This window comes from Eumetopias jubatus, unplaced genomic scaffold (assembly GCF_037043125.1).
Source record: "Eumetopias jubatus isolate StellerSeaLion01/CBP00866 unplaced genomic scaffold, mEumJub1_p1.0 scaffold_15, whole genome shotgun sequence".
In the NCBI taxonomy this organism is placed as follows: Eukaryota; Metazoa; Chordata; class Mammalia; order Carnivora; family Otariidae; genus Eumetopias; species Eumetopias jubatus.
Genome location: NW_028274821.1, coordinates 42291914 through 42364002, shown reverse-complemented (window position 1 = coordinate 42364002; position 72089 = coordinate 42291914). Strand labels below are relative to the sequence as shown.

At 45.4% G+C, this 72089-nt stretch overlaps 1 pseudogene; it reads left to right on the top strand.

Moving 5' to 3' along the window:
* Nucleotides 1–35348: 35348 nt before the first annotated feature.
* Nucleotides 35349–57372, top strand: LOC114212424 (ferritin light chain pseudogene; annotated as a pseudogene).
* The last annotated feature ends 14717 nt before the right edge of the window (nt 57373–72089 follow it).

The following is a 72089-nucleotide window of genomic DNA, read 5'->3' as shown; positions in this document are numbered from 1 at the left end:
TCTGAAGAAAGAAATAACAGCTTCTAAATGTTAAAAGAGAGCAAGGAAATTGAATAGACTTGACCCTGAAGAATATTCAGCTAGTGATTTAGAAGATTAAATGGACAAGCTGTCTCACAACACAGAACAAAAATACAAAGGGATGGTAAGAATGAGCAAAAAGATAGGAGATATGGAGGATAGAGCCAAGAAATCAAATGTGAACATAAGGGGTTCAGAAGGAGAGAAAGGAATGGTTTGGGGAGAATGATCAAATATGTTTTGGGAGAAAATTTCCCTGGCCTAAACAATGATTTGCATTTTCATATCAAAAAGGCTTACTAAGTGCCAGGCAGATTTAATAAGAGAGAGAGAAAAAAACATCTAGACATATCTGGATAAAGGTTCTGACATTGGAGAACAGAAGGAGCCTGGCATTGATTTTCCTACCTATAAGTGAAGGATGATAATTTCAATTATTATTATTATCAATTGTTATTATTGTATTATTATCCACTTAAACAAAGACAGACAAAGATTTTCACATGTGCAAAGACTTTTGTGCTTTTTCTAAAGGAATATCTAAAATGTACGAGTCAAATAAAAATTAAATCAGAATACAGATCTCAAGGTAGCACATACCAGAGTACAAGAATTAGGGGAGACCAAAAGCAATAATGCAATAAAATTTACAATTAAATCTAACTGTATGGTACTACTCTATGATAGTTTCTGACTGCTAACCATATGTCAGGCATTTTCCTACGCATACGTATTGCTATTACTTTCCTCACATTGTACCAAAATCAATCAATCAATCTATCAGTCAATCACATTTTACTATTATTTTTTCTTTGGTAGCTTACCCAAAGTCATACACCCAGGATTTGAACTCAGATTGATTCTGGAGCTTACACACTTACCTTCTACACTATAAGACCTCAATAAATAGTCTCATAATAATGAAAGCATAAATTATAATACAAATGTTAAGAAAGAATATTTGAAAAGAAAGAGATATGCTCTAACAAGAAATTAATTATTGGTTGGAAATAAAATCCCATATTAATTAAGCAATACTCAGAAGTGGGGGGAGGAGTATATATAGGAATTAAAAGTGGGAAAGCAAAAGTCTGCTAAAGGTCCTGTGCTTTTGGAGGGCAAGGGGCAGAGGTAGAATTATTATTTAATTTTGGCAGAGGGATATAAGTTTAAATATGACTGTTAAAAAGATGAAAGTATCTATGAACAAAATAAGATACATAGTGGAACTTGATATTAAAGAACAGGAAAAGGTTATTAAAAAATTCAAACCGAAAAAAGGAAACAATAAAAAAAAAGAAAATCTGTAATAAATGGGGAAGGCATCAGAGTAAAAATGTCGTGTCACAATTAATGCAAATACCTTTACTTTTCTCACTAATAGACAAAGACAGATTAGGTTAGAAAAAACAAACAACAACAAAAAAAAAAACAAAATTGGGCTAGGTTTATAAGAGATGTACCTAAAATAAAATGAAAACCAAGTTTAAAAATAAAGGGTAGCTGGAGCTGTATCATCCAAATACAAATCAAACGAAAAGAAGAATGGCAGTATTAAAGTCAGATAAAGTGGAACTTAAGGCCAAAATGAAATTAGGTTAAAGAAGAGTATTTTTTTATTAACATATAATGTATTATTTGTTTCAAGGGTACAGGTCTGTGATTCATCAGTCTTACACAATTCACTAAAGAAGAGTATTTTAAATTGTTGAAATCATTAAAATATGTAATATGAAAATTTTGAACCATACAAGAATAATTTGATAGAACCAAATCATACTGGGGGACTTTGGCTCATTCTGATTCTGATGGATCAGTTTTGGGGGGAAAGTGAATATAAAGGATTAGAATAATAATCGATAAATTCTATCTAGTATATGTGGTTATGAGTGTTTTCATGCGTGTGTGTGTATATATGCACACACATGTATATACACATTCTTTTTTTTTTTTTAGATTTTATTTATTCATTTGACAGAGAGAGAGCACAAGCAGGGGGAGCTGCAGGCAGAGGGAGAAGCAGGCTCCCTGCTGAGCAGGGAGCCCGATACAGGGCTCGATCCCAGCAGCCTGGGATCATGACCTGAGCCGAAGGCAGACGCTTAACCGACTGAGCCACCCAGGCGCCCCAATTAAAAAATTTTTAAACAATTCCTGAATCAAACTGAATGATAAGTCACCCCAAAGTTAGCAAAAAAAAAAAAAAACCAAAGACACTTTACATAAAAAAATTACAAGCAGTAGCTAAAGCTGTATTCAAAAGAAAGTGTATAGCTTTATTAATCAATAAGATACGTAAACTAAACCTGCAACTTAGGGAAATAGGGGGAAAAGAGCAAAAAATAAACTAAAAGGAGGTTGGAAGATGAACTGCACACAAATAAAAGCTGAAGTTGCTTAATTTTAGAAATTTAAAGAACAAACTATAAATGACTAGTAAAATCAAAGTGGGTTCTTTGAAAAGACATTTCAAATTGACAACCCCTAGTGAGCCTAAAAAAGAGAGGCAACAAACACACACACATCATGAGCACAAGCAAGGAAAGGCACAGTCACAGATACCGGAAGGACAAAATTCATTCTATGAGACAAATGCAATCACATCTCTTAGTTGCTGAGGTAGCCTCGGAAAATTTCAACTTAATAACTGCCTGAGATAAAGACTTCTTTGTCTCCAGTTCCTCAGAATCGGTCTATAAATGGATTTGTATTTCTACCAGAACGAAACATTTTCAAACTGCATTAAAACAAACCATAACAAGAGTTTAAATAGAGTGTTGCGGGGATTTTATTACCTATGTTCATACAACTCTGTTTTAAGTGACATCTGTCTTCTCTAGAGTTCCAAGTATAATCAAATGCCCTAGGCCTTCCTTGGGAAGGTAAATTAACACATCGTTTTTATACTCAAATCACAATGGCCCACGTCTCCCACCTAGTTAATTGCCAGAAACAGAGCCCCCTTGAAATGTTTCTGTTATTTCTTGCAGTCCCTAAAGGGATGTCCTGCATGTCCCAACCCATGACAGCAGCTGCTACCTGCAGCTGGATCTCCTCGGTCCCTCCGTTACCCTGCTGCTCAGAGAATGCCAGGTTTCCCCACTCTTCCTGCCAACCAGCTCTCAACCACCTTCTTTTCCTCTGGCAAACCACTGATCCTCCTCTCCCAATCCAGGTACTTGGTGGATTTGGTTTCTCCCTGCTCCAAGGGTGAAACGATGACTCAGGCCTGACCAATCAGATGGTCATTTCCCTAGACTGGGTGCTTGGTTCCAGGATGGTCAGGTGACCCAACCAGAGGCGATGAGATCCATTGGCATTTCTGCTGGGCATGCTGGGAGAGAGGATAGCATTGTTTTCACCGGACTTGAACTGTTGGCAGCCATCTTGCCACCACGTGCAGCCTCATCATGAAACCATCTTGGAAAGAGCAGAGCCAAGAGAAGGAGGATGGTGACATCATTTGGGCCCCCTGGCACAACCTTCTGACTGGAGCCAGCCTATTCCTGAACTTCTCAGTCATATGAACCAATAAATTCTTTTTTTTTTCCCCTATTCCTTCAGCCCGTTGAGTTGTCACTGGAGCCAAGGGTCCTAACTGAATTATTTGCTTGGCAGAGCAGTGCTAAGTCCTATCTTTGTACCCAAAGCAGTTAGGTTTGTGTCCAGCACTTCTCCAAGTCTTTCTTGAGCTGTTCTGATGGCCTTTGCCTTTTACCTGCCTTTCCAGAAAAATGTACAACCAGCCCCAGAAAGTGGCTGCCATTCCATCCCCTCTCTCCACATTGCCCCCCACTTCCACTTCCAACCAGAGTGCCTCCCACCTTGGCTTGGCCATTGACACCAGCTCCTATCAGGGAATGCGCACAGACATGGTGAGCCGGGGAGCTCGGGGGAGAGGGACTTTACAGGAGGGGCATCTACGATCTTGAAAGGCTAGCCAAGGTGTCCTCATTCCCTGATTCACCATGTTCTCAACCTGCATGACAAGAGACCTGTCCCTTAAGCATAAAAAGCAAGTGCATAGAAAATGACCTTAAAGTGAAGGATGAAAGAGATAGGGAATGATCTCTCCAAGCTACCATAAAATATTTTGGTTCAAGCTCCATATACACATCTTTAAGGCCTTTTGCAATTCCTTCTAACATTTAAACATTTTCAACTCACTGACTCAGACTTTTTAAAGATTAATAAACCTTCAAAAATCTGCTCTTGTCAACCATTTTAATAGATTTGTCCCGCAGCCATCTTGTCCCCACCCCCCCAAAATAAAACAAACCAAACAATAAATCAAGACCACTGAAATGAAATCCAGTCTCACATCACAGAGCAACGGTTTTATGGGTGAAACGTGTGCTTGCTAATTTCAAGAACAAATTATTGTGCTTTATTTAGTGCAGTTCAATTTATACACTTTTAGCTACAGGAAATAAAAAATAAAGCCCACAGGCCAATTTTAATTTGGTCAGTTTTGTCTTTCACGAGCATCCCGTGGTGGAAACTGGCTGACATCAAATCAGAAAACCCCTCTCTGCTCTCTTGCCTGAGAGTGAGCACAACCACTCGAACTGAGAAGTTACCTCACTTACGGTATAGATGATGCTTAATAGACGTGCATTATTAACAGAATAACGTTTCTGCCTGGCAAAGCTGGAGTCAATATTTGATAGATTTAGGTCCTATTTAGCCACTGGATTTGGGGGGAAACCTGACAAAATAAACCCAGTATGAAAGCTAATAGAGTAGATTCAAAGATTACAAAATGAACATCCCTCATAAATATTTGAGGCAATGAATGGAAGGTGATCTGGTATTCTTTAATCACTTTCTAATTAATATTCTTTGGCTAGGGCAATCTGAGTAAATATTAGGGTTCTGTTAAAGAGTTCTGTTGGAAAAAGCAACATATCCAATCAAAGATTTTGAGGTGGTGGTTGTTGTTGTTAAGGAAATATTAGCCAGGCTTTTTCTAAATGAAATAACTTTCTTGGCCTCAATGAGAAGAAATTCCTTCCTATATTCTAACCACCATTAAAGAAAAATGGAAGGAACATTTGTTTCATGGGCAGGAGAGGTGCCTCCCCAATTCACAGGATCAGATGAGCTGGCTGGAAGGACTCTGAGGAGCCACCAGGCTGAGGAGAGGCTCGGAGCTAAGGGACCTAGAGCTACCAAAGGGAAACAGGGTCACAACTCCAATCCACCCAAGCCAGTTGTCCCTGGATGTCTCTCTAAACTCTGAGAGTCCGTTTTAGTTGTAAAGTGGGAATGGTGTAGCCTGCTTTCTTCCTGGAGCTATTTTGAAGAATCAGGGAAATTGCTTTTGTGAAAGTCTGCAAACTGTTCAAGCCTCTAACAAAAGTCACACTGCTTGAGTGCAAAATCCCCAGCTATAGTAAGTGACCCACTGAAGAGCTTTAGGGGAGTCAATTAGACCTCCTGGGCCTCAGTTTCCTCACCTGGGAAATGGGCATAATGACAGTACCTCTTGAAAGATTAAGATGGATTAACTCACACAAAGCATTAGTTGGTAATAACCCTGCCACAAATGTTAGCTCTTCTTCTTCTCCTCCTCCTAATTCTTCTTTTTCTTCTTATTATTATCAGTTGTTGTTATTGTTATCTAAGATGAGGAAACAGTCCCAGGAAACTTGAGAGGTTTATTTAAGGTCACAATTCCATTAGAGAAAGCACAATGTCAGGTGCTGCATTTAAATCGCTTTCTGTACCATGATGGGGTGCTTCATCCTGCAGGTCTGGCAGGGTGCCATCCAGAGTGGCATTGACCTTCCCCTCAGGGAAGAAAGCAGGACTGATCAGAAACCGTGATTGGTTGAACTAAAGTGAGACCTGGCCACAGGCGCCCCTAGGATGGGTTGCCAGCTTCCCAGCAAGTACCAGGCACCAATAATCAGCAGCTCAGCCAAGAGTAAGCAGGAAAAATCCTCCAGGAGGCTTGGTGGGAAGGAATGCCACGAGGTTCCCTAACAGTCTCAGAAGGAAGGAAAACAAGAGAAGCCCAACTGCCCTGTCGCTGACCCTGGACTGGAAAGACGACCATAAAAAACGTCGTTCTGATTGATGAAGAGGTGAAAAGGTGTGGAGTGATGAACCAACTCCATTTCAAGGTTGGTGTGTGTTCTTCGGCACTGCCCTCCTCAGGGACGGTCTTGTAAATCTCAGGCAGTGCTGGTCATTATGAACATGGGGCTGGTCTGGAGCATCACAGCTGCTTTATCTTCTAATGTGAGTTCTCCACTTGCAGGGACCCTCTGCAGGGGCCAGAGAACCTTCTTAACAGAGCGTGGGAGTGTCTAGGCGCACCTCCCAGCCCACCCACTTGGCTGCAGTCTGACCGCTCACCTTTCCATATACCGCTCCCCGTCCTCCCTGTTTACAGTACGATGTTCACCCCTTCCTTCCATAACGACAGTTGGGCGCCTCTTGTTTTTGCTCCTGAGGGAAGACAACCGGGCATCGCCCAGAGATGCCGAGGACATGTGGAGGGGCCAGGAACACCAGATGTCCCTTCGCCTGTGAGCGGACGGCTTTCGCACACTGGGTTTCTGTACAGTGGGAAACTTCCCGTGGCCAGGACAGAACACTGTGATGTTCTGGGGTGGGGGCAGACGGTGGGGAGAATAAGACACTGCTGTAGGGGTTTCCCTGTGGTTCTTGTCACCCTCTTCCATGTCTCTCGTCCCCCTCCTCCTCGCTCTCTGTTCCCAACTTTTCTCTGACTTTTCATGCATTATTTTCTCCAAAATGTGGGTATTCCAGAGAATAGTTTCACAGAAGATCAAGGTATTTTACTTTCTTTTCTTGTCTACTGTCACCCAAACACCATGGTAAGCAAATATTTTTTAAAAAATTTTTAATTAGCTTGATGTTCATTTGGCATACAGTTTCTAGGCTATACTGTAAGCCCCTTGCCTACAGAGAGAGGACTGTTTTCTAAAGTCCTTTCTAGCACTGATTTCCTGGGGAATTTTCAGAATCTCTCACTCCTCTTCCCCCCGTGCGGGCCCCTCTGGATCTGCAGTCACTTTCCCAAAGGAAATCTACCTCCAAACAATGTGAAATCAAGAAAAGGCACCAAGAGGGCGCCTGGGTGGCTCAGTTGGTTAAGCGACTGCCTTCAGCTCAGGTCATGATCCTGGAGTCCCGGGATCGAGTCCCGCATCGGGCTCCCTGCTCGGCGGGGAGTCTGCTTCTCCCTCTGACCCTCCCCCCTCTCATGCTCTCTCTCTATCTCATTCTCTCAAATAAATAAAATCGTTAAAAAAAATAAAAAACAAATTAAAAAAATTTATAAAAAAAGAAAAGGCACCAAGAAAGACATGAAGGGATGTCAAGTCCTCTGGAGCAAAGCCTTCTAATGTTTACCAGGGCCTGCTTCTTGGAAAGCTGCCTATCAGGAAAATACTGCACTGGCCTCAAACAGAAGCCATGCAACACAGCAGCAAGACCCCACCTCCCCTTAATCTTAACCTCTGACCTCGAGCCATTTTCATCTTGCTGTTTCAAGGACAGGGATGTGTTTCCACGGTTCAGCTGGGTTTCATTTGAGGCCAGGCCAATGGTTCAGAGATATCACAAGCAGAATTGATTGGACTATTTACTAAGTCACCTGCCTCTGAATTAACATCCTACGGCAAACGGGACATTCTTTGGCTGACGTCCCACGTGTTCAAGGTAGACCAAACCCACCCCGGCCATCCTATGACCACCCGAGAAGTAGGTAGTAATGCCATCTTATGTTGTTGGCAAACACGACAATAAATTTGCCTCTGTTGGAGTGGAAGCATCCATGGAAAGTCCTCTTATTACTATTAATAATACACTAAGTGGATGCAAGAGTGTCTGCCTCCAGAAATGACAATCAAAACCCCAAACCAGTGAGAATTAACTTTGAACTTTGCAGTATACAGTATATCACACTCACACAGCCAATTAAAAAGGCATGTCATCTTGTTTGGAAAGTATCTATTGATTTCCCAGTTCATCAGATCAGGTTGATGTGTCTTTCAATGGCCTCGATGACATCATCAATATTTTTCTATTTAGAATAATGACTTATTTTATATGCCAACAGCTATAAAAAACAACCCACCTATATATATTTCTACCGACACCAGCTTAAGAGCCATCTGGTTTTCTCTCCTTAACATGTGATATTGGTAATCTGGGGCAAAAGAAATGTTTTGTTCTTGTCATGAGACTCATTTAGAGACCACAGTAAATTTGTTTAGTTTAAAAACCAACCACTAAATCATATTTTCTCTATTAGAGGCCGACGCTCTCCACTGCATTTGGTGGCCAAATTATATTCGTTTTAGAGTGAATTACATTCATTTCAGAAGCAGCCCCCAACTCCCCTCTCCCTCCTGTCCAAGAAGGCGATATACTCACCAGCTGTGTGATCTTTGCAAGTGACTTAATCTCTCGGAAACTCATTCTTCTCTTTTATTAAATTGGGGGGAGAAAGTGCTAGGTTCCTTATGCATATTAACCCTCACAGTCACCCCACAAGATCGGTGCTGTCAGCCCCACTTTACAGACGGGAAACTCAGGCAGAGAGAGGCCAGGTAATGGGTATATGATGAAGCGAGGATATCTAAGCACCAATGTTTGTAACCAATTGCACCTGCCTCATAGGTTCAATCACACAGTCAAAACACCAGACCACCAATCCGGGCTACTTGGTAGATGCCAAGGAGGCATTATGGCAGGGGGTTGGGAGACCCACCACCTGACTCCACATTCCAGCTTTATCATTCAGGACCAATATGACCTTGGGCAAACAACCAAGCTCTGTGTACTTCAGTTGTCTTGTGAAATCGTGGCAATAGGAATGGCACCTGCCTTTGAAGGTGGTGGTGAGGATAAAAAGCTCACAGCATGTACAGCGCCTGGCCCAGTTAGTGCTCAATAACGGTAGCTATGAGTGTTCACATGCACTCCATAAATGCTCTGCTCTCTTCCCCCCAAATCCCTAGCGTTGCCCAAGTTTCTTCAACATACATTCATACGTCCTTCTCAATCTATGACCAGGATCAAAAATGAAGGGTCATTATGGCCTTGCAGGAAGCTTCCAGCTAGAAGAATGGATCTTTCTCCCCCAAAGGGCAGGACCAAGGAGCTACAAAGGAGGACCTCGACTGGTGGTGCCTTACATTTTTCTTTTCAATCCAAAAGATCCACTGTTAATGCCTGCAAAGTTGTGTAACAGAAAAGGCCCTGCTTGGTGCTGAGTGGTGACATAATCTGAACCAGAAGTGGCAAGAGTTGGTTACACCAATGTGGCTTGAGATCTGGCTCCACACCGGGTAGCTGTGGGATTTCAGGTACTCACGTCACAATAATGAGTTTCCGTTTTCTCCTCTATAATCTAGGATTCATTCTACCAACTTGGAATGGGGCTGCGGAAATGAGACAGAGCACGCTGAGGCTAGGTTCCCAACAGATATCCCCTCTTCCTATCAGCCTCCACTAAATTCATCGCTTTCTGTACCATGATACAGAAAGGGTGATACGGGGTCTATAACTTTTCCAGGTCAGGAATGTTTTTCCACTCTAACTGGATCCTTTAAGAGGCAAAGGCTTATCTTGAGGGACACGGATGAGTTTGAACATATGGGGAATGTGCCAAGTCATTGAGAGTGATATTTCAGGGCAGTCTTTAGAATCTTTTCAAGGAAGGGTCGAGTTTTAGGACAGAATCAACCACTTACCAGCCTGGGGAAACATAGCAGATGAGCCCTGATGCCCAATTCTCCAAGAGGCTGCCCTGGTGGGACTCCCTCCAGAAACTGGCCATGTAGTAGCTTTGAGGATAGTCTTGAGGCCTCCGTCCATTGCTTCCCTTGTCTGTTCGGCTAATTTCTCCAATCCATTTTTGTCTTCCCTTTTCCAAGTCTAAGCCTCAATGATTCAGTGTCTGCCTCTATGGAAATGAGCCCAGCTGGCCCTTTCTCTTCCATTAAGCAATGAAGGGACACAAAGCTGAGAGTTTGAGGCCTTAGGAAAGGTGTCTTGGAGAAGCTGGCATCTCAGTCTTAACTCTATCCCCAATGAGCCAGGTCACCCTGGGTGAGTCATCTCATCTTTCTGAGCCTCCATTCCCTCCTCTCCAAAGACAGGAGATTGGAGTGATCTGTGGTCTTCAAGCTGTGTCCCATGGAGCCTGGTTTCCAAGGCACTGCCCTTAGGGCTGCCAAAGGCGCCTGGGGCAGAAGTAAAATCAAGCAGATCCTGGTCAGCTTACGGCTGAATTTCTCTTGACCTGTGCAATGGTTTTATTTTCCTTTAATATTGATATAGCAGCTAAACTTTCAAAACGAAGAGTTTTTCAATTATCAGATTTTTATAGCAGTTTTAGATTTGTAGAAAAATTGAGTAAAAAGTACAGAATTTCCAGATACTGACTCTTCCCTCCCTCCTCTCTTTTCCCCACCCCCATGTCCTTTATTATTAGCACCTGGCATCAGTATGATATACTTGTGGCAATTGATGGATCAATAATGATGCATGATTATTAACTAAAGTCCACAGTTTACACTAGGGTTCACTCTTTGTGTTGTACATTTTATGGGTTTTGCAAATGCACACCCATTACAGTATCATACAGAATATTTTCACTGCCCTAAAAATCCCCTATGCTCTGCCTATTCATCTCTCCCTTCCCCCATCCCCCTGGCATCCACTGATCTTTTTTACTGTCTCTATAGTTTTGCTTTTTCCCAGAATGTCATATAGTTGGAATTATACAGTATGTAGCATTTTCAGATTGGCTTCTTTCACCTGGTAAGATGCATTAAAGTTTCCTCCATGTCTTCCCATGGCTTGATACCTATTTCTTTCTAACAGTATGGATGTATTACAGTTTATTTATCCATTTACCTACTGAAAGACATCTTGGTTGCCTACAACCTTGGGCAATTATAATAAAGCTGCTGTAAACATCCGTCTGCGGGTTTTTGCATGATATAAGTGTTTTACTACTTTGGATAAATACCAAGGGACGTGATTGCTGGAGCATATGCTAAGACTATATTCAGCTTTGTAAGTAATGGCCAAACTGTCTTCAAAGTGGCTGCACCATTTTGCATTCCCACCAGCAGTGACTGTGAACTCCTATTGCTCTACATCTTCACCAGCATTTGGTGTTGTCGGTGTGGTTTTTTAACCCTATTCTAATAGGTGGTAGTGGTATCTCATCATTGTTTTAATTGGAAATTCCCACAAGTCGTAATATATGATGTTGAGCATATTTTTATCTGCCTATTTGTCATCTGTAATCCTTCTTTAGCAAAGCATCTGTTCTGATCTTTTGCCCATTTTCATTGGATGGCTTTTTTTCTTATTGTTGAGTTCTTTGTATATTTTGAATATACATCCTTTTTTGCTATGTGTTTTACCAATATTTTCTCCCAGCCTGTGATTTATCTTTTCAGTCATTTAACAATGTCTTTCACAGAGGAGAAGTCTTAGAAACCAGGAGTTTCACACAACAATCCAGCTTGCTGGCTGCCCTTGGAGGTAGAAGATCTGGTAACACTTAAGACCCATCTTGCAGGGCTGAAGCCATCTAGTGGCTCCTCTTTAGTCCAAGATGTTCGTTCCAGAGCTGCACCTAGCCCACTTCACCCAGCCTCATGATCTACCTTGAGATGCTTGGCTGGTGTGACTCTGGCCTAGAAATTCCATCTTCACCTGTTTCTTTTACACTGAGTTCCACATAGGTTAGCTTTGTATAAAACTGTCTTGAACTTAAAAAGAGAAGTTTCAGCTTGACTAGCTTAGATGATCTTCCTGCTCTTCCACACCAGGCTTACTCATTTGTTGTCACATTGTCACAAGAAAAAATTTTATAAACAGCCTCAGGGTGGCATCTCCTAGTGAGCCTGTTGTGCCTAGTACAATCCATGCCATGGAGTGTGACACCTATGGAGGGTCCCCAAACAATGCTACTGTGTCCATTGGAAGTGCCTTCTTATGAGGTCACCTCCCATGTAAGGATGGGGATTAGAGGCTTCTTACCAGGCAAAGTAATTTAAACCCAGAGTCATGAAAAATAGGCTTCCTTACCCATAGGAATCACCCTGGCCTAGAAGATGCTCTCACGTGAAGGCATATGGGAATTGAGAGCAGGAGGAAACAGCAGAATCCTGTGTCTCAGCCCAGACTCATTATGAAGCATGAACATATTGAGTAGGATGGTGGGCAAACTTACTAGCATCATTTGAGCGGCTCTCTTTCTCTTTTTCCCCTGAATTGGTATCATTGACGTTCTTTAAGGTTTGTGACATGAATCTATTTCACCAGGGCTGCTGGTGCAGCAGGAAAAATGATTCTCAGGTCCTGAAAAGCATCAGTAAAGACAAAGCCAGGGGGATTAGCACAGGACTTCACAACAAATTAGAGGTGAGGAAAAGTTTTTTTGCATAAGTGCTTTGTCCTCAGGCTAAGTCTGGTATCCTCCTGTGTATACTTGTGGAGGCCTATGAAAATTTGCTAGGGCTACTGTAACAAAGTATTGCACACTGGGTGGCTTAAAAAACAGAAGTTTATTGCCTCATGATTCTGGATGCTGGAAGTCTGAAATCAAGGTGTTAGCAGGGTTGGTTCCTTCTAAGGGCTGTGAGGGAGGGATCTGTCCCAAGCCTCCCTCGTGGCTTGTAGATAAACATCTTCTGGCCTGTGTCTATTCTTACATCTTCCCTTATGCATGTTTCTGTGTCCAAGTTTCCCCGTTTTATAAGGACACCAGTCTTATTGGATTAGGCCCCACCCTAACGACCTCATCTTAATTAATGACATCTCCAATGACTCCATTTTCATATAAAATCACAATGCTGAGGTATTGGGGAGTTAGGTCTTCAACAACATATGAATTTGCCAGGAGGACACAATTTAGCCCATAACAAGGCCACTAGTATAGAAGGACAAAAATCCCTTAGCTCCCTGAGCCAGCTGAGAATAGGTCATTGGGAAAGTGAATTAACAAAGAAAGAGCACAGAAGCAAAGATTAATGTTGACATGCTCAACTTTCTCTATTCTTCTAGAATCATGCTCTTTTTCAACTAATATAGTCTTGGTAGGAACAAACAGATGATAGAAATTAAATGAAGTTTATTTTAAGTCCTCAAACCCAGCCCCAACCTGCATGATATCTTTATGAAAACTGTTTTTAATAGTTGTACCATAACAGCCCCTTCAAGCAGCTGTCTTGGCTAGGTAACCAGAGCTCTGAACTAAAGCTCAGTCCTACAGTTTCTGCACATTCAAAGACATGGTCCCAGAAGCTCCTCACCTAAGTACCTGGGCCTTGGCAGTATTCTTCTTTCTATTCCCCTGACAACCTCGACCACCCACCCCAGCTGCCACCTCGCCCCGCTGTTTTATCCAGGACTTGTGCCTTCAGACCCATGACTCTAAAGTCATTATCTCTCTGAGTGTGACTTTAAATGTCCAGTCCTGATCGTCCTCCCAAATGGGAGGGTCAAATTCCAACTTCCTTCTAGATATTTCTAATTTGATGATTGATAGTCATCCCAAAACTAAACGCTTTATTTAACCCCCAAAACTTTGCCCACTCTTCCCCATCTCAGTAAACGGTAAGTCTATTCTCTTAGTACTCAAGCTAAAAATTTTCGGAGTCATCTTTGACCTCACATTTTTATCCATCAGGAAATCCTTCTAGTTTTGTTTTTAAATATAGCCAGAATCTGGACGGTCCTCACCGTCTCCGTTCCTGTCCCCCTAGGCCGTGCCATCGTTATTCATTACCTGGATTATTAAAATTGCTTCCTAATTAGTCTCCTTACTTCCATTCTTGCCCCACCAGATGATTTTTTCAAGCCAATGTTTAGAAGAGTCTTTTGAAAACATAAGTCAGATCGTACTATTCCTCTAGCAAAATCTTCCGTGACTGAATCCTAGCTGTCCCACAACATCCGTTCTCCCTTTCTTTATTCATCCATTCTCCAAAGTTTAGCTGGATGATGACTAAAGACTCTGGCTTCAGGTTCCATGGCAGTTGGTGTGCCCATGTGACTACATGGGAGGCGTGTGACTAGGTTAGAGCTGTGTGACTAGTTGGAGCCACGTGACTAGGTTGGAGCAAGGGGTCCACGAGCTGAAGCAACTGTACAAAGCCACAGGCTGAAAGAAGGGAAGGCTCCTCTGCCTCCCTTTCTCCTTTCTGGCTGGTGAGCTGATGTCCATCATCACACCCCAGGGGAGGGTAGGAGCACAGGTACTCTAACAGCTCTGGATTTGCTGCCTCTGGACATCACATGAAAGAGAACTAGACTTCCATCTTATTATACTATCATAGCAGCTGAATGTGTGCTGCTCATTCACCCTCTAGTACCTTGCTTTTTCAATTAGAATAAAATCTAAAGCCTTCTCAAGGTCCACAAAGCCCTGTCTGATCTCCCTCTGGACTAGCCCTCTAACTTCATGTCTTATCACACTCTTTTGTTCTCTGTGCTCCAGCCACAGAAGATTCCCCTCCTCCTGGCTGTGCTTACATGTCACCCCATCAGGAGCTCTGCCCTGGTCACCCAATGGCACCGTGCTTTATTTTTCTCACACCTGCTTTATTTTTCTGCACCCCTCTTATGGCAGCTTGACATGTAAGTCTTCTCTATCTCTGTCCTACTCCACAAGAATGTGATCTTTCTGAGAAGGGGATTTTGGGTTGTGTTCACTGCTTTAAGCCTATGATAAACTCTCCAAAATATTTACTGGTTCAATGGACAAACAAGCTTCTGTTTCCCCATCTGTAAAATGTGGATAGTAATTTCTGCTATATAGGCTTGTGGTGAGAATGAGGGGACATAATACCAATGGCTTCATGTGGTGTCTGACACTTGGTAGATCCTCAGGACACATTGGCGACCCAATTTGAGAGACTAGCTCTTGTGACTTCCTGAACGGATGGGTGTATTCTCACATTTTCCCATGTAAACCTAAAAGTTTGTGGGCTTTTCCCCCTGAATCAGAGAAGTCCCTTTCAATTAATATTTTCTGTGTTATAATATCTCTGTTCATTCGTTTATTGCCTCTCAATCCCCCTTACATTTGTCCCTGTTCCCCAGCAATATCCTTTTATTGGCTCTGTCATTGATCCAGACATCTCTAAAACTGGCGATGCTGTTTCTCATCATCACTATGAGCATGTCCAAGCCTGGAACTTTTAGAAACAGGAGACGTCCCCAAGACGGCAACCTCAGGGGATGCTCCCGGCTGACCATCTCTTTCAAGTTGGCGGAGGGAAAGTGTATTATGTCTAGTATTTCTCCAACTTGAACAGAGCTATGCTGATTTAGCACAAAGTTCCCATAAAAAGCTGACCCCCAGGGAGCAGAGACTGAACTTGGAAAGTTTTATCCCAAAAGGGGAATTTGTCATAAAGTTATGAGTGACTGAAATGTGAGGGGCTGGAGCCGTTGGAGTGGGTTGAATGGCAGCGGTTTTACAATGCCTGAGATTGCATTTCCTCCTGTGAGCGCTCAGCTATTCCCCCAAGTGCCACACTCCCCATGACCCTTGGCCAAAAGCATCATTACCCTGTTCACCCGCAGAAAAAGAAGATTAGGACTGTTACCAACAAAGCTACTTCCCATGGTAAAAAGAGGCTCTTGGATCAAGTTTTCTCTCTATGGTCACTAAAAATGACAATTCATTTCTTTCCCACTAGCCAAACGCTGTCTCCAGATGCACACATGTGGATCCCATTGAAGTCAAAGAGGCCCCAAACCTGTTTGAGGTCTCTTCTTGGTGGCAAGGACGTGGAGCTAGAAAGACAGGCTCTAGAGCAAGAGTGTGTGTGTGTGTGTGTGTGTGTGTGTGACTGTGTGTGTGTGTACGCACGAGCACATGCACATGGATGGAGGATTTGTACCAAAGTCGAAAACCCATTTTTGAAACTTCATCATTTAAAAGCAGCCAACCCAATTATCCTGCAAATCCTCTGGTGTCTATGCTCCAGTATAAGAACAAAGATGATAGAAAAGTTCTTTTGACAACATCTGCCAAATTTATAAAACCATGAGATCTGCAGGTCACAAAGCAGAAGGCACCGTAGGTAACAGTGGCATACCTAGGTTCTGAGGCCACCCAACTGTGTTTGGATCCCCATCCCATCACCTTCTAGCTCCATGCTCTTGAGCAGATTCCTTAATTTCCCTAAGTTCGAGCTCCTGTGACGTCCCACCTTTTGTCACCCGTAAAATGGAGATTAATATATTGTAAATGCCTGGCATGTAATAAGTGCTCAAGTGGTTGCCATTATCATGTCAATACCAGGAGGCTAGAAGACCTCATGAACACTGCCCCCTCCAACACCACCCCCACCGCACACAGGTAAACACTGTCAGTCTGACAAATAAGCCTCCCAAGTGTCATACACTCCGGCAAGGGCTGCTTTCTGGCCTCCAGGTCTTTCCCAGGCACCAAGCTGGGACCTCTTCCCTCTGCCTCAGTGGAGAAGTTTCTGGAGTGTCCCACGCCAGTAGCTTGCGTAGTTCACACTTGAGCCATCCTCAATACCTTGCTCCACTTGGAAGTAGAACACTGGATTCTAATCCTGCCTCCACTCTTGCTAGCCATTGTTAACGCTGTCCGTTTTGGCTTAAACATGACACACGACGATGGACACTTGTCTGCAATCTCCACAAGAATGCGAAACTCAAGTAAGATAAAAGTGTAATAGACAGCCTCCTACGGTTCTGTTCCTTTTCGTGCGCTGTACTGTTCGTGGTTAAAATCTGCCTCCTTCACTAACTAGATTGTAAGCTCCATGAGGACTATCTTGCTCAATGTAGCACTTTATAGCAGAGTGATTAGATCATAGCTGGCCTTCAGTAAATATTTGCTGAATAAATACAAGTTCGAGAGTGAAAAAGTACTTTGAAAACTGTAAGATGCATACTAATGCCAGATACTATTATTATTATGAGCTATCATGCAAATACCAAGTGATTGGTTACTGGGTTGCCCTGTTCAACCAATTTATCTGTATATTTAAAAGCTTTCCACTATACAGTTTTTAGGCATATTGTTTCTACATAAATGAGTATGATGTTTTTTATTTCTATAGAAATTAATCATAGGGCCCTGGTTCAGGAGTATAAAATCTTGCATTTTATTAGTGCTTCTTTGGAAAAATAAATTTCTTTCTGGCTGGGCATGTATGTGAGGGCTACCCATATTTTATCTTTATCTACCCATTCATCAATTCATTAATCATTCATTGATTCATTCATACACTTAAGAACTATTTATTAAATTCCTGTTTTGTGCCAGACACTGTATCAAGTACTGAAAATACAATAATGAATATGGCTGTTGGCCCTTGTATTCAGCTCACAGTCTACTGGGAGAGCCCAGCCAGTGAATACAGTTACAACGATGTGACATGAACTACAGTGGAGAGGTATGTATGTACGCACCAGGGGCCATGGGAGCTAGAGGGGAAAGTACTTAATCTGGAATGCGTGAAGGGCTGTAAGAAGCCTTGCAGAGGAGTTGATACTTGAGCCCAGTCTTGAAGGATAAGTATGGGTTGTCCAGGTGAACTAGGTGAAGATGTATTTTCGGCAGTGGGAAGAGCGTGTGGTTTGATGAATAAAGGAAGATGAATAAAAGTCATAAGGAAAGGAGCCTAAATGAGCTACCATCTTGTATTTTAACTGTGTGGAAATTTGTGTTTGGAGGTGGATGCAGTGAGCTCCTTTCCACTCCGTCTGCAGCCCAGTGAGCCAGAAAGGACACCTAGAACCATGGAAACAGGAGGGAGGGCCTTAGCAAAGGAATATCAAGGAAGGAGTTTTAGGCAGATACTGGGCACTTGCCCACTTCCAGGAGGAGGATAAGAAATAATCCTCAGTGCCATTTCAACCAATATGGAGATGTCAAGACATTACAGAGGACTTAATCTTCCAGTGTCACAAAGATGTTCCAAAGAATGGATGGAGTGATGGACATTTTCTTCCTCTCCAGGATTCATAAATGAACTCTGGTTCAAAGCAGGGGACATTGTTAAAGACAACATTATTCTTCCAGAAAGCCAAACTGGGCTCTTTTGAAAGCCTCTGACTCCATTCTGAATGTAATCTATGCATTTAAAATCATTTCCTAAGCTGGGACAGCGACCCAAACATCCACACAACACGAGGTACTGTGCATAAAGTTGGGCTGCCCGGTCTAGCTGAGCTGAAAAGTGCTGTTGCAGGGTGTTTTCATTTAAAAATTCTTATTATTTTTTTAAAGAATTCTTGTTATAAATAAAAAAAATTATTATTCAAGTGCATGCTGAAACTGAATCATGCCATTCTTACATAATTTTTCACTGGATTGTTGCAACCCATAAAGAAATCCAATTAAATTTCCCTTGCAGGCACAGGCCTTCATTCAGGGGGCCTTGAAAAAGCCGGTTTGTTGTATTGTATGGCAGGTCGATGAATCGAGAAGCAGAGAGGGCCTGTCCCATTTCTTGTCTTGTGTGACATGATGTGAAGAGAGTCTGCCAGCAAGGTTTCAAAGAGCTGCATTATCAGACAACATAAAGGGCCCTCCGTCTGTCCTTTCGGCTGCTGTACCATAGAATATGCACACGCCAGTGTCTCCATCCCCTGAACAGTTCTGAACACTGTACGGTTAACATACTGCTTTCTGGATCTTGTGAGTATTCACCATCATTATCCCAGACATCGGACCAAGGTTAAGAGGGGAGTGAGCCAGAGATAAGATAATGTTTTTGAAGATACTTGAAAGGGAATGTCCTGGAAACCAGACTACACAAACATGCGTTTTCATTGCCTAAAAAGAAGGCAGAAGCCAACGCGTCACCAAATTATATTATTTTACATTAATCTGTTTCTCGGTTGCTCTCTGGATTATTTATGCATTTTCCTTCATTGATTTATATATCATGTGTGGTCTCAATTATTACCAGACATACAGAATTTTTGTCTTTAAATACAAATTTTGCATGTGCAGACACACATAAATATCTACTCCCCCTCCCCACCTCCTTATCTTCTCTCTAGTGTCGAAAAAGCTCACCTAAAGTTCTATCGTGTAACTGAGACTTCCTTTAAGAGGTCGGCCATGTTGTGGAATCCCGCCTTCTTGCTTTCTGTCACACCAGATGTGGAGAACTGAAGTCAGGGTCAAAACAAAGAGGAAAACGCTCAGAGGCACAAGGGAGAAAGAGTTCATTCTGTATTCCTCACCAAACTTGCTACCTGGAAATTATTTTACATTCTCTTCTCCCACTGGGTTTCTGTGTCTGTCTGTCTGTTTGTTTGTTTGTTTTGGTGGGGTGGGGGCTGTTTGCATTGCTTTTCATGGTATTTCAAAAAAGTAGCAATGGCCTAATTCTTTTCTATCTTCATTTATCAGCAAACGTTCGAAGCTTATTCCACTATTGTGAGGGTTTTATAGGGACAAAGGGTCAACTCTCCCCTCTGTTTCTCTGTCTGTCTCTCAGATGGAGCAGGCATATCTCACAATCAAATTTTCAAAATAATTCACTTATGTTTTTCCCTGTGCAAGGAATGCAGGCTTGTATTTGTCTTGCTTTAACACAAAGCAATGATTTGATTGGTGACAAGATACACAGGCAGATATAATTGTTTTATGTAAAAAGCATCTCGCGGAGCAAAGCATTGCATGGGTGTTAGCCTGTGCTTAATAATTGGGAAGCCATGCTATGGTTTTCTAGATCTAGTGCTTGCAAATTATTTATGTCAGAAATGTTTCTTTCAAGTTGGAGTTCCAACGTGAGCACCAGTGACTCTCGTCCTTCTATCACCCAGAAGGCCCTAGTGAGAGATGAGTAAAACTGGGGCAAACATAGCCCAGGAAGGATGTAAAGCATTCTCTCCTTTTGTTTCAGGTTTCTGAATTTCTTACCACAGAAAATGACCTTTTTTCCTTTAGTACACTTCTCTGAACCTGAGAGTATCCAAGTGAAATGTAGCTGGAAAAGCCTCTCACATAAAAACCTTATACAACTCAAATGTCTGTCTGTCTGTGTCTACAAGTGTGCATGTGCGTGTGGCTTCCCTTTAGAGGACCCCAAATTGTCCTTCAGATCAGAAGTGAACCCTCCTCACCCATCAAGTCCTAATTGGACCCAGACTCTCTCCACAAACTGACCCAGGATCCTCCAGAAGAACTTTCAATTTGCCCAGTCCTCAAGGGTCACAACCGCAAATAAGCCTTCTGCTGAATTTGGCCCATGCTTTGGGTTTTCAGTGAAACTTGAGCTCAGGGAAGAGCTCTTAACTTCAAATTTAGCAATGAACATTTCCTCCAAGATGCTTACAGTTTTGCTCTTCTCACCGGGACCCCAAGACATGTGTATGTACACACACACACACACACACACACACACACACACACACACACACACCCCAGCATCAAGAGTTACAATTTCACTACAAAGGATAGCTTCAAAAGGAACTGGGTTTCAATGACTCTATCTTATCCTTGAAAAGAACCGTAACTGACCATTAACCAAATTATTTCCCTCAGAAAAACAAGTCACATTCTGAGAGAGTATTAGAAGTTTAAAAATTAGATAAAAGCTCAAATGTTGTTGTTCTTTATAATGTGAGGTTTCATTTTCATCGTATAGCATTTGTAAAATGTCCACCCAGTCGTACGGGAAATAGAGCAGAACGTAGGCTAAAAAAAAAAAAAAAAAGCTCCTGTCTTTTCTGCACATTCATAGTGGGATCTAAAAAACATGAGAAACTCCAGGGAATGTGGCCAAATAACTCATGCACTGGAAGATTAACTCCATGTCTAATCAAGCCACTAATTTGTTCTGAGGAATCTATCTGCACCTCATTTTGCCATTTGTAAACCAGAGCTCCTCATCATTGTGAAAGAAAATTAAATTACCCCAAGTACCTGGAGCCATAGGAACAAGGAGACAAGGTTAAGTAAAGACAACATCTGACACTGAGGACTTGGCAGCCGAAAACCTGTGAGGCTGGGAAGTCACACACCCCAAGGGGCAGGCAAAACAGGAAAATTAAGGAATCTTCATTATGCAAAAGCTGAGGGAACTGGAAGGATGAAAAAACCTGTGTACACTGGGTCTTGAGATAAGTCACCAACATCCTTCTGATGGGCAGCAAGACCGTTGCAAAGGAAATGGAATTTCAGAAAATCTTTGACAAGTAAAAGAGGAAGCTGGGCGAACTGTGAGGAATAAAAAGGCATTTCCAGAACAGGAGTAGAAAGAGAGGAAGTGGAAATACCCTTTTCTTGAAGGGAAGAGAAGGGAAGGAGACAGTTATAAGGTTCTTAAAGACCCTGAAGTTGAGAGGAGGAGGCTTGCTCCCTCTCTAGGTCTAAAGGAGGAAGAACTGGGGAGTAAGTTGGCTTTCTGGGGGAAACCGTGTCAAAAAGAACGCTTCCAAGGCCTGTAAAAAGTCTGAAAGACAAAACACTAAAGAAATAGAAAAACATCATTGAACTAAAAGAGCAAATAAAGGGTAGAGCCAATGGGCTCATCTTTATTCAGCAATTTCTACTAAATTTTCACAAAGAACCAAAAATGTCTTAGAAATACACATACACACGCGCACACACATGCACACCTCGGAAGAAAAACGTTGCAGCTCAGACTGCAGTAAACATCTGGGCATTTTATTTCCTTCGGTGCTCCAGACCTAGGATGACTTTAGAAACTGGACACTTCCCACGGATAGTGCCATATTGGATTAAAGGGTCTAGCTGAAAGAGGATTCCCAAGGCAGAGTGTGGCTAGCTAGGGTTTGCAGCCATCCTCCTTCATCTTAAGCCAGAGAATCTGAGGTTAGGGAGGAGCAGAAATTTTGAGCGACCTACTGAGATTCACCTCTGAATTAGCTTGGTCTGATGTACCAGGGCCAGAAGAACCGATCGAGGCTAGAGAATGGTCAAAGGGAAAGACAGGAGCTCACCTTAGATAGGAACAATTAGAAGCTCACATCACGCCATTAAAAAACAATTCCAAACCAGGCCAGTTCTCCAAACGAGCCCAAGTAAATACCACCCAAGAGACAGCAGGGCCTGCCAAGTAGTGACCAGACATTATAAGCAAAATTAGCCAATTAATGGGCTCTTCTGTCTCGTGGCTGGATTGTTGTGCTTGCTGCTGCAGCACCAGCCCGGCCTTGGGTCTGCAGACCTGCCCCCTGCCGTCCCTGGGCAGGCCCTCCACCAGGTAAGTGACAGAAGGGTGGTGGGGAGAGAAGGCTCGACAGATGGCTGAGCTGTGAGGAGCTGTGCTAAGCTTTTTCTGTGCGCATTCCTCTCACCACATGCTCTCCATAACCTTCCGGAAGTGATTCCTGATCTGTAGATAAGTTGCCAGGTGTTACCTGAATGGGTGATGTTAACGTGATGTCTCTCTTTTTTTCCCCATGCAGAAACTAAGGTTGGAAAAATTTTCCAACAATGAACTAAAACCTCAGCGAAGGCTTTGGGTTACTATGGCAACATTTTCTTTTGAGGAACTGAAAGAGTTTGAGGGATCTTCTTTTATTCATCTTTACAAAACAGCTGACAAATGACCATCAGGAAAATGAACACTGTTCCCGTCTTACCGATGAGGAGAAACTGGGTGGAGAAGTGTTAAGTAACTAGCCTGCGCATCTCCAGAAAGCTAATAACGGACTCCTGATTTCAATTACAAACTGGATAGCGTATTCCAACTGTGCACTTTGGACTCTTTTAAAGAATGCTTTTAAGAGGGAAGAGGCAAAAAACACTTTACCCCTAAATGAAGATAAATAGAGCTGTTTGTTTTATATGCAGCAGAAAGAACAAAAATCCTGCCTTTTGTGACATCTGTAATGTGACTGATGTCGGAACCCGAATCAGCGCTGCTCCCAAATAGAAAGTCATTATCATAATAATATCATTTGTAAAATTAATCAAAATAGTGCAATTAAATTCAAGAAATATGTATCACATGCTCCTTTTTTGCCAGACACTGAGCTAGGCTTTGTAGAGATTGAATTGTATCCTTCAAGGGAGGTATTATTCTCACATTGTATACACAAGCAAGTCAAGAAAGTAAAGGTTTATGAATGTGTAACTGGAAGAATAACTAACTTCCTATTCTGTTTCCCACTTCCCACCCAGAGCTCGGGAGAAGGACAAGACCCCATTCAAGAACCCAGTTTGGCCGGAGCAGTTGGGTGGTGCAGTGAGTTAAACGTTCCACTCTTGGTTTCAGCTCAGGTTGTGATCTCAGGGTCATGAGATCGAGCCCTGTGCTGGGCTCCACGCTCAGCTTTAAGACTCTCTCTCCCTCTGCCCCTTCCCCACTCTCTAAAAAAAAAACAAAAGAAAACAAAAAAACAAGCTCATCCTAGGAGGCTCTGTGAAGAGAAAGCAGCAACTTCCCATGAAGATAATCAAGGAGGTCAGAGCTGAGGTGAGGAGTTAGTGAATGGCAGCTCCTGGCAGAGTGAACAGCAATGGGGGGGAAGCAAGGAGAGCCGAGGTTGGCAGGAGGACCAACACCGCTGCTCACTCAACTCTTCCCCCACCATTACCACCAAAAACACCGCCATGACTCTCTGCATATATTCGGGGAAGATGACCCCTACAGAGGAGGAGAGAATGAGCCCAGTTTCCCCCAGTGCAGCAGCATGGTTCACTTTATCCCTCAAGCTATGTAGAGACCCCCCAGTCAGTGGGAGAAGGCATGGAATCCCACCTTTGGGAACTCTGGAGTAAACAGCGGCTCCATGACTCCTAAGGACAAATGGCCCATGAATGGTGGAACCTGTACAACAATCCAGAAAGGCCAGATTCCATCTGCCATGGAAATACGGCAGCTACACACCTAACTCAGTTCAGCGAATGGGCCACTCAACTGAATGTGAACTTTGCTGAGGTTTTTAAAAGCCAGACAAACAAGGAGCCAGAAGGTTCTCATCCAAGTCTCATGCACTGTTTCCTTTGCAAGAGTCCTTCCCTTAAACACAGGCCTCTTTCCTGACTAAATATGTCATTTCAGCCCTGCTCATTCTGCTTGTTACCACGATGGTGCTAATTCGAGCATGGCTCACTTCAAAGTTGACACTGATCCTCCTCATAAGCAATTGTTTTTCAGCCAGACCCATCAGTGGCTCCCGTCAGCCCCTTTCAAGCATGGCGCCAGCTTTTCAAAATGTTGACAAGAGTTCCCCTCTGTTGCCTAGGACAAGCCATGGTTGTCCTTTTCAGAGCATGTAATTGTCTCCTGCGGAGAGCAGACCCCCTACCCCACAGGCCCAGCCACCTGTCTTTCCCATCGCAGCTACTGGTAGCTCAGACTCGGGCAAATGCTAGGGGAAGTTGGAACTGTTTTAGAGGGGGGAGCCAGGACATAGTGATGAGCCAGAATAAAAACAGGACTAATTGGTGGAATCCACTGGAATCTTTAAACTGCTGCGCTGGAGTATAAGACCATAGAACTAGAAGGGATTCCTTTTCTGTTTCTAGGGGGCACCAACTTTTGCTGCTCTGATCGTAATCCTATCCATTTTTAAAGAAATGATTCTCCAACTTTAATTTTCTTCAGGGGAACAAAATGCAAATTTCTGGGCTTCATCCCCAGATGAGTAAGTCTGGGGAGAAGCCCAGGGAACTGCATGTTTAACAAGCTCCCCGGTGATTCAGATGCAGGTGGTCTTGAACTACACCATGAAATACTGCTCTAGAGTCTTAAGCAAACAAAAGTCCTCTACCTCCCTTACAACACAGCTGGGGATTTCAAAAGCTTCAGAAAATTCTCCTTTATATCTTCTCCCTTGGGTTTTGGGACTTACACTGACAGCCCTTGAAAATAAAATAAATGCATTTCTCTGAGTCAAGGGACAAGAGTCAGGTGTGTGAGCCCCTCCTCCCTTGCCCACCTCTTCCCATTCCATTTCCTCACAGGTACATCTTCTGATGGTCTCCTCCTGCAAGGGCTGGAGGACCTGCAGCCATGAGGATGCAGGAAGGAATGTTTGTAGATTCAGTTCCCCAACTGGGAGAGGAGAGGCTTGGAATTGAGTTACCCACCACCCAGACCCAATCCCCAGGAACAGCCTGTGGTCAGCATGGCCACTGAGCTGTAACATGCCTCTCTGCTACCTCAGGCTTCCCACCTCCACTTTGTGGGCTCAGTATCAAATCTTCAGCATCTGCCTTGGCCCCCCATTCCCCATCCTCCATATTGTCTCCCTCATACTCCCAAACCCCCCTGGCTGGATATCAGCCCTGACTTGGACAACACTCTCATTATTTCTCAGCACCCCACAGGGCAAGGACAGGGTTGCACTAGTCTCTAATGCCATTCACCAGGTGTTTTTGGTCTTCTGACCTCTACCCACCGACCCTGGAGATTGTGCTTTCCCTTGTATAGGGGCTGTGAAATTAGTTCTGGCCAATGTAAGTGGAATTTATATGGGTTGTTTCTGGGATGGAGCATTCAATTACCAGTGCAAGACACCCCAGGGTCCTCTTGTCTCTCAGGCAAGGTGACAGGCAACATTTGAGATGGTGACTGCTCTGTCAACCTGGGCCCCTGAGTGACGGTGATGAGTTGAGCCTCTTGCTGATGTGCAATGCACATATAGTATGAGCAAGAAACAGACGTTCATGGCTTGAAGTCACTGAGCTAGGGGATTATTGGTCTCTACAACACCCACTTAGCTTGGCCTGGCTATGGAAGGTCTTTGTGCTGTTCACAGCTCTTGCTAACCCCCTTCTCAGGTAGTTGAGTGCTTTCCTTTTATCCCTGGTTATCGGCAGAAGCACTTCCATGAATCAATAAATAGACAATTTGACTAGAATAAGAGTGCAGCCCTCCACGCCTTGGAGTCATGATTTTCCCCACTTTACACCAACACTGTAATCCACTATCACCTTCACTTTTATACCCTTGGGATTCCTGACTCTCCAATGAGGTGAATTTCCTCTAGCTTGCACCGAAGACCCTGGTAGTGTGGCTCCACCAGGTCACACTACTTTCTCTCCCTCCTGTTCAGTGTTGCTGCCCTGTCCAATCAAAGCTTTCTCAGAGCCTATTCTCACAATGCCGAGGGTGGTGGAAATCTTCAGGATTTCTAGAGACATCTTCATCACTAAAAGTTTTTGCCTAGAGTTGGGAAATTATTACAAGTAGACCCAACCATGCTGCCTCTATTTTTCATAATGATGATAATATAACTGCCAGAAATAATTCATTTCCAGCAGTTGCCTTGTCTACCTTGCGTTCCTATTCTTAAGGACAGTTGGCAAGTGAACGTCCTCTGCTGCAGGCTTTGGCAGCTCACGTGACTATCTGGCTTTGCAATGATGACAAATGAAATTACTGCAGGTCCTGGAGCCTTCATCCCTGGAAACCATCAACTGGATGACAGCTCCTTCTATTTGGCCTGTAACAAGCTCTTCCAGGCAACTAATCACCAGACTGGGTCTTCCAACCAGAATGCAGGCTTTCTTAATCTTATTTTGAAGAATTAATTGTGCGACCTCAGTACTGGGATTATTTTTCATCAAGAATTCCAAAGTTGAAAGTCAGTGTTAAAGAATAATTATAAACCTACAACAATCAGATCAGACACAATGATATGAAAAAGGACAAATCTAAAGAAGTGGCACGTTTAAAAACAAAGTGTAATTTCAGAATACGTATGAGCATAAACAAATAATTTCCCATGTAAATTCTTTGCCGTAATTACAATAAGTAAAACAGATTTAGTTAAGAGTTAACAGGGGTTTTGCTGGAGAGATAAGACCATTTTTATTCCTTTTTCTAGGATTTTCCTCTTGCCCCTGCACCTGGTGGAGGGTTTGGCACTAAGAGGACGTTCAATTAATACTTAATGAATTTGAAATGACCTCATGCCTAAATGTTTTATGCTTAGTATGCGTGTCATGTGTGATGTGATGTGATGTGATGTGATGTGATGTGATGTGTGTGTGTGTGTGTGTGTGTGTAGGGGGATGGAAGTATGTGTACTTGAAAAAAAGATGTATGAAGAGAGATATCAAGATATGTGAACACTAAATATAAGGTAATCATTCATGTCTTCTATAAATATTTATTGAATACCTACCACATACTTGGCAGTAGCCTAGGAATGCAGATAAAGTTACTAGCCTCATGATATCTATATTTGGATAAAGGAGACAGAAAATAAACAATAAAAAATATTATGTTATAAAGAAAAGACAAGAGTGGACAGGGTGTTATTGGGTGGCTAAGAAAGCCTCTTTGAGCAGAAATATGAATCAGTCAGGAGGTAGATATGTAGCTGTTGGTGCAGAAAATATTCCAGAGAGATAAGACAGCAAGTGTAAAGGCCCTGAGGCAGGATCTGTTTTGTGTATTAGAGAAACAAATATGCCTGTGTGGCCTGAGCAGAATGAAGGACAGGGAATGGTAGGAGGTGAAGCCATGGAGGTAGGCGAGGGCCAGATTATATACAGCCTTTTATGTCACGGTGAGGAAACGTTGAATTTTGTTCTGAGAGTGAAGGGAAGGCACTGGAAGATTTTGAGCAAGAGAATAACATGATCTGATTTAAGTCTTGAAAAACTTTTCTGCCGCTGCAGTGTAAAAAATTGGCTGTGGGTTACCAGGGCCAGTCACACCTGCTTATCTTGACTTCCATTCTTCATGATTAAGATTACAATTGGACAGGCGCCTGGGTGGCTCAGTTGGTTAAGCGACTGCCTTCGGCTCAGGTCATGATCCTGGAGTCCCGGGATCGAGTCCCCTGCTTCTCCCTCTGACCCTCTTCCCTCTCATGCTCTCTATCTCTCATTCTCTCTCTCTCAAATAAATAAATAAAATCTTTAAAAAAAAAAAAGATTACAATTGGACTTACATTTCAAGGCAGGATGATCACCAGAGTTCTGTATGTTTCATTTTTCAAGTGGATTCCTGCCTTTGTGTGACCCTCATTTCTCTCAGAATCTCACTATGGAAAAACTGTGATAAAACCAAAGAACCAGGACACCAAAGATCACTCCATATGGATTTGAGAAGACAAAGCGGGGGGAGGGATTCTTGGGCTCCCAAGAGAAGAGGGTAGAATAAAAGTAGAATTTGTACCATCTTTCTAGCCTACCCAGCCTCAATGCCATATCTAATAATTTTCAGCTCTGAAAAATGATGACACAGATAATCCCCACATTTACAGCATCTCCAGTTTTGAGGATTACCCAAGAGTGAGCCCTCTCTAATATTCTGGCTCCTTACCAGTTTGAGTTGTCAAGACATTTTCCAAAGGAAGGATAAAATATTTCAGCAGGCTTTCCAAGTTAAAGTTTCCTTCTGCTGCTAAGAACCGCACAAGATAGTTTGGCTAACCTATGCATGCCGTTCTAGCCTTTTCCACAGTACAGAAGACCTCCATGTCCTTTGTTTTTAGAGCATGAGCTGCAGTCCGAAACAGAAAGACAGACAGAGATGGTGGTAGCCCATGAAAGAAGATGCATTTATGGGACTGGTAGTGGTCTCTGAAAGACTTTCATGATCCTCCAGGAAAAAGAAAGTCTTCTCCTCAGTCTGAAGTTGCAACTGACACCACTTCCCCAAATTCAGGCTTTAGGACTCATCTTGTTGGAGTGATAATTTTCAAGAATCTACCTTCTCTGGCCTTCGTTTCCTCCTCCGTTAGAAGAAAAGGGAATTGGAGGTTCCTCAAAAAGTTAAAAGTAGAATTACCCTATGATCTAGCAGTTGCACTATTAGGTATTTACCCAAAGGATACAAAAATAGACATTCAAAGGGGTACATACACCCCGATGTTTATAGCAGCATTATCAATGATAGACAAACTATGGAAAGAGCCCAAATGTCCACTGACTAATGAATGGACAAAGAATAGGTGATAAATAGAGAGACATAGCTATCTCTATACACCTGTATCAGAATATTACTCAGCCATGAAAAAGAATGAGATCTTGCCATTTGCAACACTGTGGATGGAGCTAGAGTGTATTATGCTAAGCGAAATAAGTCAGTCAGAGAAAGACAAATACCATATGACTTCCTCATATGTGGAATTTAAGAAACAAACCATATGAATATACGGGGGGAGGGGAACAGAGACAGAAGCAAACCATAAGAGACTCTTAATGATAGAGAACAAACTGAGAGTTGCTGGTGGGAGGTGGGTTAGGGGATGGGCTAGGTGGGTGATAGGTATTAAGGAGGGCCCTTGTTGTGATGAGCACTGAGTGTTCTGATAAGTGATGAACCACTGAATTCTATCCCTGAAACCAATATTGCCCTGTATTTTCACTAACTAGAATTTAAATAAAAATTTGAAAACAAACAAACCCCCGCCCCCCCCAAAAAAAATAAGAAAAGGGAATTGGACTGTATGACTCATATGTATTGCACTTGGCTGCAAAATTCTGATTCTTAGAATCACACACAAAGAGAATCCAAACTAACATACTGCAAGACCAATGACCTAGTCCCATAACATGGAGATTCAAGCACGAACTGCAAGACTTACTCTGAGTGATTTTGCTTACTCTTACATATTGTAAGATATTGTAGATATGGTTCTATGTTCGTCAAGGAAATGAAGGCGGAAAGATGGAAGGAAGGAAGACACCTAGGAAATATGCACTCAATACCCACTAGATAGAGAAAAGCCTTCTTTTCCCATTACCAGTGGAAATACGAGTTTCCTCCTATTCTCTAGTGTAGCCCATGTGTTGTGGGGTTGGAAAATTTGGCGGCCCTGGCCCATGTATCAACCTTCTTGCTCATACCATTTGTTTTAGAAAATAGTTGTTTTAAAAGACATGTTCTTTTTCTTTTGCCTTTTCTACGAAATAGAATGCATGGAACTAAATTGGGCAGTGGGGCTTCACCTGGCAAAACACTCCTTCGTGCTGTAACCAACTCGTGGCAGTAAGAGACAGCTGGTCACCCCGAGGAGAGCTTCAACTCTTCTTTGCCTTGCTTGTTAACTAGTGTTCCCCGGAGAATGGATCTGGCGATCACAGGGGTCCCCTTGGAGACATCATTATTGGGATAAAATGCTACTTAACTAGTTCTCTGATAAGGAAAACAGAATGAAACCCAGGGTTTTATGCAGAGCACAAGACCAATCCATTGACTTATGCAGCCCTAAGTAGCAACTCCGAGAGGCCCGCACCGCACCATCTCTGATTTCCTGTCTCTGCCCCTAACGAAGTTCTGTATCCCGTTGTAATCTGACCATCTTGGCTCAAGTGGAGAAACACCTGTGGTATTTGAATCTCAAGGAGCCAGTGGCTCCTAAAACTCTGAAACCTGAGAAGCAACATCTGTCTGCCTTTCTCCTCTTCCAGCAACCAGTCTGTGGCACTACCAGGGAGTAAATGCTGAATAAGGCTGGTGGCTGGTGCTGAACAGGAGAGACCCAACAAAGCAGTAAATACTGAGCCTTCAGCATGTGGGGCTTTCTGTCCAAGCTGGCTGGCTTCTCTCTTTCCCTTCCCCCTCACACAGTGGAAAGGACATTTATTAGGCAAATTCTCCCACAGCAGGAATAGTGCAAGAGTCTTAACAATTGGTGTACACATGACTTTTGGTCAGCAACATGTCAGGATCATGATTTGTAGTGGCCAGAACCATTTGTCTTATGTTTACGTGCAGTGTGAGGGCCATCAGCTAAGAGAAATTAGTGTGTTCATTCTGCTGACCCTTCTTGTCCAGCTTAACACAGAAGGTGGAGACAGACAGGAAAGGGGCCTAGAGACCAATGGGAGAAGGAGCCCGGGGAGGGGGTCACTGGCAAACAGAGCACAGAGCTGATGACAACTTTCTTGCCTCATTTTCTTGGGTTCTTCACCTTTCTCTAGGGGGCCTGAAGCTGGAAAAAGTTTCACTTTCTAATTCAAGCTCTTCATCTCTTAAAGGCTCTTCATGGGAATCTAAATTTCTCTTCCTTTTCTCCTTTACCTTTGTGAGTTTGAAGGATGCCTGTGTTTCCAAGCCCAAGCAGGACAGAAGTGGGGTCTTGACCCCTGATAGTGAAGGTAGGAGGTGCATGTCCTGGTCCTCTTAAAATTGGTGGGCACCCAAGCTTCCAATCTCGGGGCACAAAGCCACTCAGACGACCACCATGATTGGTTTGGGAAAGTAGTCCCAAACCCAAATGGATGCCCTTTTGGAATTCATAAGCAAGTTAACTTCTGGGAATGGTGTCAGAGAGGCAATGATCTGAGAATGAGAGTGTTTTTCGAGTGCACTATAGAAGAGTAGAGAAAACATAAGTGTGCCAGGCACTGCCTGTACTCATTAATGCTAGCTAGTCCGATGTTGGTGCAGGGCCCCTGATGGGAAGGGATGAATACTGCTGATTCAGGGGGCAAAACATGATCAACCAGACTGATTCACTAACATGCCTGGCTCATTCATAAATACTCCCCAAATATATGAATGATGGAATGAGCAAGAGATTCACTGATCATTATTTAACATGCTATCCCTCCCAAGCATATGTTTTTAAATAGAGTCTCTGGAGGCACCTGGGTGGCTCAGTCAGTTAAGCATCTGACCCTTGATTTTGGCTCAGGTCATGATCTTGGGGTCATGGGGTCAAGCCCTGCGTCGGGCTCCATGCTCAGTGCAAAGTCTGCCTGGGATTCTCTCTCGCCCTCTCTCCCTGCCCCTCCCTGGCCCTCTCTCACTCTCTCTCTCAATTAATTAATTAAATCTTTAAATAGAGTCTCTGGGAGTGAAACCAGCAGGGCAGAGCAGGGCCATGGCTCAGGGGGAATCTCCCGAATCAAGCAATCCTGAAACTGAGTCCTGGCTCTGTCACCTACTAGTGGTATTATTTTTGGCAACGTGTTATAACCTCCTTCAGTCTCAGTTTTCTGGCCTATAAATAGGGATTACACGGGCACCTCTTCATAGGGTTGTGAGGATCAAAGGAAGTAAAGTACAGGTGATGGCTTGTTTTATGGGTCAGCTTCGCTAGGCTATAATGCCCAGGTGCTTGGCCAAACACCAATCTAGATGTTGCTGTGAAAGGGTTTCCTAGATGTGACTAATATTTATATCAGTGGCTTATGAGTAAAGCAGATTGCCCTCCACAATGTGAGTGGGCCTCATCTAACCAGTTGAAGGCCTTCAGAGAAAAGACCGAGGTCCCCCAAAGAGGAAGGAATTGTGCTTCTAGACTGCCTTTGGACTCAAGACTGCAACATCCACTCTTCCTTGGGTTTCCAGCCTGCCAGCCTGTCCTGCAGATTCCTAACTTGCCAGACCCCACAGCTGCGAGAGCCAGTTCCTTAAAATAAGTCTCTCTCTCTTTCTCTCTCTCTGAATGGATAGACAGATCTTGTACTGGTTCTGTTTCTCTGGAAGACTCTAATACAGTGTGGAAAGAAGTCCTGAGCACAGCTCTTGGCACACTGCCTGCTTGATAGTTTTCTATGGTCACTAATTCCCGAAACGATAAAGTTTTACAGACCAGGACAGAGTTCCAGGTGTCTATGGGGAGGCTGATGGGGGCTGCAGATCAGGGAGAACAGAAGACCTGTGCATCGGCCCCTGCAGCATACAATTTAGGTAGCACCAGCTCTGAACACGGTGTCAGCCTGACACCTGCTATGCTGGGGGATAGAAGGCTGTGCCCCCCACCCCGGGGCCCTTCTGGGCCTCCCCACCCCCACCCCCCACCCATCCTCGCAGCTCCTCAGTCCTCACCAGGGAGATGATTTGCAACTCAGGCCCCTTGGCAGCTGTGCCTCTGGATGCTGGCTTCTTGCTCCTCATCCCTGCAGCCCGACCTACAGATGTTTTCTCCTGGTCTTTCTTCTTTTAGACCTTGTTTCCTCTTGTGACCCAAACTCCCCGAGAGGCTTTTTGGTTAGCTATGTTTTTCCTCCAGAGCCCCTTTGACTCTGTTATCATCACTAAATCATCTGAGTCATCAGCTCTGTATGGAGCCACTGACACGGAGAGAGAACCCCGGCTCACCCCTCTCCCCACTCTTTCTATGGGGTGGCTATTACAGGTGGCAGGCAGGAGGGAAGGGGGCTGAAATGCCTGTTGTTCTCTGTCCCCAAGCCCAGAAAAGCTGCATCTCCCTCCCTGCCAGCCCTTCCTCCACCCCGCTGGCCTTGGGCGCTCCTTGCCTGTCTGAGAGGGGCCCTGCCCGGCAACTCACCCCTGGCCCTGGGCCTTCTACATCTTGAACCTCTGTCCCCTTCCCTCACTTTCTGCTTGCACCTCTAAGAAGAGGGCCCATCTCGGGGACTGGAAGCCACTCTGTGGGGCTCCCTCAATGTCTCATTTCCAGGAGCTGGAAGACACAAGGTCCAAGCTTCCGATCCTTGGTCATTCAGCTGAAGTCTCTGAAGAGTCTGTGGCCTGCAGTGGCTGTGGCTCATGCACCATAGGCCAAGTGTGTGATAGCTGTGGGCACCTTCAAAGGCCACTTACAGAGAACCCTATTCTGATGGGCTTCAATAGACCCCCTCGGCCAGATGCTGCTTTGAAAGAGTCAGCAGCTAATGCCTAGAGAAGAGTCCTCGTTAAGGCCACACAGTTAACTGGGAGCCACATCAGAGCCCAAATGCGGGTCTTCTGATTCTAGCCCAGTGCTTTCTACAGATGACCTGGAGTAGGCCATGGAAGTGATATTCACCTTGGCAATGACCAATGATACTGTAACTGAGGGTTGTTGATAGGTTGATTCCAACTTTGTTCATTCAGGAAGTAGGAGACAGGATTTGTAGGTAGCTTATAGAATTTGTTGATAGAGAAAAGGAGAAAAGGGAGGGAAGACCAGAATAGCCCAACATAGATCTCTGGCCTCATCAGTTTGTTGATACCCTCACTGATTCCCCCATGCAGGCATTCGTTGGTTCCACTGCGGATCTCTGGGGAGGCCCTGCCTAGCTCTCACCAAACAATGTCACAGGCCCTACCTTGAAGAATTCCTGGCCACACCCCAGGCATGAGATGTTTGAGCTCTGGGTATAATGATGGCCTTCACACGGAGGCACAAACACACACAGACACATACACACACGGACACACACACACACACACACACACACACACAGAGCTTTGGCCAAAATGAAATCCACACCATGAAAAAGAGAATGTTGGGGCTGACAGGTGAATGGTTCCTCCTTCTTCCTACAGATCTTGAAGTCGCAGACTGTTCTCTGTCTGCTCCTCAGTGGACCACTAAGCCTGGAAATCCAGTGGCTGCAGTGGCCGTGGCTACAGTAGCTGTGGTTTTAGGGGTCCCGGCTGGACTCTGTGGGTGGGCACCAGCCCTCCACGCTTCCTCCGTTCTCAGACCTCCCCCTCCCTGGCCATCTTCCCTTGCCCCCACAGCTGTTAGAGCTCAGCCTGCCAAGTCTCCCAGAGTCATATGGAACTCGCCGCCCAGTGTAGGTGGGAAGGACATGGAGGTGCCGTCAGCTGGGTGGGAAGGCCGATCCCAGGAGGCAACACTCTGGGGTCCACGCCAACCCCACCCCTGACTGATATTTTCAACAATTCCGTGATAGGCACTGGAAAGGACATTTGGCCCAAAGGCCACCACTCTTCACAGCTTAGCCCCTCAGACACATGGCAGGGGGTTCCTCAGAGAAACCCAGAGACCGGTACACAGGCTGAAGGGAAGGAGAAGCAAAGAAGGCAGCTTCTCTCCAAGGAGAAGCCAAGGGCCCCATGGACCCTAAGGGTCTGGTGCTGCTTGCAATAGGTCCTTGTGTGGTCTATCAAGACAGAGAAAAAAGAGGACAAAAAAAAAAAAAAGTATTAGGAGGCTGCAGGTTTTCCTGTAAAGAGCTTAGACTTTGGAGGTAGCTCCTAACACTGCCTAGCTCTGTGACTTTGGGCAAGTTACTTAACTTCTCTGAGCCAAATCTCTAAAATGGAGATAATGATACCTTTCCTGCCGGGCTGGTGTAAGAGTCAGAGAAAATATGTACAAAGCACCAAGACGGTGCCTGGGGGTGTCTTCATAATGACGATGATGACAGTTACAGTCTGGGTCTCTGGCCTTGTGCTGCGTCTCCTTCCCCAGGAGATGGCCAGCCTCCGTCTCTTCTCACAGGGGAGTGTGACTCCAAAGAGGGGAGGCCAGGCTATGAGAACCTGGCCCCGCTGTCTCAGAGCACCTATGTGCCCTTGGGTGGACTCCTCAGCACCCAGAGATCAGGCACAGCCCTGCTTGGCTTCTGCAACCACAAGGTGGTATGGCCAGCAGCCATGGGAGAGTTCTTCTTTTTCCAAAGTATGTTTGCTGTATAAACACAATCGTAAAATAGAAGCCAAGTGTCAGGGATGGCGGGGTCGGAGCAAGAGCGGGGAGAGGCGGCGCTCCTGGCGCTGGCCAGCCGCTCCCAGCCCAGCCCCGGCGGTCAGTGTGGAGGAGGAGAGGCCCTGCATCCCATCATGCTGTCAGGCCTCACAGACCATACTTTCTTCAAACCTCACTTGGCTGGAGCCATTTAGAGAGAGGGTCAGGGGAGGAGGCGGCGGCCAGGGAGTCAGGCTAAACTTCTCCCTCTCTCCGGCTCCGAAAAATAACCCAGCTTCCACCGCCTTGTCATTTGATCCATAAAATTCACTGCCTGGGTACTTAAGATACTCCCCTGGGGCTGCATCTGTGTGATTCCGATTCAACAGTGGAATTACTGACCGTGGAGATGGTTCCACCATCAAGTAGCCGAAAGGATGAACCGGGTCTCAGAGATGCTCTGAGCTACATATGCCTCCGGGGCTAAAATCGAGTGGGAAGATGAGAATGATGACTTGGGGGGCAGTGCAACCCTCCGAACCTTCAAAACACAGCACTGAAGGCAAAAACTTGCATCAGTCAGGAGGAAGTAGTTAGAAGGGGCCCAAACTGTCCTGGCAGCTGTCTTAACCCCCAGCGTCCCTATGGCTACGGAATTCCGTCTCCTTACACCCGCTGCCCCCTTGACCTTTCCTGCTCCTTCTCCTCACCCCCCCTTCCTTGCCCGGGACTCGGGGACCTTAAGCATAATTCCAAATCGCCACCAGGTGTAGCCACCCCACATTCCAGCCTGGCTCGGACAACTTTATTCTTCAAGGAGGGTGAGGAGTCGGGGGAAGGTGCAAGGGGTCTGGAAAAGGCATGCTCGTTTCTGAATCAAATTCAGATGTACTGAGCTCTGTCTGCTCAGAAGGAAAACTTACAGCCCGCAGCTGCGGCACAGCGAGCACAGGGATGAGGCCACGGAGGGCCCCCGCATGTTTTCCTTGGCCTGCACACAAGCCGTTGACATCATTTCAGACTTCGCCATTCATCCACTGCTGCTGGGAGCTTGTGTGGCTGTGTGAGGCTGTGTTCCAGAGTCCGGGGAAGGTCTGATTGCAAATTGGGTGGTGGTGGGGATGGAGGTGGTCCCATTGAGTTTGTAAAAACAAACAGAAATGCACTGAACCTTGCCTTCCCTCCACCGGAATGATGAGTGAAACGAACCCCCACCCGCTCTGACCAGCCCGCTCCCCCAGGGCAAACAGACCCAGGCCAAGCCTAGCGGAGACCCAGAGAAGCCTTTGTTCTGTCTGCACTATTTTGGGGAATGATGACGAATGTTCACCACAGGTAAGAAAAGCCGGGGTTCCAGTAGCAAATTCTATCACATCCTTCCAGACGTCACTTGGGCCGCTCTGGGCCCATCTGCATTCTCCTGCAAATCCTGGGTAGCAGGAAAACTCTGTTAATGGTTCCCAGAGGTCTCAGAAAAGAAAATGGCAAAAGTAGGAAACGTTAATATTAGGAAACAGGGCATGTGTGTAGGTGCACGCGGTGTAGGATTAATAATCATTTTTAGGAGACAGCTCTCGGATGCCAGGGATATTGTCAAGGAGTCCCTCTTTTAGCTGAGCTGCCCACGTCCTTGCATTCTCTCAATTCTGGTAGCATGGAGTGAGGTTGGGACAGTGGTCAAGAATTAGGGCATGCTTTGAGGCAGGATTAGAGAGCACCTCTGACCCCCTCCCTACCAAAGTCACTTCCCATGCTGAGAATGTGAGACTTTGTGTTTCCCACCATGGGCAAAGCTCTGGACCTTGTCACTGAGAAAACCACCCAGGCTCTAGCCACCACGGAAGTGAATTTGAACCCTGACAGAGGTCACTCTTTGTCCTATAGCAGCCAGGCCTGCTCCTCCACAAGGACTTAGGAATGGGATCGCTTCTTTCTCAAAAATCATTTGACACAAAGTGTCTGAGGAGGGTACTCCATGCCAGGGATGCCCACCTAACTCGGAGCTGGAGAGGACCCGTGATGTTCCTAGAAATGTTTAACCACCAGTCCATTCTGGGGAAATAGCCCTGATCTGTAGCATTTGCCAATTTCTATAGTGTAAGTACTCCTATCAGGGTGAACTTCAAGCTACCAACTGTTGGGAGACGAGTCACTGGTCTCTTGCATTTCTGCACAATGTGTGAGCAAAGGTTCTGATGCTTTTGTTCTACACTTGTTTTAAGGATGTTTGGTTTTCTGTCTGCCTGCCTGTCTGCCTGTCTGTCCCTTTCTCTCTCTCTTCTTCCAACGCTGGAAACATAGGACTCCATGTCCCTAGAAGATGGGAGGAGATATCTGTGATGGAAAGACTCCTGATCTCTGAGTCTGTTCCTATAGAGGAGCCCCCCCAGGAGAGCCGTCCATCCAAACATCCATATGAGACTCCGTGTGAAGGAGAAACACACTTTTCTCATGGTGCAACGTTGATATTTAAGGTGCTGTGTATGGTACGTGGCAGTACTTGGTCTGACTACTACAAGGAGCCACCACTGTTTTCTCCCTTTATAGATAAGGAAACTGAGGCTCAGAGGTGAATGGACCAGGAGTCATTACTAGCAAGGTGGCAGAACCAGGATCCAAACCTAGACCTGTGTGCTTCCAAAGCTTTTTGCTCTGCTTTGCTGACTCTTCCTGACAAAGGCCCATGTGTGGTTAGGGTTCTGAGGTCCACAGATTTGCCCAAGGTGGGAAACAGCTCTCCCTGCCAGGGAAAGCCAGTTATCTTTTGGTAATCAGTCCCGCCTTCAGGGAAGTCGGGCAGTCTGACCATCTGCAGCTTCCAGGAAGATTGATTCCTCGCGTCCGAGCCACTGCTGTTTGGGGCAGAGCGAGGATCCCCCGAAGAAGTCTTCACCTGATGAGTGTTGTGCCTTCAGGACAGCTGGCCAACTAAATGAGGGCCCCCCACAGCCACTGAGAGACCCCTGTCACCATGGGATTGCAAACACCGCAACAATTCAGTAGGAACTCATACCATGAAACTGCTGAACACCCACAGTCCCCCAGCGAGTCACAGCCAGGATGACCAGGACCCTGGGAAGCAGCTTCCTGGCTTTAACTTACAAACCATCCCAAGTGACTGAAGCTAGGCACATTTGAAGCACTTATTGAGCACCTGCTGTGTACATCACAACTACAGTTATGACTTTCGCGACCCTGTTGCAGAGACTGACAAAGGATTTCATTGCTCCTGTCTCCGGATGTGTTTGAAAGAAAAATCTGACAAGGGTACTAAAATAAGGTCACACCTGGTTTGACATTTCATGAATCATCTTTGCGGCAAAGGATTAACAATATGTAAATTCAGGATGCCCTCTGAAAATGCCCACAGGAAATGGTGCTGGTGACGTGGAGGACACATCCCCCTCCTTCCCCAGATGTGTCCTGGCGCCCACACACAGTAAACACGCTGAAAGTATCTGTGAAGGGCTTAGCTTAAGAAACAAGGGTCTTCTTAGCTGCTGGGTAGACCTTACTTGTTTCCCGAGCCCTCCAGAAATGTGTGAGATTCACCTCCGTGCTAACTCTGAATCCCATGGAGGCATTTCTGCCACACTCTTTCCCAAGACACTTGAGAAACACACAGGCTGCCCAGCCAGGGGTCTGAGTAACCATTCCCTCTCTGAGCCTCTGCCCTGAGGTCCCACGGTCACTACTTCCAGGCTCTTGGTGCTTCTGACGCAAGCTGAAGACCACAGCCCGAGGTGTGAGTGGATAAGCATGAAATGACTAGCTTCAAGCCTGAGTTCCTGTCTGCTGAGCTCTGGAAAATGCGAAGTTCACAGACCATTTCTTTCTCTGGGGCCTGCCCAGCTCCTCCCAAGTCCTGGCATTCGACAATCCAAGAGTAGTAATCGTAACTAATAATAGAAATCACTTCCAATCATAACACGTGGCCTGATCTTACTATAGAGTCATAGGGATTAAAATACTCTCTGTATGAAAGAAACTGTTTGTCTCACAATTCGACCTTTGGCAAACACAGCTCCTAGGTCCCCAGCCGTCTCCCTGGGCTGGCCTGTGCATCTGTGGAAAGACCAGTCTGTGCATAACTTACAGGGGCCCCTGCCTCTAACACAACTTGTCATCTTACGCCCTACCCTCCTCCCACCGCCACCATTTCCCCCCACCAAAACTTGCACGTGAGCTTGTTTCTCCCCTGGTCAAAAGCCGTGGGTGGCCCCCCATTTTAGGTAACATCCAAACCACTTTGGCACTAAATGCCCCAAACTCTATACCAATCTTATATGTTAGCCCTACTCCTCCATCCAGAATCCCATGCTCTAATCAAAATTATCCATTCATTTTCCCTGAACACATTTTTTAATTAAATTAACATTAAAGTAAAATGCAGCGAAGTACACAGATCCTCAGGGTACCTACCATCGGATGAGTTCTGATAAAGGTACACAACCATATTACCACCCCCTCAGTATGTCTGTAACTCAGAAATTTCCCTCATGTCCCCTTACAGTCAATTCTCCCCCCTATAGGCAACCACTTTCCTGATTTCTGTCTTCATAGGTTAGTTTGCCTGCCTTGAACTTTATATAAAGGAATCACACAGTATGTCCTCTTTTGTGTCTGGCTTCCTCTGTATAATATAATGTTTTGATATTAACACATACTATCACAGGTATTGGTAATCTGTTCTTTGTTAATGATGGCCAAAAGTATTCCATGGGATGAATTTGCCACAATGTTTTTATTCATTCACCTATTGGCAGATACTTGGACTGTTGGCAGTTTTTGCCATTACAAATAAAACTGCTATGAACGCTCCGGCACAAGTCTTATTGTGGACATTTGTTTTTCTTTCTCTTAGGTAACTACCCAGGAGTGGAATTGCTGGAACATAGGATGGGTGCACTGTTAAGTTTGTTAGAAGCTGTTAAGCTATTTTCTGGGGTGGTTGTACTGTTTTGCCCTCCCACTACCAACATACGAGATTGAACATCCTCTTCATGTTCTTTCCTCTGAGTCTTTGTTTTCATGATTTCCTATACCTGGAAAGTCCCATGGCTACTGCCTGACTCTTCTCTCCCATTAGTCACCTCTATTAAGCCACCCAAACTGTATAATACCTTAAACTCAATGGTGTTTCCTTCTCATTCACATAATGTCCAAGGTAGTTTTACGTCAGAACTGCCAACCCCAAAGACGGTCATCCCCAAAGAAGGCTTACCATGTGACCCTGGGCGTCACCATTTAGTCAATGGATGGAGAACGAAAGGATGGAGAAAGAATGTTTTTCTTTACTGACTTGGCCCAGAGGTAGCCATCATCCCTTTGGCTCATGTCTCACTGCTGAGAACTAGTCCCAGGCCTCCCCTACATGCATGGAAGGCTGTGAAATGGACACGCCAGCCAGACAGCGCTTACCAACCACAAGTCTGCACCATGGGAGGGGGGACACAAGTCTCTGGTGTACACTTGGCCATCTCCACCACACCAGAGGTTAAAGTTTTACCCTCCCTTCCAATCTGACTGTCTCCATTGAAACTGTCCCACAATCCGTGTGGAATTAATCCCTCCTTCCTCCATACTCCCGTCACACTTGCAGTCCCTCTAAGTACTCAGCCCTTAAGACCCGCCTTTCATTAGTCATTAGTTAGTTCCATGTTTTGCCCACTAGATGGCGACATCCTGGAGGGCGCTGGCCATCTTGGATCCCTGTGTTTGGCATGCAGTGATGCCTCCCTAAGTATTTGCTGGTAGAGACATATGGCACCCACCAACTCCTCCTCTTGGACACACGACTTGTCTACAGTCCTCAATTCCCCAGCATCTAGCTGAGGCCCTGTGACTCCCCTGGCCAGTGCAACCCATGCCACAGCAAGCTGGCCACCTCCCGGTTGATGCAATAAGAGAGGGAATGCTTCCCTATATTCTAGATCTCTTCCCTTGCCTGGCAGTGGGATGTGGAGGCTCCAGTAGAGGACCCAAGACCTGACCCAAGCCGAACCCCTCTGCTGACCCCACGGCTGGGATCAGGCATCATTTGTTAATCAGTCAGCCTACCCTAACACACTCACAGTGTGTCAACTGCAGCTGCCAAACTCAGGGACTTCAACCAGTTTCCTTGTCTTTCCATTTCCTTTCATTACTTCTCATGGCGGGCCAACAATCTGACACCCGGCCCCATGCTAGTGTGGGATGTCAGTGTCTGGGTAAAGAGAGCTCTTACAGTTTAAGTTTAGCTCTGGTTTTGTAGTTCAACCTGTTAATAACTTCACTGAGTCTTAAATGTACTTCTCTTGTGTACCCCACTCGACTATAAGCTCTTAAGAGTTAGGTACGAATTCTTCCTCTATACTCTAAGTACATCACTATTCATTCACTTAGGAAATATTTACTGAGTGCCTACTGTGTGTCACTTACTATTCTAGGCATCGAAGATAGAGCAGCAGAGAAAACAGACCAAGTCTCTGTCCTCAGGGAATTTACGTTATACTGGGAGAGACGGTAATAAACAAATAAATGTGATGATTGAAAAAAAAATGGGAACAACAGAAATCCAGTCACATAGCCTCGTGACTTTCATTCCCAGCTCCGGGCACAGGAGCACTTTCACATTTATTTGAGTCAATAATTGATTAATGTCTGTCTCACTCCCAGAGCTGTGGGATCCATGAGCATGGGGCACCCCTCTAGCCTCAGCCTCTAGCACAGTGCCGGTGCAGAGCAAACACTCCGTCAATAGTTCCTGCATCAGAAATAAAAGGAATGGGGGTGCCTGGGTGGCGCCGCCGGTTAAGCATCTGTCTTCGGCTCAGGTCATGATCCTGGGGTCCTGGGATCAAGCCCCACGTTGGGCCTCCTGCTCAGCGGGGAGCCTGCTTCTCATACTCTCTCGCTATCTCTGTCTCGCTCTTCCAAATAAATAAATAATTTTAAAAAAAAAGAATGAAAGAAAAGGAATGATGATGGCAATATCTACGACCTGCTGAGAGCTGACTATTTTCCAGGCACCATGCAAAATGTTTGCGGGCATTATCTCATTCAATCCTTACACCACCCCTGCGAAGTAGCTACTAATATGTCCTGAGGGAAGTGGGGCCCAGAGAGGTTACATGACCGGCTCAGCGTCACATGGTGAACAGTGGGTACAGACCCGATATTAAAATTCCCACACTTGGCTCAAGACCACACTGTGCCACGCAACAAGAAGTGCTTTCATGTGGCCTATATATTCTTTCTCCACAACGAGGAGCAACCACTATGGGCCACCGTCTCTGTGAGCCGGAAAATTCATCCCCTCCCTCACTTTGCCCTGGCCAGCTCAGGCGGCCTTCCCCGGCAGATGGAAGATGCATGTTTGTGGTAATTACAGACCGTGTTGTCCTTTTCATTTATGTCTTCACAATCCAGCTTGACATTGTGTCATAAAAGTTTATGTACTGTGTTCTCTCCGCTCCTTACTAATATTCTCTGGCATTCTCCCTGGCCATCCAGAATCAATACTATCGCTCCTCTCTCAATAAAGTAGGGAGCTATGAACAAGGCCCAAATGTGCACAATGGCTATTTGCAGCAATTAGACGTCATGCTGAGAAATGGCCACACTGAAGGAGAGTGGGCCAGATCTAAGGACCAGCGCGTCCCTAATGTCCCTCACTGGGGACCCTGGAAATTGGACTGCTTAACAAAATACCCTCTCTCCTCTCACCTCTTCTCCTTCTCACACTCTCTGTGTCTCTTTCTTCCTCATAAGAGATAAGGAGAGAGAAGTGCATTCAAATTAGGGACCCCAGCAATCGATTTTTACTTGCAGTTGGTGGATTGTAATCAATGTTAATTAACCAGATTCTTTTTCAGCAGAGGCTGGGATAGGAGAGTAACTGCACAATATTTTTGACCAAGACGACAGATATTAAGGGGCTTTGGTATGATCGGAGAGCAGGAGGGAGAGGGAAGGCAGGTGCTGAGGGAGCTCGGGGGAGAGAACAGGTGCACAGGAAGAGCAGAGATTGAACAGTCTCAAGGTGGTCCTATCCGTAGGCTCTGGTAGTCAGTCTGGAGGCTCAGCCTTTTACAGATCTTCTGCCAAGGAGCAGACTTCCTGTCCCGGGCCCAGTGGACTACATGGGGGACGTCTCCTACATTGTCAACTGTCATGGGCAGCCACCAGGAGGGTGGCAGGTGACTCAGGCCAGGCCCCTTCCCATGATGCTCATCACTCGGGAGTGTTGCTCATACCTGAACAATGAAGCACAATGAGAAGATGGAGGAATTTAACAACGGAAGGTTTGGGTTTGAGCATGAGAAGGTGCTTCCTGGCTCTGGAACTGTGGGCAAGTTACATAACATCCAGACCCTCCATTCACTCATCTACAGTGGACATGATTACAACTGACCTCATGTAAGACTCAAATCAGATTGCATATGGAGGCACAATGACATGCTATGGGAATGTCAGCAGCGACCACTGTTACAAGTAACAAGAACAATGCCCCAGGGCCTCTGATGGCAATCAGCCAGTGTATGAAATGGGACCGGAGGTTCCCTACTGGTCTCTAATGATGTAGGAGGTTGTTTTGGCTGTTATCTGTGCCAATTTTATTTGAAAAGCTCATCTATCTCTAAATAAAAATCTAGCATTGAGGAGAGGACTCCCAAATGGGCTAGTGCTCCTTCTCAATATCCCAGAGAAGTAAAGGAAAGTGATTAACGGTTGGAAACATGGTACAGCTGCCAGAAATCAACCCAAAAGTTGTATCTGCTTTGAAACAGTGCAAGTATTACAAATTTTCGGACAAAATAGAAAATAAAAACAGAAAAAGCCTATGGGTACCATCTCCTTGAGCAACTTATCATGGTCAGGTTCTCTGGGCTTCCCCCAGCACCATTTTGGTCAAATGGTGCCTCTACTTCCAAGTGACGCTCCGAAAGCCTTCAATCAGGAGAAGGGCACCAATAATTTTCATGTTCTTCCAGTCAACTGGGGGTGAGGCAGTGTGTTGAGGAACACTAGTAGAAGCTCATAGGCAGGAAAAAGATTTTAATTACCTTGGGTGGCCCCTTGGTCTCTGGGATACAGGAAGTCCCAACTATGGTGATAAACTCTAGCCCCTTCTTTCCCACACAGGAGTCCACCATTTAGGGAAGGTGAATGAAAGAAGAGGTTGTCAAAAGCTCACGAGTTCAATACACTGCTGAGTATCCAGCACAAGGGAGCATTCCCCTACCACACACAGGAGACTCAGAACATCTCTGCCCTCGAGTTGCTCACAGAATAGGGGGGTTGGCTGGGGGGAGCCAAATTAAGAGATGCTCACCATGCAGGGCATGGGGGAACACAGAAGAGGGCTGCATTCCCTAGCTGGGGCTCTAAAGAAAGGACATTCTCAGGGAAGAGAAGGACAAAAGAGCAGAAGGGAAAATGAACTGAGGAAACAAAAAAGGGAGGGAAAATCAGGAGAGAGCAGGGAAAAGAAATGATTACCTCACCCCAGGATTTATATACTAAGCTCATATGCAAATCTTGCCTCATTGATCTGTGACTTCAGTGAATAAAACTGCCTTTTCTGGCGCTATTGATTGTGAAGCAAGCTGAGAAGACCAGGTCAGTCCTGAATAGACGGGGGGGGGGCAGGGGGGAGCTCACAGTGGGTGGGCTTTGCACTTAATTAGGGAAGAGCAATTGCCCACTGTGACCTAAGGCACATCCTTGTGGAAGTAGGTATCTCCAATAGTCCCCCCGCCCAAAAAAAAAAAAAAAACCCACTGTATTTTGGCAAACAGGACCACGTCCACCATCCCAGAGCCCTAGAGCAGGGGCCTCTCTGGGCCTGGTCTAAGGGCAGGGGGCCTGGCACATCTTCAGGGAGCTTGATCTCCAGAAACTAGTGGGATTCAACATCGACCCGCGAGAGAGTCTGAGCCTTGAGTATGGGCAAATCTGAACAGTTGGGGAAAGTGGGACAAGCTTCCACATGGTGCTCCTGGGAGCAACAGTGGAGAGATGGGAATACCGGAAGCCTCTTCACCAGCTCTGCAGCAAACATTCCCCAGAGCTGGGTCAGCCTGGAGGGCTGGGCATACAGAGCTCCACAGGGAGATGTAGCCTTAACACAACAGAGGTTGAGAACAAGAACACGATGATGAAAATCCTGTCACTCTCCTGCTGAAAATTTTTCCAGTGGAAAGCCATGAAAAGTTATTGACTCATTTTTCAGAGCTTTGTCTCTTCACTGTTAGCAAAGGAGGTCTTTCAGTTACACCTGATGTTATCAATCTTGGATGTGAGAGTAGAGGGTAGAGACCTCACCCAGATCCTACGATGGATGCAGAAGCATAAAGCTGACCAATCATCCCAGTCAGCCTGAAAATATTGAAAATACTGTGTCCTGGGAAATCTCTTAACTCTGGACACTCCAGGTCAGTTGGTCACAGTATGCATGACCATCAAGCAACCACCAAGGCCCCACGCAGGGCCATCTGAAGGGCCATCTTAGCCCCAGTGAGGCTCTCCTTGGGCCCGCTTCACAGCCCAGCTGCTTCCTCTGACCAGTCTCCTGGCCCTCCACTTCCAAAGGGCTGAATCCCAAGGTTCCCTCCCCAACAAACACCCAGAACTCTGCCTCAGAGGCTGCATCCTGAGACCTCTACTGAAATTTCCGTGAAGTAATAAGAAAAAGAGAGAGAGAAATGTGATGCATGAAATCGTGACCTCCCATCCCAAGAAGATGAACTGAAGTCCTAACCGCCACCCCCCCCCCCCACCGACACTTCAGAATGTGGCCTTATCTGGAAATAGAGGCTTCGTGGGTATACTTAGTGAAGTCAGGTGAGGTCATGCAGGAGTAGGGTGGGCCAATCCGATAGGACTGGTGTCCTTTCAAGAAGAGAGAGGGGCACAGAGGCGATAATGCCATGTGAAGATACGGAAACACGAGAGAGAAGACAAAGGCAGGCACGGAGTCAGGCAGCTACAGACCAAGGCACGCCTGAAGCTGCCAGACACTGGAAGAGGGAGGGATGGATCCTCCCTCAGAAGCTTCAGGGGGAGCCTGCTTCTGCTGACATGTTCATTGCTGACTTCCAACTTCCCAAACTGTGAGAGAACATATTTCTGTTGCTTTACATCACGCAGTATGTGGTACTTTGTAACACCAGCCCTAGGAAACTAATAAACAATGTTAGAAGGCAAAGAAGACAAGAAGGAGAAGGGCCACAGAAACAATGGAAGAACTCCCCTTGTTGAAGCCAAGGGCTATGGACCCCTTCTGAGGGAAAGTCAGGAAGTCAGCCTGGGGTAGGGGAGAAGAACAGTTCAGGCTTGGACCCATTCCAACAAACCCTGGAAAATACCAGAGGCCAGGAGAGAGTCCAGCCTGGGGCCAGGGCCTGGGGGTCCTTGTCTTGCAGGAGTATTAAAGCTGTGGAGGCAAGCAAGCCCAGCAGAGAGGATGTGGAGAGAGGCAAAGGGCTTAGGGCTGATGCTTGGGAAGTCATCACACTCGAGGACTGGAAGAGAAAGAGGGATCTAGAAGATCCTGACAGGAGAGCAAGAGAAAAGCAAGAGAAGGAGATCATGGAGGGAGACAGGAGAGGAGAGATCCAGACACATCAGGGAAGGCGAGCTGAGCAAGAACCAGGCGGTAACAAGTGGATTCAGTGCTCTCCTGCCTCAAAGGCTCATTACACACCTCTTCATTAGGCATTGTGTAGGATCAGTGAATACAACAGAGAGCAGGACTTACCTGCCCTCACGATGCTTGCAGTCTTGGAGAGAAAACAGAGGACTTGGGGCAGATAGGGTTTCTCAAACTCTGTGGTGAAGAACAAGTTGTCATTTTCTTTGTGGATTGATACCATGTCACATAAATGTCAAGTCGCTATAAAAGTCATGAACACTTACATTTCTGTACTTGCCTGCTCACAGACTGACATTGACTGCCTACCACATCCTGAGCAGCATGGCTGACAGAGATGATGATTGCCTACCAAACAGCTCCTCTCTTTTCCTACTCCACCAAAGACATCCAGTGTTGCTCAGGGGGCTACAAGACTACATTTCCCAGCTAAAGACAGGCAAGTAGACAGCTTCTGGTAGAGCTTATAGAAAAGTTCCATAAAGGGAACAGATTCATCTAGGTGACATTCTCTTCAGTTCCTGCACCTTTCATGGATGTGACGCTTGCATTCCAGCAGCCATCTTGCAACCATGAGGCAACACTTGGAGCAAAAAACTTGAAGGACCTAGGTCTTTGTTGATCATAAAGCTACTACACCAGCTCAGGACAGCCCATCTCCAAATTTGCCCTTACAGGGAAAGAAAATTAAACTTTTATCTTGTTTACACCACTGCAATTTGGGACCATCATCAAGTATATTTTTCATCTGTGTCATGAGTTAACAGGCACTTACCATGTAGGGTGGTAAATACTATTACCACAACAATTAGGGAAGGACAATTACTATGGAATCCAGAGAAATTGCCTCTAACAAGCTTGGAGGGTGGGGCGCCTGGGTGGCTCAGTTGGTTAAGCGACTGCCTTCGGCTCAGGTCATGATCCTGGAGTCCCGGGATCGAGTCCTGCATCGGGCACCCTGCTCGGCGGGGAGTCTGCCTCTCCCTCTGACCCTCTTCCCTCTCGTGCTCTCTATCTCTCATTCTCTCTCTCTCTCTCAAATAAATAAAATCTTTAAAAAAAAAAAAAGCTTGGAGGGAGGGTTGGGGAGAGCTCTCTGAAAGAAACAATGGCAGAATAAAATAAAATAAGGAGAAGTAGGGAAAGGGATTAATGGGGGAAAGGAGCTTCCCAAGCCCCCACATTAAATCCAGTTTATGCAAAGACCAGGAGATGAGAGGGAATGGGGCCATAGGAAGAACTCCAAGTAGTTCAGTGTGGCTGGAGCAAGAGTGCAAAGAGGGCATGGGAAGGGAAGAAAGAGAGTGGTCTGCCTCAGGGCTGTGGCTGCCAAGTGGTGGAACTTGGTTGTCACATGAACAGAAGGCAGACACCTGACCTTCTAGAAGCTTCTCTCCCAGCTGAACTCAAGAGAGAAACTTTCAGGAGACAGTATTATGTGCTAGAAATCAGACAGCACTGAGTAGTCCTGAGCCTGTCTCTGATGAAGGGAATCCTGCTCAGTTGAGCCAAGTTGCTCACCCCTTGGTTCCCATTCCCAAATCTGCAAAACAGCCTTCACAACACCATGCCATCAACCTCACAAGGGCTCTGTGAACACAGGTTGTGATATCCTACAAGTAAGGAATGTAAAGATGCCATGTTGAAGCCTCTCATTTTACTGGTAAGGCACAGGAGGCCCAGAGAAGTCATCCCAGTTACATGGAGACAGCTGAGCCTGGAATTTAGCTCTTCCAGCGATCAGGCTGTTTTTCTTTTCCTGCAAAGAGCTGAGTGTTATGCACATGAAGTGGATGGTTATTGTTCCTGCCAAAGGGAACACAGCAGAGCAAGATGATAGTTTATTTCAAGAAACCTAGTACTTGAAGGTGCTTGGAATAACACATACTTTTGAAACTAACTAAATATTTGGAGTGTGTCTTCCCATCCTTCCTTTCTGCTCTAAAAGCAAAAACAAGTATCTGTAATTTGGTGAGGGGAATTGAATTAGATAAAAGGGAAAATCGAATTCAGTAACCACAGATGTGAAAGTGCCCCCTCCCAAAGTATTTAGACCAGATTCACATCTTTGGAGGTAACTCTTAAGTTTCCACAGAATCACTGAGAAAACACAGCCAACCCCCTTTGGTGACTTCACAGTGGCTCTCTGAAAAGGTCACTGTAATCCATCCTCTTCGTTCCAAAAACTAGCATCTCTGAAAGCCCTGTTGGGATGACCATTATTTGGGGGACTACAGAGAAGATTCGTAACCAAAAGAAATAATATTACAGTAGTAACTGTTACTTATGGAAAGTTTGCCTGTATCTGGCTTCATGCTTATAATAACCCTGAGGTATGAGAACTACTGTCCCCATTTTCTGGATGAGGAAACCAGGCCTGGACCCTCCACTGACTTCCTTCCCATCCAATCAATTACCAAGCCCTGTTGAATCACACTGTCTCTTCCATGGGTCTTAGTCTTCCCAGTGCTTCCTGGAAAGCCCAGTGCCTTCTACTCACTTCTTCCCAGATGTTCTTGTCTGGGAACATCACCCTCCGTTCCCAGATATGTATGGGATATTCTCAGGTATCATGGCATCACTGCACACTCAAAAGAACTTGTGTTCCCTTGAAAACTCCCCATTCATCTGAACTTTTTTCCTGTGAGTCGATTGCCCAAGACTGAACAATACATTCTCCATTTTACCCAAAGAGGTCTATTTACAAACTCCTGAATGTACCTTGTATTTATTTCCTACCCTTGCTCACGCTGTTCCCTCCCTCAGGCTCCACTAAAATGCCACCTTTTCTCTGAAATCTTCCCTGATCTTCCCAAGAAGAAGGTGCTTCAGCATGTGAAAAAAACGAACAAGGATGTTCACTACAACGCTGTTTTTAATTGAGTGAAAAATTTCAGAAGATTGGATCCAACTGTTGATTAGTAACAGACATTAGGGTGTACCCATACAATGGAATATTATACAGCCAGTGAAAATAAAACAAGGATAAGATACATCTACATGTACTGATAAGGGTTAGAGAACAATATGTATAATATGGTCCCAATACATAAAAATGTTCTATATCGGGGCACCTGGGTGGCTCAGTCAGTTAAGTGCCCACCTTTGGCTCAGGTCATGATCCCCCAGGTCCTGGGACTGAGCCCTGCATCGGGCTCCTTGCTCAGTGGGGAAATTGCTTCTCCCTCTCCCTCTCCCCCTCACCCTGCTCATGATCTTTCTCTGTCACTCTCTCTTTCAAATAATAAGTAAAATCTTTGAAAAACAAAGTCTCTATATGCATAAAAATTCTGAAAGCCTACAACAAAATTCTTAATAATGCCTATCTCTGGGATTAGAGATGGAGAAGTGGAAAACTTTACTCTTTTTACTAAATATGTTCCTAATTTATATTCATTTTTATGGCAGCGAATTACTTTTATAATACCAAACTTACCCATTTTGGGAAAAAAAATTTCCTCGTTTGAATTGCTTATAGCCCATAGTATACTTGGAGGGTCTGGATATGTCTTACACATCTTTTATCCCCTAGGGCATGCAGCACATTGCCTCACATGTCAAAAGTTGTCTTAAATTGGGATATTTTCATTGGGTATAAAGCACTGACATAGAAGATTAAATTTAAGAGCCCTGCTTCCTGGCATTTCCTCATATATATTGTGGATGTTCCTGACACATAAACACACACATAATTCACTACCACCACCTTCACACTCACGAGTAGAAACTAAACAAGGCAAAGAATGCATAACCATTCTTCAAAGGGAAACCCGTTCGTCAGATTTGGAGAGAGAAGCTATACCACTCAGAGATCTCAAATAAGGGGGAATAAATGAGGATGAATTTGTTGACGCTTATCCAATCCCTGTTTTCTCATGGTTTTAAGGTTTTAAAATGTCTCTGGGAGATACTGTATTATAACCAGGGTCAAAATCTATCACCTGGATAAAAGAAACGGTTTAAAGCGTCAGTTAAGGGATGGGAATGTATAGGCTTCTGTACTTACCTCTCCCTGCTTGTTTGTTTGTTGGGAGCCACTGTAAATAATTTAAACTGCTGAGTTATATTCTTGACTATCAGTCACTGTGGTAAGGTGTGAAACCCAGGCAGCTGGAGTGTCTTGTCAAAAGACCTTCTTAAGGACAGGAAACGGGGAGCCAAGTGCCCTTTCAACAGACAGTAGCTATGACTGCAGGATTCTTTGGAGACCTGGGGACATACCAGAAGCAGAGTTTCAAAAATAGAAATAGAAATGTCTGGCAGACTGAAAAAGAAAACCGGGCTCCAAAATTACCCACAGATAATAGCAACGTAGTCTCAATGGCTGGACGCGGATATTAGTGTGTATTGTCACCTCCAAAACCAGCCCTCCCGCCCCAAAAGATATTTTTAAATGTTAGTTCGACCTCCACCACACTCGTTCTTGAGAGGTGTGAGTTCACCAAAATCGCTTTGTGGGTTTGTGATCTGTGGGGATATTCTCATCCATTAATCATAAGCCTTTATTGATGCCGACTCTGTGCATGTCAGGGTAGAGGGTAGAAAAGAAGAAAGTGAGAACTTCCACCATCAAGGAACTGAGGCAAACATGCAAGAGTTATAACTACAAACTTAGGCAGGGTTCATGCTGTGTAAGGTTTCAGGGGATTTGTTCACCGGAAAATTTTTAGGTGCCTCTTAAGAGCCCTGCAAATGCAGAGAACCCTGTGAGACACCAAAGAAATATGAGATGAGACTCAGATGCTGTTCTCCAGGACCTTAGCGTCTTCTTGGAGAGTGCAAGACTTTCAATGGGAAACAATGTGAGAACAACGGTATTGAATAAAATACTGAATCATGAAGTACAAAGAGAAGTGATAAATTGAGGGTTAAGCAAAAGGACAAAAAGTAGTTGAAGGCTTCAGTTTCATTCACTTCTACACACATTTGTGGAACTCCGTACTACGTAGCAGGCATTAGGTAGACACTTGGGAGAGGAGACTAATATGACAATTTTGGACAAAACAGATTTCTTCCCCTCAAAGAACCAAGAGTTTAGTAAGATAGACAAGACATATGTAAGTAAATACAACTAATACCAGATGCTGTCAGTTGGACTTAGTATGTCTGGGTCTTACCCACACAGTCCAAACACAGATGGATAATGAGTTCCAAATCACTTAGGAAGATTTTGGCAATGAAGAAGGAGGAGAAGGGGGAGGAGAAGGAAGAAAGAAAAAAAGAGAGAGAGAGAAACAAGGAGGAGGAAGGAAAGGAGGGAAAAGAAAAGGGAGGAGGAGAAAAAGAAGGAAAAGAGAAGGGGAGGGAAGACCTTGAATCAGAATGGCTTAAACCATAAGAAATTTGCCATTCACGTAACTTCAAGTCCAGAGGTAAGATGATCCCAGGTAGACGTTACTTCCAACTCTCTGCCCCGCTGTCCTATTAGCTTTTTTCCGAAGCTAGTTCCACGTGGCTGCAACAGTTCTAGGCATCTCTTCCAGATGTGGCACCAAAGAGAAAACAAGGGACAGTGTGTTTAAAGGTTTCTCTCCCAGAAGACCCGCCAGCAGACTTTTGCTCCCATCATATTGGCCAAAGTCAATGTAGCCCTGGAGCCATGACCTATACAATCATCTGCCAGGAGCTGGACCCTGTGCTAGACATTATATGTAAGACCGAGTCTCTCATTCACAACATGAGGAAACAGTAACATAATAGCCAGACACAGCACCGTGAGCTCTCAGAACACTCAAGAGTACAGGGCGCCTAGGTGGCTCAGTCAGTTAGGCATCCAACTCTTGGTTTCTGCTCAGGTCATGATTTCATGGGTTGTGCAAGAGAGCCCCAAGTTGGGCTCCACACTCAGCAAGGAGTCTGCTTGAAGATTCTCTCCCTCTGCCCCTCCCCCTGCTCACTCTGTCTCAAACAAATAAATCCTTTTTTTTTCAAATAAATCTTTTTTTTTTTTTTAAAGAGTGGTATTAGGCGGGGGTGGGGAGTGGAAGAATGAAGAAGAAGAAAACTCATGGAACAGTAAAAGTAACTGGCAGAAGAGGAGGGGGGTCATAGGCAGTGAGAGAAGTAATTTCCCAGACTAGAGGCAGAATCTGAGTCTTGACCAGCTCGTGTTCTAGGCACTGCCATAGTGCGATATTCCCGGTGCCTGGTGAACTGGCTGGAAAATATTAACCCTTCAGTAAATGCCTAAACACCTGAGTGAATTAATGAGTGTGGAGTCTGAAAATTAGCAGGCAGTTGTGAACTTCTGGTGGGAAGCCTGGGGTCCTTCTTGCTGTGCACAGGAGTTAGAATTTCATCTTGGAAGACCATGGGAAGCTGCAAGATGTTTTAAGTGCAAGGATGGCACGATCACATTTTGGTTTTGTCAAAGACCATTCTCACTGGAGTATGGTCAAAGAAAGACTAGAAGCAAAAAAAAAAAAAAAGAAAGAAAGAAAGAAAGACTAGAAGCAGCACGACAGGTCAGCAAGAGTCTGCATAATAATAAAATCCAAAGCGGATCAGAGACCAGTCATCACCACCCAGTGGTGAGTCTACCACACAAAAAAACCTGGATCTCTCTTCTTGGCCTTGCAGCTGCTTGGGTGTCACTGCAATGCTTATGACCTAGCATCCTCTTAAAAGAGTACCCTCTTGCTACTTAAAACAGACAAAAAGCCTATTATTAGTGGACCAGCTTCTGGAACAAGATATTATATATATCAGGACTTTTTAAGGTGTGATTTCTTTCAAGTGCCTATAGAGATGGAGCATGGGATTAGCCGAGAGATTTCCTGCCTCCATAAAGGACTCAGCCCATCAGCTCTTCCCTGCCTGCTTCCTGTGGGCCCAGCACAGCTCACTCCCAAAGACCAACTGCTATGGGCTGTCATTGCCTCATCTATTAAAAAAAAAAAAAAAAGGCAAAGGGGCGGAATCAAAACCTGATTTAGCCTCAGGGAGTTGTTGAGGGTGAAGAACATTCTGTCTGCTAGGTGCTCTGAACTCTTCAAAAGAGTGAAGAAGGTGTATTATTCATGCAAGACAGTGTTTTTCACTCTCCTCGCTGGGGAGTGGAGAAGACAGAGCACCGTTCCCACCCTTCTACCCCACCCCCCACCCCCCCGCACACTCTGGGCCCAAGCCCAGCCTCGGAGACATGGGGGGAGGGAGGCAGGGAGGGAGCACGTTGCCCGCAGCCCAGCCCTGAGAGAAGAGAACCCGTGGCAGGTGCAGGGTAGGCAGTTCTGGAGCAAGCACCCAGCCCCTGGCCAGCTGTGATCTGGGCCAGGCTCAGAGGCTGCCTGCTCCCACCCAGCTCCCCTCCAGGGCAGAGACCCTCCCACGGCCGCCCCCTCCACCTTCACAGAAGCCCCATCTCAAACCCTAGGTCAGAACTTGAAGCCCATTAGTAATGAATCACTGGGACTAGAATTCGGTTCAGCCAATGCACATTTGTCGGGGTAATAATCAGGGTTTTTATCCATCTTGCACATTGGCCTGTTTTTCCTTTTGGCTACAGTCGCCACCTGAAGAGGATTAGAGAAAGCAAAATATTACAATTCACTGGAGATCACATTTCCCTCTCCTCACCCTTTACCTCCACTTACTGCTGAAAAACAAAGGCTCAGAAAGGCTACCCTGGTGCTCTGGAGCCTGGGGCGGGGGGAGGGGGAGGGCACAGAGGAACCACTGGGGCCGTGCCGGGTGGCGCAGGCTCAGCCCCACCTGCTCAGGCCGCCCGCTTCCCTGGCTGGTGTCGAGGAGCTCGCTCTGCCACATCAGCCCAGAGCTTCGTCATGCATGCAGCCAAATGAGAGCTGGGCTTCCAGAAGCCCGTGCAGGGGCCAAGAGAGTCGATGTTTTTGCCTTGAGGCAAAGACCTCTGGGTGAAAAATGTCCTTGGAGAGAAGCTGGCTGTGTCTTACGTTTTTCCAGAGGGGCGCAAAAGGTCCAATGTCCTCACTTGTGCTGACAAGAAGACGACAATGGGTCTCCGTTGCCACGACAAGCCGCCTCTCACACTCGCACACTCAAGGCACAGCCCACCCCCCCGCCTTCCTGATGAGGGAGAGGAATTTGATGATCTGTTTTTGTGGGCGCCCCAGAAGGGTTTGGGGGCATTTACCAGTTTGTTTCTTCTCCGGGACAATTGTTGGATCTGCTCAGAAGGGAGCCTTGCTGGGATATTCAATATCATGCATTTGTTGCTTTAAAAATACCAGTGCCCCAGCAAGAGAAGGTCATGTACTTCTTATTGGCACATGGCCCCAGACGCGGTGTTTTCTTTGTCTTGGAGAATCGCTTAGGTTTAATGGGTGTTGCATACAAAGAATGATGGGAATTTGGTGACCACTTCAAAAAAAAAAAAAAAACTTAAAAACCCCAAAACAGGAGAAATCAAACAAAAACAGGCCATCCTCAGTTCTTGCCCCGGACCCTGACGAGCCACTCAAAACAGTTCTCCTCCTCCCTCAGGAAAGCCTTTGGTGGCACCAAGGACCTCGGGGTGTCTTTGGTGCGATGGAAGCCATTCTGTAATGCCCAGGGCCTCATTTTCTCTCCATGGCTCCAGGAGCAATTTCCCTCCACCTGTCCCATGGGCTGTCTTCGGCTCACCCTCACCGATCCCGTTCCAGGGTCCCGTGAACTCCGGGAAGTGATTTCAACATGGTCATTTCCTGGAGAACCCCCACAGAAGCAGGAAGCTCATTCCATGGTGTTTTCTCCTAAGATGTCCTGGCTGATTCTTGCATCTCAGTAAGTCACAATCCATCCAAGAAAACAAGGTAATAATTACTGCAGAAATTGAAGAGTGGGGTGTTCCTAATGATCACTATTTTCTTCGCCCTCAGGCAACCTGCTCTTCGGGTGCCTGCTTCGTGGCATGTCGACTGGGGTAGGAGGGCTCCACGCCTACATTTGAGAGGGGACAGAACATTGAGCCATAAAGGGCCCTGAACATTCCACCCCTGACCTTAGTTTGCCTGGCGTATACACACTATTTTTCTTTTCTTTTTGGCTTTTCAAGGCACTCCGGGAAGCAAATCATTCAGCAAGGTCTGCATCTCCTCCCAGCCCAAGGTCCTTAAGGAAAAGGGCCTGGCCTGGTTCACCTCTGTATTCCTAGCACTGGGCATCCCATAAATATAATGATAGTATTAGCTACCACTTAATGAGTACTTTACCTTGCACCGAGCTCTTTGTAAATATTATCTCTTGCTATTAAATATGCTGGATTGAATTTAACTGATTCACAGAGCAGGAATGGCACTTATTTAAGGGGCATGATGGTAACCCAGATGTGGAATCCGAGAGACTTCCATTCAAATCCTGACTTTGTCACACATCGGTCACTTGAAATTTGAGTTTTCTCATGTTTAAATTGGGGGAAATAATAGTCACCCTGGCTGCTCCATAGAGCTGTTGGGAAGAAAATACAAACAAGTATTAGTAAGATATTTCTTTCTAAGTTTGAACATTTTTTAAAAATCGAAATGTCCCTACAAATCTAGTGGTATCAACAGCCAGATTACCACAGTGGGGCTGTCACAGTTTATGAGGAGGTAAGGTATGAGGAGAGGTCATACTTCCCCAAATATCTTCCCCACTGATGATCATAAATTATTCCCTCTCATCTGGCTCATAATTCCCACAACCAGCATGAGTAATAGCGAGACAAGTAAAAGAGGTTGTTGCCAAGTCCCTGGATTAGTTATCTGTTGCTGTGTAACAAATCAGCCCCAAACCAAGAGCACCTGGCAGTCCACAGATCTGTCTCTTGCTTCAACAGTGTTTGGACAGAACAGACCCAGAGACATCAGCCTCCAACCATTTTTCCAGCCATCTTCCTCTGCCACCCTCTGCCTCTGGAACCAGTCAACACCCTATTTTGAGCTTAGCTCCTTATTACTGATCAGCCAGGAGCTCCCAGATTCATCAGAATTGTTCCACTGAAGTGGAGGCCACTGTCAGCTGCCTGGTCAATGCGCATCTGCTGGCCTCCTACCCCTACCTCTCTTTGGGCTTCTGTTTCGACCATGACAGTGTGGCTCTGGGGGGGCGTGAGCCCCTCTTCTGCTAGTTGGCTGAGGAGAAGCACAAGTGCACTAAGCGTATCTTGAAGATGCAAAACCAGTGCAGCGGCCATGTCCTCTTCCAGGATATGCAGAAGCCATCCCAAGATGAGTGGGGCAAAACCCTGGACACCATGGAAGCTGCCCTAGTTCTGGAGATGAACCTGAACCAGGCCCTTTCAGATCTGCATGCCCTGAGATCTGTCCAGGGAGACCACCATCTCTGTGACTTCCTGGAGAACCACTTCCTGGATAAGGAGGTGAAACTCATCAAGAAGATGAAGACCACCTGACTTCACCTCTGCAGGCTGGCTGGCCCCCCAGACAGGGCTGGGTGAGTATCTGTTTGAAGGGCTCACCTTCAAGCATGACTAGGAGCCTCTGAAGCCCAGCAACCTTTGAGGGCCCCCTATGGCATGTGCCTGAGCCTCTCCCTGCAGCCACTAGGAAGCTTTTTAACTGCCCTGGAGCCCTCTCCCAAGCTGTGGACCAAATGGAAACAAGAAAGCTTTTTGCAGCAAAAAACCCCCAACAAATAAACAAGCAACAACAACAGCAACAAAAACAAATTAGCCCAAAACCTAAGTGGCTTAATCAGCAATGAACATACCATCTCCTGTAATTTGTGTGGGTCAGGAATTTGGAACAGCTTTGCTCAAGGTTTCCTGTGATGTGTGTAGTTAAGATTGGGGCTGGAGTTGCAATTATCTGAAGGCTAGACTAGCCCTGAAGGACTCACATCCAAGACGGTTCACTTACACAGTGCTGGTTGCTGGTAGGAAACCTCAGTTCTCCCTCACATGAGCTTTTCTATGAGCTGCTTAAATGTCCTCACGACATGGTGTCTGGCTTCTCTAGAGTGAGCAGTCCAAATGCAAGAGCAAGGAGGAAGCCACAATGCTTCTTATGACCCAAGCTTGGAAATCACAGACCATCACTTCCACCACATTTGATTATTTTTAGAAAGTAATCGATCGTTCAGGCCTGCACGAACTCTTCTCAAGGGGAGAAGAATTAGGCTCCATCTTTTAAAAGAGGAGACTTGTCAAAGAATCTTTGGATGTATTTTAAAATCATTACTGCCGGCGTGAAAACTCGTCTGTTATTAGGGGGCCTCTTCTATCAGTGCTCAGCTGGGATAAGCAGCAGGGGTATTAAGGTGGGGACGAGGTTCCAGGCCAGAAGAGGTCCCAAGTCAGGCCCAGAGATGAAGGACTCTGGGCTACCAGGTCATAAAATACTTTAGGGAGACACAGTCATGACCATGGGACATTCTCTTGGAGAGCTGTTGCTCTGGTCTTGCTTGAAGGCTGACCAAATGTTTTCATCTCAGAACAGTTAGTCTTGGTCTCTCTGATTGAATGGCTTATTCTCCGTATTGGCAGGGAGCTTATAGAATCGCTACTGGAAGGTTTGACTGGTTTGGGAAATGGAGGCAAGATCTTCTGCTTTGACATTTTTTCTCCTGATATAGTTCAGTCCTACTTTCTCCTGGGCTTTGGCCCTGACAAGTGTTGATCAAGGGGTTAAAGCAGGGGAGCATGAACTCAAGAGCCAACAAGGGATAGGCAAAGGGAACCTAGCAGATCTAAGAAACAATTAAGAGTGGTAAGCAATGTGGCAGACTGGAAGGCAAGCTACAGATAATTTCATACTAGAAAAAGAGAAATATCTGGACCTTTTAAGATTAATTGGACATTGCTTCTGAAATCACGCAAATGCTTAGTATTCCAGAAAACTACCATGAGCCAGGGGTCAAAATGGATGTTTAAGAGAGTCCATTGAAAAATGGAATTTAGGGATAGTGGAACTCTCAATGGGCCCACTACATCCACGAAATATTCTTTTGTTATTTTCGTAGTTCCTGACAATGTAGTTTGAGTGGATATACTTGGCAACCAGTAGGACCACCACAGTGGTTCCTTGACGTGTAGAGGGAGGGCTTTCAGGATCAGGCAAGGCAAAAGCACCTGCAGCACTCCCCTCTATACCAAAATAATGAACTCAGAGCAGTACTGTATCCTCGGGGGACTAGCACAGGTAGTCCACCAACACAGACTTTAAAGTCACAAAGGTGGTGATCCCTCCCACATCTCTTTCACTGTCCTGTTTGGCTCTGCAAAAGACGGAAAATTAGGGGGTACTATTTTAAGTGTTGTTAAGTGATGATTACAATTGAAGCTGCTCTTCTAAAAGTTGTCTCTTCATCCTGTGGGTCTGCTGTATGGCTACTGATCTGGTGAATACATTTTCTCTACTAGAAGTTTGCTTTTACCTGATAGGCGTAACAGTACATATTCACCATCCCGGTCTCAAAACTACATTAATTCTTTTGCTTTATGCCATAATTTAGATCAGAGGGATTTTTTTAATGTAACTTTTTTGATTGAGGTATAATTGACATATGACATTATATTAGTTTCAGGCGTATAACATAATAATTTGACATTTGTATATACTGCAAAAAGACCACCACAATAAATCTAGGTAGCACGTGTCACCATGGTGTATATTTAACTTTATAAGAAAACAACGAAATGTTTTTCAAAGTGGTTGTACCATCTTACATTCTCATCAAGAATAGATGAGAGCTCCCAGTCGCTGCATAACCTCACCAAAATTTGGTATTGTCAAGGACTTTAATTTTAGCTCTTCTAACAGGTGTATAGTAGTCTTTTGCTGTGGTTTAAGTTTTCAGTCTCTGATATCTAATGATGCTGAGCATCTTTTAATGGGCTTATTAGCTATTTTTAAAACTTGTGAAGTGTCAGCTAAAATTTTTGCCCCTTTTTAACTAGGTTCTTTTTCTTATTATTGAGCTGTAAAAACTCTCTGTGTTTTCTGGAAACAAAACATTTGTCAGACGCATGTATTGTGAACACTTTCTTTCAGTACCATATTAACCAGTGACTTAGGAAGCAGCACAGGGTGCAATGCGTTAACAGTCATTTGTGCAATCAAGGAAATCAAGGCAAATATGGGTTCAGTAACTTTTTTTTAGCACACAGAAAATAAAAAAATAGAATTCAGGAGCCTCCAATATGTGCTTGTCAAATGCCAAGTTGCTAATAAATATTTGAGAGTAAATGCAAGAAGGCAAGAAAGTGTTTGAGTTACTGGATTATACTGCCTCCCAAAAAGCAGCATAAATGTTGAGACTGGAATGGTAAACACCAACTTCTACCAACTCAGAATATCTTTCCTGTTCCATGAAATTGACATCAGGTGAGAGGTTTATTGCTTTATTTACTTTGTTTTGAAGCAAATGCCAGAGTCTGTAAATTTTCAGCCTAATTTCTTCCCAGCTTCTGAAACTATAGAATACTTTGTGACTGAAGTCAATACTATGGACCCTGAGATTTCCATTCCTTTGTAAATAAAAATGTATTGTTGTGTTATTTTGTATAATACACTGTATTTTATATTATATATTTTATATTGAAAGAAACTGTCATAATCAAGAAACTTATCATAATCTTTAGTATACATACACTCTATAGAAATGCACTACATGTAATATATCCTAATGAAATGTGTTACTTTATAATCGCTGCTTCAGCATGCCAGGCCCCATTTTGGTACTCAGTCCGCAAAGATCACTAAGACACAGGTTCCCGACCTTGAGAAACTTACAGCCATGTGGAAAAGCTGAAAGTGTTTTTATAAAAATTTTGTTAAAACGCAAAGAGAAGGGACACCTGGGTGCCTCAGTTGGTTAAGCGTCTGCCTTCGGCTCAGGCCCTGGATCTCAGGGTCCAGAGATCGAGTCCCGCATAGGGCTCCTTGCTCAGCAAGGAGCCTGCTTCTCCCTCTGCCTGCCGCTCCCCCTGCTTGTGCTCTTTCTCTCTGACAAATAGATAAATAAAATCTTTTTAAAAATGCAAAAAAAATATTGGGTTTATAAGCAGTATCTTCTAAAATATTTAGGGGTGAAGAGGCATCGTGTCCACAACTTACTCTCAAACAGTTCAGAAAAAAATTATATATACATGCATATGTCTACAGACCAGTGTACATGTCTAAACAAATGTGTATACATGTGTGATACACACACACTTTTAGAGAGAGAGAAATAAAGCAAATATGGGAAAACAGTAACATTTGAAGAATCTGGGTAAAGGCTATATAAGCATGCATTCTCCACAAAGCAATATTGCACTCAAAGAAATAAAAATTGTTCTTGGAGGCCAAAAAAATCTTACTCTTTTTCCATGTAAAGTTCAGATATACAGAGTCCATAAGCAGGTATATAGTACCTGTGGTATTAAAATTACATGGCAGAAAGCAACTGGGAAAAAAGTATCTGACAGGCTCTTGGGGAGTGACGAGAAAAAGATTGAGAAATGCTGGTAGACAGGAATTCTTTATGCTCTTTTTGCAACTTTTCTAGAAGTCTAGAATTATTTCGGAACGAAAAGTGTAAACGTTGTGACGTGAAAGTGCTGAGAAAGTTAGGGGAGCACAGATGAGGTGGCCCTAATTCTGCAGGGGTAGGTGAGGGCAGCTCTGGGCCAGGGGGCACGGGAGGTCCCCACCAGGAAAGTGACATTTGCCCCAAGTCCTGAAGGAGAACCAGGAGTGTGCTGGGTAGATAAGGACACGGCCTAATCCCAATGAGCCTCAGAGGAAGATTAAATTCTATATCATTTAGTTACATTGTTTAGCATATTTTACCATATTCTAATGAGATACACAGTGATAAGCCATGTCTTTTCTAAAGGATGACTTGCAATTAAATAGCAATCCTTTGTGAGGCAGAAGATCTGACTCCTAAACTTTCTAAAGAAATGGGAGTTTGAGGGAAAGCAGCCTTCTTTCTTCTAGGATTCCCTGTTTATCCAAACTTTCATGCTCCAAGGGAATGACTCTGGATTCATGATTTACAGGCTTGGGAAACCCTTTGGGATTTGGGACAGGGAAGGTGCCAGCCTGTGAAATTTGCCTTTAGCTCCGGTGCCGCACTGGGTCAGCAGGCCTGAGAGAGGCGGAAGGTGGCTCTCACACTCAGGAGCAGCAAACCCTGCCTTTCTGTGGGCTGGAAATCCGACACTGGGCTGTGGAAATGCACAGTGTCAGAAAGTGTGCTGTGAGAAGGGGCGCGGAAAGGGGCAAACGCCGGAAAAATTGTACTTTTTCCCCACGACAGTTGCCTTTTGTTTGGACAAATAATTTGAGGAGAGAACAAAAAAGCAGTTGTTTGCTTAATGCCAAGCCACAAAAACACGGAGCCTTCCTGGCCCCGGCTAGGAGCACATTCCTGGTCCCAAGCATTCCTGATGATTTGCCCCCCGGTGCTGCAGATTGAGGTGACACAGAAAGCGCCCACTGTCCCTGGAGCCCCCTTTGCTGGGCGGGGGCCACCTCACTCATTCATAACTCACTAGGACAGGGGTCCGGGGAGGCCAGGGAGCTCGGTGCCAGGCCCGGCCAAGCCAGAGGGTGGCTGTGATGGGGTGGGGTGGCCTGAAAGCAAGTCATTAACGCACATGGATGCCCTGCCTGCCAGTTGCCTGTGTTCTTGGCCAGAAGAATCTGCAGAAAGAGTACAAAACCTTGTGTTCAAAAGTTTTGGAGTTTGTAACATATACAGACTCATACACACATATACACATGCCCAGAAACACACAAACTGCTTGTGATACATACGTTTGGTGCCAACATAAACAGGGCCCCGGCCAAAAACTGTGTTGGTTAGCAACTGGCCAATGAAGTGTTTAAAATTAGAGGCCAACAGAAAAACCCGAACAGTGGTGTTTTTCCTAAACTTGAAGTCACCAGTTAGTATTGCTTTTCCTTTGCAGAATGGTTTTCTAATATCTTCACTCAGGAAAGATCCTGTCTGCAAAAAGGCCCACGACAGGGTTTGCTCTTGGGTGAGTTCATTACCGTAAATCCATCCACGGCGGGTTCCAATAACAATTACAAGGCCATCAAGCCATGAAACCCAATGGCTGCTTTGAATTTGTGACCAGTGCCAGTGAGAGGTGGGGGCAGGGAGGGGGGTTAGTTCTGGGCTTCTAGAACGGCAGGTCTCCAAAGCTTATGGAAGCACTGGGGCCCCAAAGGAGGAAAGAACAGCTTGTCAGGCCAGCCAACTGACACCTGGGAGAGCAAGCTGGGGAGGAAACGCGTGCCGTTCCCCCAAGCCCTGAGTCTGCCCCTGGCACCATGCAGAGTGAGCACGTCATCCTAGGGCCATGGCCACATAGTAGGGAAAACCCTCTTCCCTATAATCCCCCACCTTCAGATGTCAAAGGCCCCTTCTACCTTCTAGTGAAGCCTGTTCCCAGGGGAGTACGGATGTCTATTCTTTACCACTTAGTCTGACGTCACCGTTACCAGATCATCTGATATGTTGCACTTGAACTCTGTGGCCTAACAGCCTTGACTTCCGCTAGAAGAACTAGTGTCCTTGGCCAGCAAATAGGAGGGTATTTGGTAGGGCTGAGGAAAGGCAGGATTTCTCAAAGCTGTCCCTACCACCTGCCTGTTCTTCCCTCTCAGCCCCCAGATGTCGGCTCAATTCTCCATTCCTAAATAAGTCAAGTTCTGATGGGATAGTGTCTTGGCCCCAACTCCTTCGCCCTCACTGAAGTCAAGGCCCAGATGTGGATTCGATCACCATTCTCTATCAAGGGTCGAGGCCTTCACCCGACGTACAGCACATGCTCAAGCAGTTTGTTGAATAACTAAATCAATGAATGGTTAAATGAGGGCTTGGATGGATGCATGAGTGGATGGATGGATAGATGGATGATGGGTGCCTAGATGAACGATGAGGAGTGGATTATGGAGTTCCAATACAACTCCATCCGGGGCCCGCCCATCTCCCTAGGATCCTGCCTCCCCAAGAACTCTGTTGCTTCGGTGCAGCTTAGAGAAGCCCAGTCAATAGGTGACGGTGCTACTGGATGCTCATGATGAATTACTGCAGTAGCAACTGAGAAAAGCCAAGAGAGCAACCAAAGAGAAGGGCTGAGATGATAAAAGGCAGAGAGGGATAAATAGAGAGGTTGAGAGGTGTGCGGGCTGAAGTGACCACGGGCAGCTGGAGGAGAGAAGCAGCAGCTTCGGGGACCCGAAGGAAAAACAGGGAAGAGGGACGTGGAGGCTAACCATGGGGAGGGGGAGGCAGCTGAGAGGGGGAAGTGTGGGAAAAGAATTTATATTATCAGGCAAACAAAACGGCAGGGACTTCTCTAATAGGACTGTAGGGAGGCGAAGGTTGAAAGCAGGAGGCTTTTCAAAGGAAGAGAGAGGAGGAGAAGAATCTCAACCAGAAAGATTTAAGGAGCAGAGGAGAGAAACAAGACAAGAGACAACTGCTGGCCCTTCAAGTTACGGAAGGGGTGCCCAGTGTGAGAAAGCCAAAGCCACAGCTGCTCTGCCAAGGGAGGAAACCTTAGGAGACCCGCCCAGCCAGAATCTTGAAGTCTCAGACTTTTTCCACCTTATGAGCTGTAAATTGATCTATTCAGTTAGAGAAACCTGGTTTTTATTGAGTAATTTCCTCTGAACGACCTCCAGTTTTGAAAATGTCCCCAAAGTTCTCTGACTCCCCCTCCCCCGCCCAGGTCCCTGCGTCAATGCCCGTAAATCATGGGGAGGCAGCCCCCCTTCTTGCACGCCAGGTCCTTGGCTAATCCTGATATGGCACTGGGTCCTCCTGGTGTGGAGACCTCGGATCTGTTTGTTCTGTGGCCAGTTCCCAGCATGCACCTTACCAAGTGCCCATCCAGCAGCTGCTCAGGAGCCCCCAGCCACAGAAAGGATTGCTAACTGGTCCGGAGCCATGTCCTCTGCCTGGCCCTGATATCAAGGACATTCCTCAATTTTTCTTCCTAGCACTCAACTGGGGCCTCTTGCAGATGCAAACAAGGGGCTCTTTATGGGAAACGTTGCCCATCGGTTGCTTTTACATTGCATCTTTTATACCAACATCGCTCAAAGCACTTTCGCAGACAAGTGTCATTGTCTCCCCCTTACAGATGGCACCGAAAGGAAAGCACGGAAAGTTAAGTGGTTCAACAAAGGTCACTCAAAAAAGTCACAGCAGAGGTGGGAACAGGACCCAGAGCTCCCTGCTCCCAGGCCTATCACCTGCCCACTCCCAGGCCCAGTGGGAAAGAGCCAGCATCTGTGGGGGCCCTTCCCACACTCTGGCAGCATGCAAACCCACCCCCACCCCCTGCCCCATCTTTGCTATTTAAAGCTCAGAACTGAAACCCCCATCTTCATAACCGGGATCACACAGATCTTTGGATGGAAGAGGCCATCTTGCAAAGTTAATTGAAGGCCAGTGGACTTGCCAAGAGCCAGTAGGGTGGGAGGGAGGCCTGAGGGCCCCCTCAGGAGGTGCGATGCAGGCATTAGGCTCGAAAAGCAATTGCATTACCTGTGTGGCTGAGGTTTTACTGCCTGCTCAATCTGAAAGTTAGCAAAGTAGTAATCAATGAAAAGGAAATATAATTGAGAAGATTAAAAGCTGAGGGTGGGTATGGACTGGGGAGGGAAGTGATTGCTAAAGAGGTCCATTTGTATAATTCAAAGGTCGATGCCTCTCATTAAACTCGCATCTCCAGACACTCAGGGGATGAAAGAGAATCTCTCCATGCTGACTGGCTGACACCTAAGAGTTTCCTCTGGCCACTTTCAAGGGCAGCATGAGGCCAGAGGGACAGAAGAAACTGTTGGAAAGAGAATTTAGGGGAATCCATAAGCAAAAGAACATTTGGAGAATTGAAACACAAAGCCAGGCCTTCTGACCCTCTTTAAAAAGACATCCAAGTTTCTCCTAGACCATGAGGGCTTATTTACATGATCTGAATGAAAGCTGAATTAATGCCCAGGGACATTCTAGACTGGTACAGCCTTATCTTCTCTGTTCATATTCATACCCACCCTCACACACTCTCACACGCACGCACGCACGTGCGTACATACACACACACACACACACACACACACACACACACACACACACACACGATTATCCTTACATGGAATGCATGTGTTTCTATAACTTTGGGTCAGTAATGGGCTCTGGCCATCACTACATGTTTATTTATAGAACTACCAACTGCATCTGTCTCTGAGACAAGTGACAAGCTTGTCCCCCAAACTCCTCCCCAGAAAGGAAGTTACATCGGGTGTGTGTGTGTGTGTGTGTGTGTGTGTGTGTGTGTGTGTGTGTCTGGTTCCAAACCGAGACTTTGGCGCTCTGCGGTCCAAAAGGCCAGGTCACACCTTCCCACCAGGACACAGGCACCCAAGCAGACAGCACTCTGGTTCGCCTTCCTATCCCTGCCCTTTTTCTGTTGTGGTTGCCAACAAGACGTCCAATGTATGCTGGTCTCTCTTGTCTCTGCATCTTCTGTCCTGGCTGCCTCCACCAGGAGCCTGTACAAGGGCATTTGGGAGACCATAGACTACAGATGGAGTTGCCAGATTTAGCAAATGTATTTGTTTACTATTGCTACCTAACACATTACCACAAACTTGGCAGCTTAAAACAACACCAATTTTTTTCTCTTGCAGTTTCCAGGGCCAGGAGTCTGGCATGGTATGGGTGGGCTCTCTGCTCAGTGTCTCACACAGTCAAAATGAGGGTGGCCAGGCTGCCATCTCTCCTGAGGTTTGGGGTCCTCCTCCCAGTTCTTTCAGGGTATTGGCAGAGTTCAGTTCACTGGGGCCTAGGCCTGAGGTCCCTGTTTTCTTGCTGGCTGTTAACTGGGGGGAATTCTCAGGCTCCTAGAGGCCAACCGTTGATTCCTGCCACATGGCCTTCTTTGCACAGAGTTTTCTCCTTCAAGGCCAACAGAAGAATTCTTGACTGCTTCCGATGATCTTGGCCTTCTTTTCCTTCTTTTTTTTTTTTTTTTTTTTAAGTAGGGGCTTGAACTCATGACCTTGAGATCAAGACCTGGGCTGAGATCAAGAGTCGGACACTTAACCAACTGAGCCACCCAGGCACCCCACGAATCTTGGACTTTTATATGTCTTTAGCCTCTAGATCACAATTTAAAGAGCTCATGTGTTTAGGCCCGGCCCATCCAGACAGGCTTTTTTTTTTTAACAACTCAAAGTCAACTGATTAGCAAACTTAATTAGATTCGCAAAAATCCCTCTTTGCCTTGTCATGTAACTTAGTCTGAGAAGCAACGTCCCACATGGCCTCTGGTTTTCACCCACACTCTAGGGGAGGAGATTATACAAAAATAAGGGTCATTACAGCACCTTTAAGAATTCTGCCTACCACAACATATAAAAATACAGGATACCCAGTTAAATTCAAATTTCACATAAACAAATAATTTTTTTGGTATTGTTATGTATCTAAACATAGTATATATAAGTATATATGTCCCAAACAACATTTGGGACATATATACTTCAGTAGCACTGGTCATGTACCTACAATTCAAATTTAATTGGGCATCCTCTATTTCTTCTGGCAACCCTAGGTGCAGAGCCTCAGGGCCTCTGTGCCACATGAAGGCCAAGGTTGGCCCTCCGTAAAAGAAGGCATTTCCTTTGTGAAGCAAGCAGCAGTAGAACTTTCTTCAGCCAGGGGTCTGTTGGTGATAAGAACAGGCCTCTGTGGCCTTATTTCTGCAACATCACTTTCTCCACTTCCCTCCCCCAGGCCCCTCAGCCCACAGCTGTCAACACCCTTCCCACTCACAGAGAACAATTGCTGTTCCCAGGCCATGTGCACAAGTGGGCCCCCAAGGTCAGCCACAGAGACTCCCTCGCCCAGAATCATAGCCTGCTGGTGGGTGGGGTGCGGAGTCAGGAGCAGAGCTGAGGGCCTAGGGGGAGGTAGAACCCACCTCAGGCTATCGGCCCTCTGCCCTGCGTGGAAGATTCCTGCCCCAGAAGAAGCTCTTGCCCTCGAGGTGGGCCATGCAGGCTGTTGGGGCCGTGAAAAGCTTCCCTCACCGGCAGAGTTTTCCTTGTGAGCCACGCTTGGCTCTCCGCAAGGCTGCTCCAAGTCCTTGCCAGCAACACTTGAAACTCTGGCCAGCCCAGTGCTACATTTTAACAGGCCAGGCCCTATTAGCCTGATCCTAGGATGGGTTATTCTTTCCAGTTTTCACTAACAAAAATCCCCTTTTATTTGGACACTCAAGTGGCCTCTAGGAACGAGGCTTTCATGTGTTGCCAAAAATGTTCGGATGCGGCAGCATTTGTGTGTGTGGCCAATTACATCGGTACCTCTGGGGTTGATCCCACAGGCCTTTCTCAGGCAAAATTCCTGTGAACTTCCAGCAGACCCCCCACCCTTTCTCCTGAGCTCTATCTGCAGGAGGAGGCCCTGGGCAGCTGGAGATGGGCTCTCGCATGGAGTTCTGAGCCTCATGAAATCAATCTGAGTGGGGAGAGTGATTTATAGGAGCACCAGTCAATGCATTATTAGAATTAATATCATTATTTTGCTGCTCCCCTTTTTAGGTTTTTCCTCTCATAAATCAATTTAGTTCGATAAGATTGGGCTGAGTTTTGGCTGCCTACAGACAAGAGTGTTCTGCATCGTGGAGCAAAGGACCATTTGGCGACATTGGACAATGCCTCCATTGTTTTCTGATTTATTGAAAGCTCAGGTCTTGCTAGTATTACATGTACTCGCTGATGTTTTGCAAAGCAGGGATTAGTAAGATTTTTTTTTTTACCTGAAAGCCATCTCCATACAGCGCTGGTTTCTCAGTCTCGAGTTTGTCATAAACTGCCTTTTCCACAGCCAGGTAATGGCCACCAAAAGGGTGGGTTGGTGTTTTTATAATCATTCTTTCTTTCCACCTTCATATTTGGCCAACACACACACTAACGTTTCCCATGTCTGTTGTGAGCTTCCTAACTGGCTGCAGAAGAGGATCTACTTCAGTCTTTTCCTTTGCCATCCTGATGAAACATTCTGGTCGGGCAGTCTGTCTGGTGGATGCCATCCTGTTACCAACCAGCGCAGGCCGTAGCCTGCTATCGGAAGCCCACCAACATGGGCATTTGGGGCACACTCATGGGGGCTCCGATACCCTCTTAACTGCTTCATGAACCTCATGCAAACGTTCGCTGCCTGCTCCTCAGAAACTTGTGGCAGAAGTCACTCGGGAAGCCGAAGGTTATTTTTCTTCTGAAAGGAACATGAGAAAGGCCTAGTAGAAATCAGCCCATGAGAGGAACTCAGAATGGCTGATTTCTCTTCCAGTCCAATCAGACTCACTTTGTCTCTTTCCCCTGCTCCAATCTTCACCCTTACATCTGCCACCCACCTGCTCACCCGCCTTCCCACAGCTGCATGCCATGGCTTTTGCTGCCTGGACTCCTTGCCCAGGGCTCCTCTGCCGCCTTTGCTCTTTGTGCTGAACGTAAAACTTAGGAGAATAAACTCAGGAGAAGGGTGCGTTCCCACCGGCACACAAAGCTGCTCCTCCAAGGAATTCAGATGGTAACCCTTCTAAGGGTGGCCACAAGGCTGGCGGTGCTTTATTAAATCTAGCAGAGGGTGCCTGGGGGGCTCAGTCAGTTAAGCGTCTGCCTTTGGCTCAGGTCATGATCCTGGGGTCCTGGGATGGAGGCCCGCTTTGGGCTCCCTGCTCAGCGGGAAGTCTGCTTCTCCCTCTGCTCCTCACTGCTTGTGCTCTCTCACTCTCTCAAATAAATAAAATCTTTTTTAAAAAATTAAAAAAATAGAATCTAGCAGAAATAGATGCTAAAGTAAGTCTTCAAGTGATGGGGTTTTCAAAGCGAGGGTCATATATATAAGTCACCCACTAAAGAGTTGTTGAATCAACTGGATTTGATACCAATTTGTTTTCTGTTTTAAGACACATTATTAAAATAAAATTTAAAACATCCCCCACGGAGAAAACTTTCCAAAGTCAGGGCTTGTCGCTGCATCGTTAGTGACAGTCCCATGTCAGAGCTGCAGAATGGGCCCTCCCTTCCCCAGGCAAGGTTTGGAGCTGGGAATTCTCTGAGCAGCCTTAATTTTACTAGAAGCATAACATGCCTACATGTGAGCACAGCATATTGTACCATTATTGCTCCCCCAATCCCAATTCACACACCTTCGCTGGCTAACACATGCAAGTCTATTTCTTCCAAGGGGGGACATTACAAAGGAAAATGAATCAAGAAATTGCTTTTGGAAACTGAAAGAGATCTTTAAAATGTTGGTTCTGGACCGCACACCATTGAGACAGCAATCAAAGGTGACAAAATCTTGACTAGCGGTGTTACAAGTCAGGGCCACTCTTACTGCCTTGTAATTCCATATGCTAAGGTAACAGGCTTCATTTCATCTATGTCATTAACACAGTATTCTGGGAAGCTGACACATTATTAGCCCCATTTTACCTATGCCAAAATTGAGGCTCCGAGAAATTAGGTGGCTTACCCCAACACTCGAAGGTATGGACCAAAGCCAGCTTTCTCGTTCTCCTTTTGAGAAACACCATTCAGCATGAACACATTTTTTGGTCTAAATAGCAGCTCTTATTTGCATATCCTTCCAACCAGGCTTTGAAGTTCCTGGTGACGATGATGATGATGACAATGGGGACCATTTATTTTGACCCACTACATTTCAAGTACCATATGATGACTGAATGTAATTTAATCTCCAAAATGCCCTTGTAAATTAGAGCAATAAGATTAGCTCTGCTTTATTAATTCAGGAAAAGGGGCTCAAGAGATGTTGATCAACTAGTCAAAAGTCACACAGCTAAAAAAAAACAGCCAACCTCTGATTTGGACTGTGCCCTGAGTGTCCTCAGTCACTGTTAGATTTCACTGAACAGAATATTTGGTTAACTGTTTTCATGTCTTTTTCCCTTTACAGCTCAGACATTCTTCCTTCTCATTTCTCAGCAGGCATTTCCACCTGCTAGCCCCATATAATATTTCTTGGTGTGAAATTGACTAGTCCCAACACAGAGCTGACCATCTAGAACACAATGCACGAGCTGCAAAGGAGGGCAAAATGTAAGCTTCTCTTTTTTTCCGTCTCTTTCTCTTTCTCCCTTAATAGCTCCATTTGAGGCTCAGTATTGTCCTTCCTCTGGCTTCTGAGAGCATAAATCAGGGCCTCTAAGAGACCCACTTATTTACTTCTATGAGCCTCCCTGTAAACGATGCACCTTTTTATACGATGCAGTCTTAGCAAAGTTGGCTGTGAAAAAAACCAGCAGAATATAGAAATGTAGAGTCATGCCTCAACTACTGGAAATGTTCATGGATCATTCTAGATAAGGATTCATTCTTTTTTGAAATAGTGTGGTTGCTCAGTAAAATCAGCCAAGTTGTGTTCAGCTCTCACATCTGAAAGACACTAGCTGTGTAGCTTCAGGCAAGTTACTTAATTCTACTGAACATACTACCTCATCTATAAAATGGGGATAATGCTATGCTACTTTCTGCTCCTATGAGGATTCAAATATACCTATTGTGGCAAGGAGTAGGTCCTTAACAAATATTGTTTTCCTTTGGGGAATATATGGAATATAATTTGGCTTTATCTCCAAAATGATAGGTTATATAAACTGTGACCATCAACTCTTAGACTGTGTCTCAACACAGGGAAAGATCAGAGCTTACTGGTTAAGTGAGACTCAGTTTACCCTTGCACTAAGCACTCCAGCCCAACTGTGGGGACCAGCTTGGGTGGTTTACCACCAAAGCGGTAACGAGAGGGAGCCCAGAACTTAACTGGAAAGGGCCTGGAAGGCAAGTGTCACAGAGAGAGACCCATTGGAGAGGGGCAATAACCCTTGGTTGAAAGGACTGGGGGATAAATACCTCAGATCTTCTCTCCTCCCTCCCTTCCATATCCTGTGAGGGTGTCCTGTTGGACAAACCTAACAAGAAGCCAAAAAACAAGGTTTCCAGGACACAGAGCAGGGTGAAGAGGGGTGAGGGCTCTGGAGGCGCACAGAAACCAGAGAGCTCACCTTGCCTGGCCCATGAGCCCAAAGGCCATGCATCTTCAACTTCTTGTAGCAGCACTTACTTCTCTTTTGGGTCTGGACTCACCACCATTCTAGAATAGCTGCAAGTCCCTGGTATGGCAACCGTGGGGTAACTGGGGCGTGGTT